At 41.7% G+C, this 72,089-nt stretch overlaps 1 long non-coding RNA gene across 3 annotated transcripts; it reads right to left on the bottom strand.

The window, feature by feature from the left end:
• Window positions 1-35,326: 35,326 nt before the first annotated feature.
• LOC123587633 lies at window positions 35,327-61,858 on the bottom strand. 3 transcript variants are annotated; one of them, XR_006707439.1, is made up of 5 exons: window positions 61,745-61,858; window positions 52,887-53,180; window positions 49,037-49,180; window positions 36,902-36,989; window positions 35,327-35,993 (listed from the first exon to the last, which is right to left on the bottom strand). It is a non-coding gene; the product is annotated as an uncharacterized LOC123587633 (long non-coding RNA). The 3 variants fall into 3 exon arrangements; XR_006707438.1 differs by lacking the exon at window positions 52,887-53,180; XR_006707440.1 differs by lacking the exon at window positions 52,887-53,180 and having other exon boundaries at window positions 35,327-35,980.
• Between the last annotated feature and the right edge of the window lie 10,231 nt (window positions 61,859-72,089).

The following is a 72,089-nucleotide window of genomic DNA, read 5'->3' as shown; positions in this document are numbered from 1 at the left end:
TTGCTGGGTTGTATAGAAGTTGCTAGTTTAGTTTTTCAAGAAACTGCCAAGCCGTTTTCCAAAGTTCCAAACTGTTTCCATTTCATATTCCTAGCAGCAGTGGAGGAGTGATCCAGTTTCTCCATATCCACGCCAGAATTTGGTATTATCACTATTTTTTATTTTAGACATTCTGGTAGGTGTAGAGTGGAATCTCACTGTGGATTTAATTTGCATTTCCCTAAAGACTAGTGACATTAAACATCTTTTCGTACACTTGTGTGTGTGTGTGTGTGTGTGTGTGTGTGTGTGTATGGTTGGATATGAAGAAAAAACATTTGCTTGTTCCTTAATGTTTATTTTATGTACTTTGTTCTCATGTCACCAGACTTAATGTGTGGCGAAAGTCAATGCCAGCCTCAGAGAAGAACCTCAGTAGAGATTTCCAGCATACTGGACATGCAAAAGAAGTAGAAATGTTATTTTGAGCTGGATGTCATTCTTAGCTAAAAGGGAAAAAACTGTTTTGTGTGAGTGTCATTGTAACACAGTATATCAATAATACAGATTATTGTTGTATGCCCCCTCTCAGGTCTAGTCCTTTTACCTCGCGCAATGTTAGGACTTTTTGTAGCCGTCTTAAAGACGTTGTTATCTTTGGCAGAAGCATGGTTGCTTGGCTCAGGAAGCAGGCAGTAACAATGATATCAGTTCCTTTTTATTTTTTTCTTCTCCTGGAACACGATGTTACCTAGAATACATGAGAATCTGGCAGAGGTCTGTATTTTCTTCCCCTGTATTCCTTTCACACCATCTGTTTGGGTGTGCTAGAATCCACTGGAATGTCTTTACAAGGTGTCAAAACTCCGGGAACGCCACTCCACTTGGCAACAGAGAGAGAAAGGATAAAGTGATCATGGGAGTCGAATGGAAGGGACAACCTGGGGGGAGTGTCTGTCACAGTTACAAAAGAGACAATTTACGGTGTGATAGAGTCCAAGGTTAGTGTCACTTCTCTCAGGATCTATTTCCGATCAAGGTCCCAGGAATGGATGCCATGTCGGTTCCCTGGTTCTCCAATGAGGGAAGCGTCGCGTGTGGCTGCAGCCTGTTTCAGAACCATTCCTGTCTGCCTGGAAGGCCCTCAAAGAGAAAAACAAACAGAGGATGAGCATTCGATGGGCCGAGAAATCCCCAATTTAGTGCAAGTTCGTTTTTGCGAGGGGCTAGAAATCCGGTTCGTCTCTAAGTCATTTCAAAGGCCGAGTTTTAATTTTGTTTATTAAAAATATAGAAAAACAAAACAAGACAAAAGCCGTCCCTCTACCCCCAAAACTTGTTTATAAACTGTATCATGTGAAAAATCCAACTTGGAAAGAATTCTAGTTTGACTCTAAACCGTTTGTTCACAAGCTCATGGAATAACATGGTTCTTGGATTCATTAACTCTTATTTATAAACTTAAGGTTGTTTTGGAACAGGAAGCATAACATTTACTAAAAAGAACATTGAAATGTATTTGTCTTTTTAATTAAAAAAATACTAAGAAATGAAGTCTGCAAAACACAAAATCTTAATATTGCAGTAGGATCTTCCCTCATTAAAAATATATATCAAACCATTGTCTGATTGAAACTAAACACAGTTAAACGTATATAGATATAAATTATATAATTTACATTTATTATACTTAATCCAGGTACACATGCAAACACATTTGTATATATAAATTATGTATGAAATACTCATAGCTAAAATTTATGTGGCTATATTTGAAACTCTGACATCAGAGATAGGCTTAAAACACGTTTAATTACATTACCAGCGTGTATAATCAGAGTTAGAACTACTGATAGATTTTGCTGACAAGAATTATGGAAACTAGCAGCTAATTCAGGATTGTTCTATTACAGATATTACAGGGGAAGCAAGTCTGGAAAGTGGATTTAGATTCCCATATTATTCACTTTTTGTGGGAATTTTATGATTTAAAAAGTGAATTTCTTAGGCAACTTAGGGAAGTAAACTCTAGAACCAAACAGTCATCATTTTGGATGACTTTTTTGTGATTTTCTTCTTACCTTCGTTTAGCTGAAATTCTGTAGGTCACATAAAAATGTCAAAAATGCGTAAGGCGAAATACATAATATATAAATACACAATACACCCAACTTCTTGTCTTTCACAGGAAGCTTATAAGAATATGGTATTTTCTATTGATACAAGGAAATGCTGAAAGGTGGTTAGTGCTGAGTACTGAACAGCTCTTTCTCTATAAAATCTCACAGGGCTCTGCGGCCAATGCTTATAAGACCCTAAAATATCCAAGTTTATATTTTCTCTAAGCAATGCGTTGAAAGGATGGAGGGATTCTTCTCTTTTTTTAATGTTTATTTATTTTTGAGAGAGAGAAAGGGGGGGGGGAGAGAGAGAGAGAGAGAGAGAGAGAATGCAAGCAGGGAGGGGCAGAGAGAGAGGAAGACACAGAATCTGAAGCTGGCTCCAGGTTCTGAGCTGTCAGCACTGAGCCCGACGCCAGGCTCCAACTCACGAACTGCAAGATCATGACCTGAGCTGAAGTCACCTGAGCTGAAGTCGGAGGCTTAAAGGATTGAATCACCCAGGAGCACCTGGATGGGGGACACTTCTCTGAAACAAAGGTGCCTTAAGTGTCCTTTTAAAAAGCTTATTTTATTTACAGCGTGGAAATATCTCCTGATGAAAATGGGAGGGTTTTTGGCACAGCAAAAAGTGATCTTCTTTGACTACGATCTTTAAAACTCTTCTGAACCAAACAACCTTGTTAAAATAAATGTACTTTTTGGGTTGCATGATCATGTTAAAAAAAAAATGAGTGGACACGGTGTTTGAAATGATATTTAGTAAATTAACATCATTACCACCAACTGATAGAAATGTCAGGTCGGCAGCTTTGAAAAGTTGTCCAAACAATGTTGGTATTCTGCATGACAGAGATTTAAGAGGTACTGATTCAGGGGCGCCTGGATGGCTCAGTCAGTTGAGCGTCTGACTCCTGATTTTGGCTCTGGTCATAATCTCACAGTTTGTGAGTTCGAGTCCTGCATCTGTGCTGACAGTGGGGAGCCTGCTTGGGATTCTCTATTTCCCTTTCTCTCTGCCTGCCCCCTCCAGAATAAATAAATAAACATTTTAAAAAAGGTGCTCATTCACTCATACCCATTTTTATCTTAGAAATGCTTGCCATATAGTCCATTAACACATCTCATCTGGAATTAGGGTTTCTGGATACTTCCGAATGGAAGCCAGAATATGGAGGAATCCCGTTGCTGAGTTCGACGTGTGTCTCATTGCCCTTGTGGTTTGGTGTCTGGGAAGGTCCTGTATCAGAAATCTGTGGGCGTTGTGGACGGCCCAAAGGAGGTGAGTCCATGTTGAAGTTAATTAGGCATTTACTTACCCTGGCTCAGGGAAATTTCCTAGTCTGTTGGTGGAACTTCTCGGATCCGGGCAGACAAGCTAGCCGGCTAGACTTTGCAAAAAAGCAAGTGGATTTTGGTGTCTAGGTCCCCCTCTGCCTGTGTTTCTAGCGTTTAGGTTGGGCTTAGGTTAGCTGAGGGATACTTCCGTTTGGGATATAGTCTGGCTTTGGGGTTACTCTCCAGGTTAAGCCCCCAAGAACACATGAAATGCAGTACCAGGAAACGAGGAAAACGCTTGAGGTCAGAATCCCTGGTGGCGGTGAAACGTGACTGGAAAGTCGTGGGGAAATCTGAGAGCCCCGTGAGTAAAGGAAGTCTCTGCAAATGTGAGTGACTGCGTTCCAGCTCCTTCCCCTTTGTTATAATCATTGGGGTCTACTTGTCAGTGATTAGTCAAAGGTGGATAATATCATCAAATACATTAACATATTGTAAACAGATCAGGTGGACAGAATGAGCGAGAACAGATGGCCAGAGATCACTTCCAAGCTAACTCCAAAGGCTGGTGGTCCAAGAGGGAAAGCTTCTGGGGCTGTCACAGCTGAGCATGACTCATTCATTCATTCATTCATTCATTCATTCATTTATTCATTCCACCATTTGGGGAGTAATAACATGGACTCCGTGCCAGGCCCTGATCCAGGCTCTAGGGACTCACAGAAAACTACAACAAAAGCAGACAAAAATCCCCACCTCTCTGAAACTTTTACTCGCCAACCTTGTGAAAACATTTAATAATCATAAATAAAGAGGAAGTTATTTTCAAATTATTAAACCATTTAATAATAAAAAAAATCAGAAAAATTGCTGTTCAAATAGCAAAGCATTTCATTTTTTAATGTGTGAGGATAGTCATACTGCTTAAGGTGTAAGGAGAAAAAGATTTAAAAACAAAGTGTGGCTTTCTGCTTTCAAAAAGGAGCTGGCTTAGAGATAGGGGTTGCAGGTAAGCAACTTTTTTTTTTTAAAGTAACTAAATTGAAAAAATGACTTCCAATAACTGTACTATCCACCTCTTAACTAGGTTATACTATCCATATTTTTTTTTAAAAATATGGAAATTAGCACTTCTTTTAAATGTGACTGGCAATTTTTGTCTCGTATTTTATTTCTGAGACTCTCATGAGCTGGTCAACGCTGTATGCAATTATTGCATATTTAAATAAATAGGATGTTGATAACTCAGGCAGGTACTTTAAGTGGAAAAAAACCCAGCAAACAAATGCAGAAACAAGTTTATAAATAGCATAGAGATATTATTTGAACACTATGTTTTCTTAGCTCCTAATGTTTGTTTCTTTTCTTGTTTTTTAAATAAAGGAACAGTACAGCAGGTTAAACAATTTCCTCTGAGACAATCTAAACATATAAGTACAGTAGGGGGTTGAGAGCCACAGACTTCATATTATATGAGAAAAATGTATGTGTGTTTATCCAGTTTGACTCTAATGAAGGAACAGATTTTGCTCACTTTGGCTCCTTTCCTCCATAACCTCATCTGCTTCTCAGAAAGTCTTAATTGGTGTGCAGTTCAAATAGCATGAAGCAAACACTTGGTGAGCTTGTGGTTTATATCACGGGAGAGGTGTTGCAAATGCCAGCTTGTTTTTTCACGTGTAGAATACAGATCAACTCCCTGTTTCCTTGATGAATTTGAGGTCATTCCGTAAGTGAAAAAATCAACAAGTGAATAAATACAGACAGAGAGCTGCTCCTTGCCAATGTTCCACTCAGGTTCCCATCCAGCCAACCTTCATTCATTCAATAGCAGTGGAGCTCCTCACAAAGGTAAGAGGGAGTCCTGCCACCAGATGTCCACAGTCTGAGGTGGGGACAGTCTCAGTGAGCAATCCCAAAGTAGTGTGACTGGCAGCTCATGTGAGGAAGGTGCAGGGATCTGGGGAGTGAAGAGGGCGTCTGGGTGCCTGGTTGGGGATGAGAGCGTGGGTGGTAAGGGAAGGCTTTGCAGAGAGGCTGACGTGGGACGTCATTCAGAGATTGGAGTTTTCCTGAGGACCGGTGTCCTTCTGGCCAGAGGTAGCAATGCGGAGACAAAGAGCAGGAGCCGTCCCAGAGGGAATCACAGGCTTTCCTGGTGTTTTTCATTCACTTGTGCAGGATTCAAGTTTCCATCTGGCATCTATCTGGTCCATTTTTATTCTGCCTCAAGAGCTCTCTTTAACATCCATGTAGCTTGTTGTGAATCCTTCAGCTTTAGTCTGTCTGAAAAAGTCTTTCTTCACCTTCAGGTTTGAAATAGGTTTGGAGGGTACTGATATTTACCACCCCCCCCCCCCCACCTTCTTTCAGTTCTTTATGTTTATCCATTGCCTCTTGGCTTGCGTGGATTTTCGCAGGAAAATTCTTATTTGTGTTCCTGGGTATATAATGTATCTATTTCGTTGGGCTGCTTTTAAGATTTTCTTTTCAGCCCTGGTTTTCTGTAATTTTGTAAATGAGCCTTGGGGTTGTCTTCTTCGTGTTTATTTCGCTTCGGGTTTATTGAGCTTGTTGGATTGGTAAGTCTATTGCTTTCAGGAAGTTTGAAAAAAATTTGGCCAATAGTTCTTCAAATAGTTTTTAACTCCCCACCTTTGCTGTCCTGAATTCCAAGTACGCTAGACTTTTGATGTTTTCTCACAGATCACCAATGCCCTGTTCATTTTCTTTCAACTTTTCTTCTCTCTGTGCTTTATTTTGGATAGTTTCTCCGGCGATGTCTTTAATTCACTGATCGCTTCTTCAGTGCCTTTCCAATTACAGTGAGTTTAAAAAGTTTTTTCTGATCTTGCAGTTTTCATCTCTGTAAGTTTCATTTACTTCTTTTTATATCTTCTGCCTCTCTCCTCATGTTCATGTTTTCTTCTTACCTTCTTAAACGTTTAGAACGTATTTATGATACCTGTCTTAACGTGCTTATCTCTTAATTACATCATCTCTGTTGTTTCTTGCTCCATTTCCATTGATTCATTTTTCCCCTGGATATGGATCATATTTTCCTGCTTCTTTACATGCCTGGGAATGTTTGATTGGATGATGACATTGTGAATTTACGCTGCTGCATTTTGGCTTTGGTCGTATTTCTTTTTTTCTTTTTTTTTTTAAAGAGAGAGAGAGAGTGTGTGATCTGGGGAAGGGGTAGAGGGGGAAAGAGAAAGAGAGAATCTTAAGACTGGGGGCTCGACTCCACGACCCTAGGATCATGAGCTGAGCCAAATCAAGAGTCGGGCACTCAACCGACTGAGCCACCCAGGCGCCCTTGTATTTCTTTGAATGTGTTGGACTTTGTTCTGGCATGCAGTTAAATTACTTGGAATCTGTTTGATTCTTTCAAGCGTTGTTTTTAAGATTTGTTAGATCAGTTCCAAATCTGCCTTTAGCCTAGATTGTTTGAGCTCCATTACTAAGGCAATACCCTTCTGAGGACTCTACCTCATGTCCCATATATTACTCAGGTTTTCTGTTGTGGTTTATGGAAGTGTTCAACCTACGGAAGCATTCAACCAGTGTTTTCTTCACTGACCTTCGGTAATTTCCTCTCAAACATGCCATGGGACTTTCTTTCTCATTCTGTCTGTCTGTCTGTCTCTCCCCCTCCCTCCAGTACTTTCTTCTCCAGTACCTTGCTCTGTGTATTCTACGGGGAAAGAAGTGAAAGAACTCCAATCTTTGTCTCTCCATTCCAGTGAGAATTCTGGGCTTCATTTGGGTTCTCCCTTTCTGTACTGGCACATGGAAACTGTCTGCAGGCAAGACAGTGGGACAATGGCAGGTCCACTATGTTTGTTTGCCATCATGCATTGCCTATTATTCAAGGTCTGAAAACAATTGTGTCATATGTATATTTTTTGGGTTTTCTAAGTTTTCTAAGGCAGGAGGATACATCCAGTTTCTGTTTTCCATGTGGTTGGGATAAATTGTTTTTCTTAAAACTCTTTTTTTATTATGGAAAATTTCAAACATACGTGTAAGTAGGTAGAATGACAGAATGAATCCCTGCGTACCCATCATCCAGCCTTAACAATTATCAACTCATGGCCACACTTCTTCCATCTGTACGTTGTCCTGCTTCTCTTGGAAAAGATTATTGGGATTTATTTGAAGCAAATCCCATGTGTTTTATAATTTTGTTTCGACATATTTCAGTATGCATTTCTTAAAAGATAAGAGTTCTTTTATTTTTTTATTTAAAAAAAATTTTTTTAACGTTTATTTATTTTTGAGACAGAGAGAGACAGAGCATGAACAGGGGAGGGGCAGAGAGAGAGAGAGAGAGAGAGAGAGAGAGAGAGAATCCCAAGCAGGCTCCCCACTGTCAGTGCAGAGCAAGACACGGGGCTCAAATGCACAAACCACGAGCCAAATCCAGAGTTGGACACTTAACCGACTGAGCCACCCAGGCACCCAAGAGTTCTTTTAAAAGGCATAACCACACCAGCATTATCGTGCTTACAAAAAACTAATAACAATTCCTTGATGTTGTCAATTACTGAGGCAATATAAAATTTCATGGTTTCCTAGCCAGCGGTGGGTACTTGACTAAAGTATTCCCAAAGTTGATATCCTAGAGTATGGTCATATCTGAACTTGTATTTCCCATTCTATTTCTTTTTTTTTTTTTTTTAATTTTTTTTTTTTTTTCAACGTTTATTTATTTTTGGGACAGAGAGAGACAGAGCATGAACGGGGGAGGGGCAGAGAGAGAGGGAGACACAGAATCGGAAACAGGCTCCAGGCTCTGAGCCATCAGCCCAGAGCCTGACGCGGGGCTCGAACTCACGGACCGCGAGATCGTGACCTGGCTGAAGTCGGACGCTTAACCGACTGCGCCACCCAGGCGCCCCGTCCCATTCTATTTCTAAACCCCTTTCTGCTCAAATTCATTCTTCCCCCAGCAAAGAAATATCCAGTAGCTCCTTCTCTTCCTTCTGTACTTCTCAACCTGATTCAAGCCCCCTGTTCTCCTGTTACCTCAAGCCCAGGTCCTAGTGCATGGCTGGCAGATGAACATCTTTAAAGGTGAAGGGAATATCTTAAAGTCTTTTCCAGCTCCGACATGATATGAAGAGAAAGTTGCAGGCAGTTTCAGAAACAAAATGTAATGCTCACTCTGTATCGTGATTCCAGATGTAGAATCATCTCTGAGAGGTCATGCTAAAACTGCCTGTATTTGTACCTTTTAATTTATTTTGAAATTTGAAGTTGCTCAAAGGAAGTCATGAGACCTTATGTCTATCAAAAATGGTTCTGGGTTTGAAATGGGTTTGAAAAGTTTGAGCAACACCAATTAATATCAAGCAAGATTCCCCTCCCCCCCCCCCACCCTTTCTAACAGAATTACCAAGACTGGCCTTTTTGTGATTTCAGGGGAACAAAATGGTTCCACCTCTTCCCTCTCTGCTCTCCACTCCCAAACTTCCTCACCTGTTCTTGGACACCTGAAATTTTCTGCATTTGGGAAAAAGACCACAGATAAAAAGAAGTGATTTTTAAAAACAGCTTTATTGATGTACAATTCACCTACCATACAACTCACCCATTTAAAGGGTACAATTCATGGGGCGCCTGAGGGGCTCAGTCGGTTGAGTGTCCTACTCTTGATTTTGGCTCAGGTCACGATCCCAGGGTCGTGGGTTCCAGCCCTGTGTTGGGCTGAACATGGAGCTTGCTTGAGATTCTCTCTCTCTCCCTCTGCCCCTCTCCCCCACTCATGCTCTCACTCTCTCTCTCTCTAAATAAAAAATAAAAAAATAGAGTGTACAATTCAGTGGTTTTTAGTATATTCACAGATACGTGCAACCATCACCACAGTCAATTTTAGAACGTTCTCGTCATCCAAAAAAACCCCCACACCCATTAGCAGCTTCCCTCTATTTCCTTCCAACCACCCCAGCCCTGGACAAGCACCGATCTACTTTCTGCCTGTATAGATTTGCCTACTCTGGCCATTTCATATAAAGGTAATCATACAACACGTGATCTTTTGTGACTGGAAAGGCAAGTGATCTGAAGTGACTTAAGTTCACATCAAAGAGGAAAAGAGTCCTTTCTATCATTTTTACGTGGGCTTTTGATGGGGAGAAGAATAGACCCTTCCGGTACTAGGAACTGGTGGTAAGAGGCAAAGCCGAGTGAGCTAAGAGGGGTGGTCCTCGCTTCCCACCGTTGGCTGCGGCAGGTCCTGGCTGTCAGCAGTCAATGTCACAGCTTCCGGAGGATAATTCAGATGTTGGCATAAAGAGAGAAGGACTCGCGGAAGCGGCCCCGTGTCTAGATGCAGGTAAGCCCCGGCTACTGTCTGTCACATCCATAAATACTGGAAATGAGACTTATAATTAGACCTCACTTAACTGACAGCTCACCTTGATTTCTCGCTGAGCTGCTTACAGGCCCGAAGCGCCTCCTTCCTCTACCGTGGCTTGTAACGCCAAGCGCTAAAACAATGCTGCACAGGCTATTTGCCCGATCAGGCCAGGTAACGGGGCACCAGGCTGTCATTTTCATCACGAGGAAATAGGTCTTTTGGTGTAATTTTCCTCCAGTAATTAGTCTCTCTGTGATTTTTAGACTTTGTGTCATGTTGTGAATGCAACATGTTCGACAGCATTCCTGCCGAGGAAATATCTCCTACGATGGGTAAGCAAATATCATCTTTCATTAAAAAACATCAGAAAAATTTCATCTGAAACTTCTGAACAGCCAGGGGGAGGAACACTCCTAATGACAACAAAAAGCCCACTTATGCCAAAATCCACGAGAGAGTGGCTTACGGTGCAGGCTGGGAAGTAGCCTCCCTGGCCGTCCCTCCAGCCTGTTGGCTTGATGTCTGCTCTTATGTGAGCAATGATGCCTTCCGAGACAGTTGCCTTCTAGTCACCAAGTGGTGTTATTTAACCAGCGATAGGGACCAGATTAGAACCCTTTCCTAAGCCAGAAGTTTAGTAAATCAGGTTGGTGCTCTACATATCTTTATTTCCCTTCCGTATTTTTCTGTGTAGGTGCACGCCTCTACAGAAGCATCTCAAGACCTTTGCAGAATGAAACGCTGTAAAACATAATCACCTCCTTCTCTTTGGTAGATGAGAGGAAATCTTTACACTCTCCTTCTAGAAGACAGATGATGTTTGAAAGAAAACCTGATTCTGAAAATCTTAGCACCAAAGCCATGAACTCTTTTGCTATAAATGAAGTTGGGGAGGGATGATGATTGAATCTTGATGGCGATATGAGTGGCTAGAATTTTCCAAGAGTGCTGGTGGGAGAATAGAAAGGTTTGGCTGCTATGGAACACTCTCTGGCAGTATCTGAAAATATCAAACATGTGCCTCCCCTATGACACAGAAATTCTACTCACACATACACATACACACACACACACACACACACACACACACACACACACGAGAAACCAGTGCATACCAACTAAAGACCTGTGTAAGAATGTTCTTAGTAGCTTTCTCACCGTAGCAAAAAACTGGAAGCAAACCAAATGTCCATTGGCAGGAGAAGGGATGAATAAATTGTGGCATCCGTACAATGGAATACAACACAGCAGTAAGAAGAACCACTGAGATACACAATAATATAAACGAATCTGGCACGATTTTGAGTAAAAAAAAAAAAAAAGCTAGAAACAACTGAGTTCCATACTAGATGGCTCAATTTAGGTGATTGTGAGTAGGCACACGTAGTCCTGATAATAAAAGTCACAGGGCTGCTGGCCTCAGGATGAGGGCGGTATTGACTGGGGAAGGGCAGCTAGGAACCAGCTGGGGGGGCTGGAATTATTCTGTGGTCTTGATTTATGTGGTAGCCACGCAGTGTAAATTTTTCACTTCTGTAAAAATTTACCAGTTTGTATCCTTAAGACAAGTGTACTTTACTGTAAATGTACACACAGAGCCTAGCTAGCTGTGAAAGGATATTTTGCAAAGATTGGGCTATAAGAAATCTGAGAGCTGCTGCCCTGGTGAGACTGGCTTATTCGGTTTGATTCTTTTGCCCACGCAATCCGGCAATCTGAATCCCTGCCGAGGCTTCTCTTTCTCATGGGTGCCTAAAGTTCCTCTTACAGAGAAAGAAAGAAAATCTGCCATGCCTGGTCCAATACACCTTCTGAAGACTGTATTTGAAGTTATGCTGGACGTTACTGCATTTGAAAATAGAGCAGCCATACAGAAAAACGTGTTTGCTGTTACTTCACTTTGTAGGTTGCCTTGAAAGAAAAAATTTGAATTGGACACTACGGACCACCTCTCTCTACTTTCATTGCATTTCAACATATATGGAGGTTGGGTTCAGTTCCATGTATCTGTTGGACTTCTAGGCCAGGGACCTGAGGGTGAAATTGGACACTGGGGGGAGATATCAGAGATATGGGTGTCATCGGATGTAACAGAATAAGCCAGAAAAGTGTGGTGAGTGCGAAGGGGAGGGCCAAGAACAGCACGTTGGTGATGAGCCCCCATGTAAGGGAGTGGAGGAAGCGGGATCCTAGGGAGAATCCTGTCTTCTCATGCAGGTCTCTTGATTCTTGGTACACATTTCTAAAGCTGCCATTTCAGGTTTTGGCTTCTCTCTCTGTATTTTCTCTCTTCAGAGAGCTCATTTGTTTTAATGATGCCAATTTTCCGCTAACATCTTCCACATCCAAACCTCCCACCCTGCCTTCACCACTAGGCTCCGGCCCTAAACTATCTTCTTTCACTCAGTCTGCATGTTGGCAGTTCCTACAAAACATGAATGGAAGCTGTTGGGCTAGATAGGGTCAGGTGAAGAGGAACATCTAATGGGAAGCTAAGGATTGGAAAGGCAATGAAAGAAGATTCTAGAAGAACTTGGAGGGGTCTAGTTTTGGGAAAGTGAAAGAGAAGAGAAATAGTACATATGGAGACATTTGGAAATAGGAATATGCTTGCCTGTTTGCACTCTTATTTGCTGAATTCTGCCTAGAACGAATGGTAGCATGTATACAGCATTCACAGTTGACCTAGTGCTGTGCTATATACTGATGTACATTATCTCATTTAATTCTCATAGCAACCTTAAGAGTAGGGTGCCGTTAGTAGCCTAACCTTCTAGATGGGAAATTGAGGCATAAAATGGTCAAGTACTTTATTTAAGTCATCACAGCATGGGCTGTGAAATCAATTTGCTTGACTTCAGAGCTCATAGCCACTAGGCTGCATTGCGTCTTGCACACACACAACCATAAGCACACATACACACACTCACCCACACACACCTGCTTGAATGTCCTCTCCATATTTCCTGGGACACTTCTTAGCCCCTCTGCTTGCACAGACTGTATCTATCTCCATGGTCTCAGGACACTTTATTTCCTACTTGGTTTTGCAGCCAGGAAGACCATTCCAGGGAGACCATTTTGCATATGGTCAAGCCGGTGAAGGTAGAAAGTGCCCCTGTCTAATCTGTCCCTGACTACAGTATGAAGAAATAGGATCAAAAATGGGGAAAGGAAGTTGAGGCCGGAGCTCAAATGGCCTTAAATTCAAGAGCAAGGAGTTGAGGTATCATTTAATTGGCAGTGAGGAGCCACTACATGGGCTTTTGATGAGATCTGAGCTTTAGGGAGGCGGACCTCACAGCTGGTATGGGATGGATCAGAATGGTATGGGAGAGTGGCCAGTTGAGAGCCTTTTGCAACAGACCAGGTGAGGCCCCGGCCTGGAAGGATAAGCAAAGGCAGAGCAGAAAAGAGAAGGGGGAGCTTTGAGTTGAGAACAACAGATTTTCCCAGAGGTCTTGGTGGGGAACGTATTTATCCAGCTTCCAGGAGAGCTCGTAGGAAAGAATATCTTGTTCATTTAGTGCTTAATCAAATCTGGATTCCCTAGCTGAGCTTTCAAAGGCCCTTTGTGAATGGATGGCAGCCCTTTCCATCCGTCTCTTCTTCCCACTACTCCCAGATTCCGTCTTCCACGGTGGGTGGGCTGATCTTGCTGTTCCATAGACACGCTCTGATGCTGTGATGGATGTTGGATTTTAGATTCTGCCCCTAAAGCCTCACGCCCGCTGTTTTCTCCAGCTATTTCAAATACATTTTCAACTCCATTTCCCCCACAACTGTTGCACCCCTTATACCTGCACTAACTTATTTTTCTCTCTTCCGACCTCCCCAAGGACATTCGACACAGTTTCCCCGGCCTCATGTTTTTCCCTGCACTCCTTGGAGAATGGTTGGTGGCCACCATGTCTTGTGCTCTGTCTGTGGCCTCCACGAGACCTAGCCTGGCCTGGGGCACACCATGCGCCTTCAGACTCACTGGCTGACATGTACGTGTAGAGAAACCAGCTTCTATGTGGAGTTTTGATGCCGTGCTTAGTTCTGTCTCACAGCCCAGTTTCCAATCAAACGCCTCTTGTAAAAGGCAAGGAGAGGTGATTGGAAGTGACGTGGTGTGGAGGGGGCAGATTTGAGAGGACATTGGCCGTGAGCGTGTGCATGTGCTTTGGAGCACCCGGCTTTTCCTTCTTCTTGCCAACTCGGGACCGCACCTCTCCTAGATGACTTAATGGCCTCTTTATTGGCTTTGGGAAAAGAGTGGGCCCAAGGTCAGCCTGGGAGAGCGACAGCAGCGAATGCTTAGGACTGAAGCAGAGGGACAATTTGCGTGAACGCCCATGACCAAGACGCCGATGGCAATTGGGAGAGTTGCCATCTTCAGAGGAGATGAAATGCTCATCGTAGAGCTCCCTGATGGGCACGAGCCCATGCTGCATTGACACCTCCAGTTGGTGTGTGTTGCATAGCACCCGTTCCCCATGGGGCGCATGATAGGTGCTGGCTTTGTGCTTCTTGGTTGGTTATGTGTGTTGCCATTTGTTTAGCAAGCACTTACCCACTGTTGGTGTTTAGAAATATCCTCACCACAACTGAGGTGGATACTATTACTCTCATCATCCCTATTCTACTATGGGACAACTGAGGCACAGAAGACTTTAGTAAACTGTCCAAGTTCACATGGCTAGAGGGTAGACAGGCCAGATTTAAATTCAGGCGTTCTACGCCATGGTCTCTGCTCTTAACCACCACTCTGTGCTGTTTTAACCATTACTTGTGCTGAGTATGTTTTGACTACTTGGAAGTAAGTGAGGTTGAGGCCATGAGGTCACTGGGGAAAGATGACAGGCCGGGACAAATCTGGGGAATGGTGGCAGCCAGAGAAGAGTCAAAGGCCAAGATACCTGCCCTTATTTTACAGTTTACCCAGGGCCTGGCTGGCTGTTAGAATTGTCCTTCCCCACAATGAACTGGGGAATCCTCAAAGCCAACCCCAGATATTAAAAAGCAGCAATTAGACCTTAGTGTCCTTGGTAGTTCATCATCGCTGCTCGTCGACAGGAAGAAACAGATGCTGCGTGAAGATCACGCTGTCTTGGAGGTTCTGGGACAATTTGGGCTTGATGGATGTCACTCCCTCACGGCTCCTTCTAGGCAGGCAACCTGGGACGAGGCAGGCACAGGGAGGTCTCTTATCGGTTGCCTCTTCAATCTAGACGACGTGAGCTTTCCAGGACTTTTGCCGCCTGTGAGAGAAGCCTTTCAGAGGCGGTGTTGTGTTTGGTATGATTTCCGAAGCAGATTTTTTTTTTTTGTCAAAATTGATGCCACAGTTGTGGAAACACAGCAACGTGATCTCTCTATTAACATGATGAAACTTTTGGCAGGCTAGCATTTTCCGTTTTTCTTGGAGATGAAGAGCCATTCCTCTGACGAAGACACTTTGCAACTGCCTCTGTCCCATCTAAGGCAGCTCAAGAGAGAGCCATTTTGTGGGGCAAACGGTAAATACCTAAAATAGCCTTCCTGATAGGTCAGAGAACCTGGATCCTTCCTGGAGCTTCAGTGAAATTTGGGACCTTAAGGTTGGTGTATTCACTGAAAAATAAAGTGGCTTCCCTTTTTATATAATTTGAAGGGTGTGGAAGTCTCTCTGTGTCCCCAGTCTCCACCCATCTAGGCTGACAAAGAATTTCATGTTCTTCCCATTGGAGCCCTGACCCTTTGGGTTAAGACGTCACGAGCTCAGGAGCCTTCTGCTTTAAAATGAGGCTCGGGGGGCGCCTGGGTGGCGCAGTCGGTTAAGCGTCCGACTTCAGCCAGGTCACTGATCTCGCGGTCCGGGAGTTCGAGCCCCGCGTCGGGCTCTGGGCTGATGGCTCAGAGCCTGGAGCCTGTTTCCGATTCTGTGTCTCCCTCTCTCTCTGCCCCTCCCCCCGTTCATGCTCTGTCTCTCTCTGTCCCAAAAATAAATAAACGTTGAAAAAAAAATTTTTTTAAAAAATAAAATGAGGCTCGGGTGAAAGCTTGGTGTGTGTGTGTGTGTGTGTGTGTGTGCGCACGTGCGTGCGTGTGTGTGTGTGTGTGTAGCATATAATATAGAAGTTATTGCTACAATGCTATTGGTGTATAATCCTAAAGAAAAATCAATGAGTGCCATCAAGTTACGTTAAAAACCTTCTTGTATTACATACATAACTGACTTGTGAGGTAGCAAGGGTTATTCTAGGACTCATGGTACCTGAAGGGAAGTGGGAGTTCAGAATAACCAATGGGACGGAAAGGGGGTCTATCTGTATGAAAGAGAGTTGACCTGAGAAGAAAGACTTTGCACCGTGGCATCTCCTGTGACTTGAAATGCAGAGAAAGAGGCAAACCTGTGGGGGAAAAGTGAGAGAATAGAAAAGCACTGTCACATTTGAATCTAAACCTCCTTTGGAAGAGTCAATGTTTGTCAATGCCATATAAACTCTCAGTCTGGGTGTGTGTAGGGGGCATATATATTATCCGTGCAGGCGTGATAACCTGCTTATTAATGGGTGTGATGAATTACTCTGGTTGTTTGCCTGGTAAAAATGTTTTAAATGAACATAAATGACCTTAAATTAAGACTGAAGAGAAACCACAGCACATTCGTCATGAGACACGCAGTGCTAACTCTGAGCTAGAAGGCTTGTCAGCCCCCCACCGTCCCCAGCACACAGCTTTCAGGATGTGCCTGCTCCCCAGCTCCGTGGCTATCTCTCAGCCCAGGTAGATCCCAGCTGAGGAGCCCGGCTGAGCTGCCAGGTACTCCCCTGCCTCCGCTCCAAGGACCGGCTGAGCTCATTCAGCAGGAATTTGAATTCATCATTGGGGTGGCTTGCCTCAGATCCGCTGCTGGCCTGATTAATGCGCCTTCTTAAGACTAAATTTGGGGAGCTGTGTTTCCAGTTTTGCTGGCTGAATCTCTATCTTGTCCCCCGGTGCTAAGTGCCTTAATTCAGGCCTTCCTTACCTTTTCCACTTTCTCCTTTTCCTTGTTGCTTCCACCTCCCACCTCCTCGGAGCATGAGTCTGGCTCCAGAGCTCCGGGACTAGAGCTGGGCCATCACCTACCAACTTTCCTACTGTCCGCGCAATAAAGTCTGTCCCCTGATTCCTCCCCACTAAGGTTGCCTGCCTACCAGTACCTCCTGTTGCTCACTTTCTTACACACAGCTTGCTAGTCTCCAGTGCTGTTTCTCAACTGTGCCTCTAACTTACTAAGCCAGACTGTCTGGAATTGGGCATGGGGATTTGCACTGCTTAGAAATGCTTAGGTTCAAACCTGTGGGTGTGGACCAGTGGCTTTCAAACCTGGGTGGGCATCAGAATCGGGTGGAGGGCTTGTACAGGCTTACACCACAGGCTTCTGGGCCCCCTCCAAGAATTTCCGATTCAGATTTGGGGTAGGGCTTATAAATCTGCATGTCTAATAAATTCCCAAGTAATTCTGGTATTGCTAGCTTGAGACCCACACTTTGAGAATCATGGGTCTAGATTATTACTTGTCTTCCTGCTGTCTGTCTGATGGAGATTTCTCTCAATTAACTACAGTTGGGCTTTTCTAGCCCTGTATCACCCGGGAGCTAGGACCAGGGGCTCCTTCCAGTCTGGACCTTTTGTGCCTACTGTGTAATGAGATATATCAGGCTTTGTATATCTTAGTTCTACTTGTGACTGGATCCTGGGCTTCAGAATAAAAATAGAGGATGCCATGGATTCCAGGAACTGAAGGGTTAACGAGGGATGGTTATAGGGACACAATTAAAAAATCAAAACGAAAACACCTTAAAAGCAAGGGTCCTGGTTCAGACCCCTCTGGCTTTTATTCTATCCAGGTGGAGAAGGAAGTGAAGAAGGCTGCCTTGTTTTGGGGGCCAGGAGCTCGATCTCAAACTAGGCTGCTGGAGGAGAACATGGAACCCATAGCTTCGCTTCTATTGCATGAGAGCAGCATTCGGTTCTGGTGCAGAACCTTTATGTATAAATAGGTATGTTCTTGGGCATTGGTTTTTGGCTTTCCTGGAATGACACGTTAGTCCAGTTGGAGTCCTAGTCCTGGTGAAAGCTTGTAGGAAGACTTATCTATTCAATTTTTCCAATGGAGTTGTTTCAATTAACTACACTTGATGCTTACTTTTGTGAGCAAAAGCTTATTTATTGGGGTGCAGGAAAATTCATTGTTATTTTTTTAAATGGTGATAAAATACAAATAGAATCAATGGTCTTTTAAAAAAATTTTTTTAACGTTTATTTATTTTTTTGAGACAGAGAGAGTCAGAGCATGAATGGGAGAGGGTCAGAGAGAGAAGGAAACACAGAATCTGAAGCAGGCTCCAGGCTATGAGCTGTCAGCACAGAGCCCGATAGGGGGCTCGAACTCACAGAATGTGAGATCATGACCTGAGCTGAAGTCGGACGCTTAACCAACTGAGCCACCCAGGCATCCCATAGAATCAACTGTCTTAACCATAATTTTAAATGGTATGGTTCAGTGGTATTAAGTATATTTACATTTTTGTACGAACATCACCACCATCCATCTCCAGAACCATTTTGCAAAACTGAAACTTCATACCCATCACACAGTAATTTCCCAATCCCTCCTTCCCTGGCCCCTGGCAAGCATCCTCCTCCTTTCTGACTATACTAGGTACCTCACAGGTGGAATCGTTTGTGCTTTTGTGATTGGCTTATTTCACTTTGCATATTATCCTCATGATCTATCCCTGTTGTAGTCCTGTGTCAGAATTTCCTTCTTTTTAAAGAGTAAATAGCATTCCATTGTATGTACATTCCACATTTTGTTTATCCATCCATCCGTCAATGAACATTTCAGTTGCTCTCACCTTTGACTATTGTGAACAATGTTGTCATGAACATGGGTGTTAAAATATTTGACTCACTGCTTTCAATTCTTTCAGGTATAGACCTAGAAATGGAATTGTTAGATCATCTGGTAATTCTATGTTTAATTTCAATTTAATTTAATTTTTATTTTAGAGAGAGTGAGAGAGAGAGCAAGCACAAGTGGGGGAGAGGGGCAGAGGGAGAAAGAGAGAGAGAGAATCTTAAACAGGCTCTATGCTTGGCACAGGGCTCAATCCCATGATGCTGGGATCATGACCCGAGCCAAAATCAAGAGTCGGACACTCAGCCTACTGAGCCATGCAGGTGCCCCTCTATGTTTAATTTTTTGAGGAAATACTGTACTGTTTTCCATAGTGACTACGTCATTTTCTGTTCCCACCAACAATGTACAAGAGTTCCAATAGAGGAATTCATTTTGCTTCTTTGGGTTGACCTGACTTCCTGGGAGAAGGCTGAAATGCCGAGATGGGTGGATCCTGATAGGAAACACATGTTACACTTAAGGGGTAATTGAAGAGAGGTTAATGAAAGGATAATTCAACATAGTTGAGAATAGGGTTAAGGAAAGCAGCAAAAGATGGTGAAGAAGCCGGGGCCCAGCCACTTCCAGGCCTGAAGAGGTGTTTGTTGCTGGAACCAATGAGTGCTGTAGCCATGGGCAAGGCAGGGAGAAAGCTGGAGGAATAAATGCCCTGACCCTTTTCTTTTCCCTTTCTCTGATTGCATGTTAGTTATTCCTATGGCTGAAGCCAGAGGGTGAGGGAGACGAGTGCTATAATCCGCAGAGAACCTTCCCATGAAGCAAGCAGAGCAGAGAAGAGGGAAGAATTGGCCTGGAAAACACATAAGAGAACAATCAGCACGCTCGGTGTCATGTCTGCTAAAACTGTATTCACTCCAGCTCAGGAGAGCAGCTGTATGTTGGGTGTTAGAATGTACACCCAATGTTAGAATGTTAGACAAGGGAACCTGGAACTGGTTGAGAGAGGGGCAGGGGTTGTCCACTGAGTGGCTACTCGCTGCTCATCGAATGCTTTTTCTGTATTTGCTTCAAATCACGGCAGATTCTTTTTCGGTGGGACCTTCATCCGTTTGTTTCCGACACTGAGTTGCCAGAGCCAAGTTTCAGCGTTTGTGTGTTACGTTGCACCTCTCGAATAGCCGAAAGGGAGACAGAGTTCAAATAAGTCTTGTGATTCTGGGAAGGTGGATTGTAGGAGTCTGAAGCATGAGGAAGCAGTGTGGTTATACCAGTTTTTTTCTGGAGTGGGGAGGGCTTCGTTATTCAAATGCATAGCATGAGTATGAGGGTGCTGGATTCCTTGGGGGGAGAGAAGGGGTGTGAAGAAGCTACTTGTCAACAGTGAAGAGAAAGAAGAACGAATCGTGCTGAGGAAGAAAGGAAAAGTGAGAACACCCAAAAGACTAACTTGCTTCATTTGCCATTTTGCAGATGGCAAACCATCCTCAGATTCCTTTAGCAGGAAAAGTGGAGAGGTGCCCAGGTCTGTGGAGATATGCTTCACAGAAGCAAGAGACCTATCTCAGTAGTATTAGGCACTGAGGTTTCACAGCTAACTTCTTACTGCAGCATAACTTATCCCATCCTGACTGACACAGGGCGCCACCCAGGGGTCACTTCCTCTGAAGCTTTCTTGGTCGTGTCACAGAGTGGGTTTCCCATCGATTGTAGGAGTTACCCTATTGTTCGTACAGAAACCACTTGAGGACAGGCGCTGTCTTTTATCCATTTTTATTTTCCTGGAGCATTTCTATTTTCCCGCCTCAGTGCTGAACACCGTGGTAGGCCTCCTGACATTTGAAAATAAATTGTGTTCACATCTCAGGCTGTGGTGGGCCTGTGTTAGCTTCTCCTAATAATCCTTTCCAGGCTGGAGCCTCTAGAGTAGGGGCATCATTACTTTTATTTTTTAAATGTAACATTTCTTAGATGTTAATAAGTTGAATAATATAAAGAAAAGAAACAATAATTGCCTATAGTTCCACCGTCCAGATAATTTCTGATGATATCAGGGAAACAGTAATTAAAATGTCTACCTAGTGAGAACATTCAAATAGTAGTAAAAGGTCCCTCTCCTCAAAGGTAAACATTTAAAATAATTTCTTGTGTATGCTTGCAGAAAAATATGCAAATATGTCTCTCTTTTTGTGTGTGCACATGCACACACATGTACACCCAAAAGGATCGAGCTATACATACTCTTTCATACCTTTTATGCTCCAAAAAGGGATATATTGTATATGTATATGTATATGTATGAATATGTGTATTCACATATACATATGTGGGGATATACTGTATATGTATATGTATATTGTATATGTATGAATATGTGTGTGTGTGTGTGTATACACATAATTGTATATATGGAAGATTTCTCTAGAATCACTACTTCGTTTTTTAAAGTCCACACAGTATCTATTGAAGATTTATCATGATATAGGTATCATTGGATTTTTATTTTTTATTTATTTTTTTATTTTTATTTAAAAAAAATTTTTTTTTTCAACGTTTATTTATTTTTGGGACAGAGAGAGACAGAGCACGAACGGGGGAGGGGCAGAGAGAGAGGGAGACACAGAATCGGAAACAGGCTCCAGGCTCTGAGCCATCAGCCCAGAGCCCGACGTGGGGCTCGAACTCACAGACCGCGAGATCGTGACCTGGCTGAAGTCGGACGCTTAACCGACTGCGCCACCCAGGCGCCCCAGTATCGTTGGATTTTTAGATGAACTTTAGGAACACTTCTGAATAAAGTATGGAAAATGCATAGAATGAATGGAAAAAGTTCAGGTGGTACATGAAGAACGAGAAAGAAAATTGGAAGGTGTAGAAACACCCTACAAAAGCAAAAATTTAGAACATAAAAAGTAACCCAACATGTTTGAGAGGACACTTTGCTTTCAGTCCTGGTTGTAGATGTGTTGAATTTTGTGAAAAATGAATACAAAAGCGACAATAGGCATCAGAATGACCAGAGGGAGAAAGAATCTTGGCAGCAGCCTCTAATATTTACTAGACTTGAGAAGCACATAGGGAGACTAGGCCATCTGGACAACAGTTACATTTGTCAAGTCGAGGAGTGACCAAAACACATGGTGGCATCTTATCGGTGGGGATAGAGAGAGGCTATATAAATCTAGAGTTTGTGAGAGAGCACGACTGTGGAGGCAATCTCAGGCCATGAATTTAGGGGCGGAGAGAGATGGCGTCACTGATGGTCACTTGAAGAAAATGAACAAAGAATAAGGTTTATGGCTCAGAAGAGACACAACTTAATTTGGGGTTAGTCCAGAGAGGTTAATGCCAGTGTGTGTGTGCGTGTGTGTGTGTGTGTGTGTGCGTGTGCATACATGTGTGATTGCACGTGCGATGTCAACATTTTGTTTAAAAAACGTAAAGAAAGGAATGGTCACAGAACTAATTTTGAAACGCTTCCTACTATGTGTCAGACGCCACGTGAGATACTCTGTGAGGAGAATTAGTGTTCCTTGTTTTGCCCACCACCCCCTCCTGTGAGCTGGTTTTCCTCGTGTCTCAAAATAAGGAAACTGAGGTGCTGAATATATTCTGAATATATTAAGTAAGCCTACTAAAATGGGCAGGTGTTTGTTACATGGGTAGAATATTATGTGAGAACAAGGCTGAACAGCCAAGGGGGAATGTAGAAAATAATTATCTCTCATTTAGTGTGTATGTCTAGCAAATAGTCCACGGAGTCTGAGTTAAACAGGTAATTGGGATAGCCGAGCACACTGTTTGAGCAGTCACCGAGAGGCAAAGGCAGAGCTAGTTTTTGGCTGTGGGAGAGATTTGCTTTTAGAGAGAGCTATGTCCTGTGTGGCAGGGACACAGCTTGGGAGATCTATCAGCGGTCAGAGGTGGGTGTGGTTGATGCATCCAACAGGGTCAGGGAGCTAGATTTGAAAAACAGAACAAAAATGTTGGCCAAAACATGTTTAGGAAAAGGAAGGTACTATGAGTAAAGGGAAAGGGAAGAAAAGCCCCTCAGGGGACCTGACAGGGTCGGAGGGAGGATGTTGAAACTCCAGAAATAATGCTATCAAGAAAAGCAAATGTTGTTTAGTGCAGAGGAAAAGAGGTCTGGCGCGGAGTAGAGGTCAGTGAGCAAAACCACACAGCTGAAAGAAGGCTCATACTCGTAGGATGATGGAGACACACACTATAAATGGGAACCATCCTCTTTTCTAGCTGAGTAAAGCTCAGATGCACCCTGAAACTCTTGTCCACACCTCCGCACATATGGAGAGTCTAGAGAGGAACAGAGAGCCTGAAATGTTTGAAGTTATACAAAATCACTTCCATATGGAAAAGTTAGAAGAGTAAATTATTGAAACTTAATGAGACACATCAGAGAGGAGCTTTGACAACTGTTTTCAGCTCTATCAAGGTTTATGAAATACGCCATGTTGACAGGACCCGTTCTGTCCGTTAAGGAGACATTAGAGAGGAAAGGCCAAACTCCATGTTACGTTGAACTTAGTCACACAAAAGAAGAGCTCTCTTAATGCCAGTGTTTAAATCTGAAAGAAAGCTTCAGAAACTCATTCTGTGGAGAACGTTGTTATATCAATTATTCACACAGGAGATGTAGTCAGTTCTCTTGGATCCTGTAGAAATTTTAAAAATTCTACTTCATCAGATTTTGGGCAGGTTGGGAAGGTGAAAAAACTCTTAAAGCAAGAGAATTCCACTCACTGAGATTTGATAATTATCAGAAATCTCAAAGGGGAGTCTGTTCATGCAGGGTCACTCTGGAGGAACTGAAAAACTCTGTAAGTTCATATGAATATTAACTTTGTGTGTGTGTGTCAATTAGGATAGAACTTGCTGTTCTGAACCAAACCTACAGAGCCCTCAAGGTTCACCTTCAACTCACATAGATTATTCCTCTCTCATGGTGGCCATTTTCTAGAAGATCTATTTTGCAGGCACAGAACAATCATGAAAGCAGTCAGTGCTTTAAGGAAGAGCATGTATCTGTGTTAATATAAGATATTTACACTTTGTTGTTTCAATTCTTTACATTTTTTATAATTTAAAGAAGGAAGTTTATTATTTCTTCCCTTGTAAGAGTACCGCATGATGATTGAGGTCAGGATAATAATTACTTTTATGGGGCATCAGTAACTGGAAGGGGATGTGGGAGGAGCATGTTGGGAGATGAAAATAGTTGTGATTCAGATGGTGGCCACCTGTGTGTATAGACATAGAAATAACAGTCTAATTGTATGCTTGAGATTTGTGTACATTAAGTAAGTTATAGCTCATTTAAAATAAGCAATACTACTCCTTATAAAATATTTTAAAAGCACAGAAAGGTAGAAAGAGAAAAATAATTTATTACTCAGAAAATCATGGTTAACTTGGTGGACTATGTCAGTATTTTTCAATGTATATTCTTTACAAATTGAGATTGTAATTCATATACAGTTTATATACCTTCCCCCACACTTTTTAATGTTTATTTTTGAGAGAGAGAGAGAGAGCGAGCATGTGAGCAGGGGAGGGCAAAGAGAGAGAGGGAGACAGAGAATCTGAAGCAGGGTTTGCACTATCAGCACAACCTTCCCCCAGGTTGTTTTTTCTTTTTTTGTTTGTGAGTGTGTTTAGTTTTTTCTTTCTTTTTTAAAATTTATTTATTTAATTTACACCCAAGTTAGTTAGCTTATAGTGCAACAATGATTCAGGAGTAGATTCCCTAATGCCCCTTCCCCATTTAACCCATGCCCTCTCCCACAACCCCTCCAGTAACCCTCTGTTTGTTCTCCATATTTAAGAGTCTCTTATGCTTTGTCCCTTCCCTGTTTTTATATTATTTTTGCTTCCCTTCCCTCATGTTCATCTGTTTTTCTGTTTTGTATCTTAAAGTCCTCATATGAGTGAAATCATATGATATTTGTCTTTCTCTGACTAATTTTGCTTAGCATAACACCCTCTAGTTCCATCCACATAGTTGCAAAAGGCAAGATTTCATTCTTTTTGATTGCCGAGTAATACTCCATTGTGTGTGTGTGTGTGTGTGTGTGTGTGTGTGTGAGTGTGTGTGTGTATACACGAAGAACCTCCATACTGTTTTGCAGAGTAGCTGCACCAGTTTGCATTCCCACCAGCAATGCAAAGGAGATCCTCTTTCTCCAAATCCTCGCCAACATCTGTTACCTGAGTTGTTAATGTTAGCCATTATGACAGGTGTAGGTGGTACCTCACCGTGGTTTTGATTTGTATTTCCCCGATGATGGGTGATATTGAGCATTTCTTCATGTGTCAGTTGGCCATCTGGATATCTTTGGAAAAGTGTCTATTCATATCTTTTGCCCATTTCTTCACTGGATTATTTGGTTTTTGGGTGTTGAGTTGATAAGTTCTTTATGGATTTTGGATATTAACGCTTTATCTGATATGTCATTTGCAAATATCTTCTCCCATTCCGTTGGTTTGCCTTTTAGTGTTGCTGATTGTTTCCTTCACTGTGCAGAAATTTTTATTTAGATGAGGTCCCAATAGTTCATTTTTGCTTTTGTTTCCCTTGCCTCTGGAGACTTGTTGAGTAAGAAGTTGCTGTGGTCAAGGTCAAAGAAGTTTTTGCCTACTTTCTCCCTGAGGATTTTGATGTCTTTCTGTCTTATGTTTAGGTCTTTCATCCATTTTGAGTTTATTTTTGTGTATGGTGTAAGAAAGTGGTCCAAGTTCATTCTTCTGCATGTCGCTGTCCAGTTTTCCTCGCATCACTTGCTGAAGAGAATGTTTTCATTCCATTGGATATTCTTTCCTGCTTTGTCAAAGATTAGTTGGCCATACGTTTGTGGGTCCATTTCTGGGTTCTCTATTCTGTTCCATGGATCTGAGTGTCTGTTTTTGTGCCAGTACCATATTGTCTTGATGATTGCAGCTTTGTAATACAGCTTGAAGTCTGGGCTTGTGATGCCTCCTGCTTTGGTTTTCTTTTTCAAGATTGCTTTGGCTATTCGGGGTCTTTTCTGGTTCCATATAAATTTTAGGATTGTTTGTTCTAGCTCTGTGAAGAATGCTGGTGTTATTTTGATACATATTTTGAATATGTAGATTGCTTTAGGTAATATTGATATTTTAACAATATTTATTCTTCCTATCCAGGAGCATGGAATATTTTTGTAGTTTTTTGTGTCTCTTTCAATTTCTTTCATAAGCTTTCTATAGTTTTCAGTGTGTAAATTTTTCACCTTTTTGGTTAGATTTATTCCTAGGTATTTTATGGTTTTTGGTGCAGTTGTAAATGGGATCGATTCCTTGATTTCTCTTTCTGTTTCTTCGTTATTGGTGTATAGGAATGCCACGGATTTCTGTGCATTGATTTTGTATCCTGCGACTTTGCTAAATTCAAGGATCAGTTCTAGCAGTATTTTTTAGTGGAATCTTTTGGGATTTCCATGTAGAGTATCATGTCATCTGTGAAGACTGAAAGTTTGACTTCCTACTGGATGATTTGGATGCCTTTTATTTCTTTGTGTTGTCTTAGCTGAGGCTAAGACTTCCAATACTATGTTGAATAACATCGGTGAGAGTGGACATCCCTGTCTTGTTCCTGACCTTAGGGGGAAAGCTCTCAGTTTTTCCCCATTGAGGATGATATTAGCATTGGGTCTTTCATATATGGCTTTTATGATCTTGAGGTATGAACCTTCTATCCCTACTTTTTTGTGGGTTTTTATCAAGAAAGGATGCTGTATTTTGTCAAATGCTTTCTCTGCATCTATTGAGAGGATCATGTAGTTATTGTCCTTTCTTTTATTGATGTGATTAATCACATTGACTGTTTTGCAGATATTGAACCAGCCCTGCAGTCCAGGTATAAATCCCACTTGGTCATGGTGAATACTTTTTTTAATGTATTGTTGGATCTGGTTGGCTAATATCTTGTTGAGATTTTTTGCATCCATGTTCATCAGGGAAATTGGTCTATAGTTCTCCTTTTAGTGGGGTGTTTGTCTGGTTTTGGAATAAGGTAATGCTGGCTTCCTACAAAAGTTTGGAAGTTTTCCTTCCATTTATATTTTTTGGAGCAGTTTCAAGAGAATAGGTGTTAACTCTTCTTTATTTAAAATTTTTTTTAATGTTTATTTATTTCTGAGACAGAGAGAGACAGACAGAGCATGAGTGGGAGAGGGACAGAAAGAGAGGGAGACACAGAATCAGAAGCAGGCTCCAGGCTCTGAGCTGTCAGCACAGAGCCCGATGCGGGGCTCCAACTCACAAACCGTGAAATCACGACCTGAGCTGAAGTCGGTCGCTCAACTGACTGAGCCACCCAGGTACCCTGGTGGTAACTCTTCTTTAAATGTTTGGTAGAATTCCCCTGGAAAGCCATCTGCCCTGGACTCCTGTTTTTTGGGAGATTTTTGATTACTAATTTGATTTCTTTACTGGTTATGGGTCTGTTCAAATTTTCTTTCTTCCTGTTTCAGTTTTTGTAGTTTACGTGTTTCTAGGAATTTTTCCATTTCTTCTAGATTGCCCATTTTATTGGCGTATAATTGCTCATAATATTCTCTTATTATTGTTTTTTATCTCTGCTGTGTGGGTTGTGATCTTTCATTCTTGATTTTATTTATTTGGGTCCTTTCCTTTTTCTTTTTGATCAAACTGGTTAGGGGGTTATCAATTTTGTTAATTCTTTCAAAGAACCAGCTTCTGGTTTCATTGATCTGTTTTACTGTTTTGTTTTTTTTTTTTTTTGGTTTTGATAGCATTGATTTCTGCTCTAATCTTTATTATTTCCTGTCTTCTCCTGGTTTGGGGTTTTATTTGCTGTTCTTTTTCCAGCTCTTAAAGGTGTAAGGTTAGGTTGTGTATCTGAGACCTTTCTTCCTTCTTTAGGAAGGCCTGGATAGCTATGTACTTCCCTCTTATGACCTCCTTTACTGCGTCTCAGAGGTTTTGGGCTGGGGTGTTATCATTTTCACTGGCTTCCATGTACTTTTTAATTTCCTCTTTAACTGCTTGGTTAGCCCATTCATTCTTTAGTAGGATGTTCTTTAGTCTCCAAGTATTTGTTATCTTTCCAATTTTTTCTTGTGGTTGATTTCATGTTTCATAGCGTTGTGGTCTGAAAATATGCACGGTATGATCTCAGTCTTTTTGTACTTGTTGAAGGCTGATTTGTGTCCCAGTGTGTGATCTATTCTGGAGAATGTTCCATGTGCACTGGAGAAGAATGTGTATTCCACTGTTTTAGGATGAATTGTTCTGATTATCTGTTAGGTCCATCTGGTCCAGTGTGTCATTCAAAGTCATTGTTCCCTTGTTGGTTTTCTGTTTAGATGATCTGTCCATTGGTGTAAGTGGGGTGTTGAAGTCCCCTACTATTATGGTATTATTATCAATGAGTTTCTTTATGTTTGTGATTAATTGATTTATATATTTGGGTGCTTCACATTTGGAGCATAAATGTTTATAATTGTCAGGTCTTCTTGGTGGATAGACCCTTAATTTTGATATAATGCCCTTCTTTATCTCTTGTTATAGTCTTTATTTTAAAGTCTAGGTTGTCTGATATAAGTTTGGGTACTCTGGCTTTCTATTGTTGACCATTAGCATGATAGATTGTTCTCCAGCCCCTTACTTTCAATCTGAAGGTGTCTTTAGGTCTAAAGTGGGTCTCTTGTAAACAGCATATAGATGGATCTTGTTTTCTTATGCATTCTGTTACCCTATGTCTTTTGATTGGAGCATTTAGTCTATTGATGTTTAGAGTGAACACTGAAAGTATGAATTTATTGCCATTATGTTACTTGTAGAGTTGGAGTTTCTGGTGGTGTTCTCTGTTCCTTTTTAGTCTTTGTGGCTTTTGGTCTTTTTTTTTAATTTCATTTTTTCTCCCTTCAGAGAGTCCCCCTTAAAATTTCTTGCAGGGCTGGTTTAGTGGTCATGAACAACTTTAATTTTTGTCTGTCTGGGAAACTTTTTAATCTCTCCTTCTATTTTGAATGACAGCCTTGCTGGATAAAGAATTCTTGGCTGCATATTTTTCCAATTCAGCACATTGAATATATCCTGCCACTCCTTTCTGGACTGCCAAGTTTCTGTGGATAGGTCTGTTGCAAACCTGATCTGTCTTCCCTTGTAGGTTAAGGACTTTTTTCCCTTGCTGCTTTCTTGATTCTTTCCTTGGCTGAGTATTTTGTGAATTTGACTATGATATGCCTTGTTGATGGTCGGTTTTTGTTGAATCTAATGGGAGTCCTCTGTGCTACCTGGATTTTGATGTCTATGTCTTTCCTCAGGTTAAGAAAGTTTTCTGCTATGATTTGCTCACATAACCCTTCTATCCCTTTTTCTCTCTCTTCGTCTTATGGGACCGTTATGATTCTGATGTTGTTCCTTTTTAATGAGTCACTGATTTCTCTAGTTCTTAATCATGCTCTTTTGCCTTAGTCTCCCTCTTTTTTTCTGCTTCATTATTCTCCATAAATTTGTCTTCTATATCACTGATTCTTGCTCTGCCTCACCCATCCTTGATGCCATGGCATCTGTTCGAGATTACAGCTCAGTCATAGCATTTTTTATTTCATCCTGACTAGCCTTTACTTGTTTTTTTTTTTTTCTCTGTAGAAAGGGATTCTAATCCATTTTCAACCCCAGCTAGTATTCTTATTATCGTGATTCTAAATTCTGGTTCAGACATCTTGCTTGCATCTGTGTTGATTAAGCCCCTAATTGTTTCTTCCTGCTTTCTTTTGGGGTGAATTCCTTCATTTCATCATTTTGAAGGAAGAAAAGGAATTAATAAGGTAAAAAAATTAAAATTAAAAAATTAAAAGCAACACACACACAAAATCAAATAAATGATGTTAGATCCTATGTGTGTTTTGGTCTGGTTGTTGAAAGGAGCTTGATAGGGGCGCCTGGGTGGCACAGTCGGTTAAGCGTCCGACTTCAGCCAGGTCACGATCTCGCAGTCCGTGAGTTCGAGCCCCGCGTCGGGCTCTGGGCTGATGGCTCAGAGCCTGGAGCCTGTTTCCGATTCTGTGTCTCCCTCTCTCTCTGCCCCTCCCCCGTTCATGCTCTGTCTCTCTCTGTCCCAAAAATAAATAAACGTTGAAAAAAAAATTAAAAAAAAAAAAAAAAAAGAAAGGAGCTTGATAGATTAGAGAAAAAAGGGGAAAAAAAGGAAACGTTTGAAAATTTGAAAAAATGAATACAATGAAATAGAATACAATGAAATGATGGAAGTAAAATAGAATTTGAAAAATTTACAAAGAAAATATAGTAGAAAAAATTTAAAGAGAAGTATTTTTAATAAAAATTGGAAATAAAAATAAAGTTGTTCTTTCTGTGTTCAAGAAAAAGAAGTGAAAAGAAGAAAAAAATTGAATAGATGGACCAGTGAACAGACTGAAATATGATTAAAGATACATCATTTTTCTCTAGAAATCAAACTGTGTAGCATTTTATAGTCTGTAAACTAAGCAGGCGGAGGACACTTGTGGTGTTCCTGAAGAGTGAGGTTGGCCCAGTTGAGTGTGGCTTAGTGTAATGGCTCCGTTCTCCACTAGATGGTGCTGCTTAGCTTACCGGGGTGGATTGTTGTGACGCTTGTAGGCATGTATGTGCATGCGTGGGAGGGGTGAAAATGGTGTCACCCAACTACCCAGTCTCTAGTATTGGAACTCTGTTCTCCCCAATCAGCAATCATGCACCTGTCCCTTGTCTCCAGTTTTTGTCCCCTCCCCACTTTTTACACTGTCTGTGACCAAGCCATGAGGTTGCCAGGGGGCATCTCCCACCTGAATTTTATCTCAGATGTGTCTGTGTTTCCCAACCCTCACTTCTGAGGGACTGTGGCTTTGACCCACTCAGACCTTCTGGGGGAGGGTCTCCCAGAGCAATGGCCAGGTGCCGGCCCCACCTAGGAACGTTGGCACGACCATGCTGCTGCCGATGCCCAGTGACTGTGGCTGAGTGCCTGCCCACCCCAGAAAAAGGTCACATGATCATGTGGCAGCAGCGTTTCAGGGATTATGGAATATTACAACACACCTCTGGCACCAGGCTTCACCCTTGATGTCCTTGTTCCAGCACCAGCAAATGTGGTTGTTCTCCAGGGTCTGCTGGGACCTTTGGTTGTGGACCATGTGGTACGGCCTCTACCAAATGTCCTCCCAACAGGGAAAGTGCCTCTCTTCGTGTGGCCCAAGGACCCCCCAGACCTCATTCTCTGCTACTGGGGATTTGCCCTTCCCACCAGAGCACTGCTGGGTATGGAACTGTGGAGTTTCAGGCTCTGTGCTCCCCCTGTTTATAGAGTCTTAATGGAATTTAAACCTTCTCCTTTCTCCCTTTTTTTTTGTTCAGTTTCTGAGGCTGTTTCCACTTTCCACTTTCTCTCCAGCTGCTTTTGGGGGGAGGGTGCTTTTCCTGTACTCTCCCCCCATCTCTGTCCTCTCTCTGCAGGCAAAAACTGCTCCCTGCCCTCCATGGCTTCTCTCTCCCCCAGTACACCCCTCTATGCCATGTACCTGCTGAGTTCTATGGTTCAGGTTGTGGAGATTGTTGTGTTAATCTTCAAATCAGTTTTCTAGGTGTGCAGGATTGGTTAGTGTTTATCTGGTTGTATTTCATGGATAGAAGACACAAAAAAACTTCCATGCTGTTCTGCCATCTTGGCCCCTTCTTCAACCTTCCCCCAGATTTTTGACACCAGTATTTTCCATGTAAGTATAAATTCTTGAAAAATGTCATTTTCCTTAGAGATATTGGAGTTGAGTTGGGGATACCCACAGATATAGGGGAAACAGTGGTACCAACCTGTGAAACACAGCATAACCTGCATGGGGGACATGTAGATTTGGGTGAAGGTATAGAAAGATGATGTGCTTGAAAAGTTTAGGTTGGTGAGAAGAAATTAATTTTGGAAAGTCTAGATTCTGGAAGAATTTACGAGCAATTCAAAAGAGTTGTAGCTTCCTAAGAGATGCTTGTAGTGTAGCTAAAGATATTACCTTAAGAGACAGAAATGAGAATCTTTACCTCAGAACTTTCCTACTGGTGGGTCATGAGTGGGTTACAAATGGGCTGAAATATTTATGTTTTAGTCCTTCTGGGTATCTATCTGGGTGAAGCTTGAGTGTCTGGAGCCCATGGGCCACAAGCAGTTTCCTCTGTTTTTGCCAAGCAACAGTCACAATATTTCAAGGTTAAAGTGGTCTGGAAGCACAGCTCATGTGACAAGCTGCCTCACCTACTGAACCCTTGCTTGTGGCATGAGCTTGAACACACAACATTCAGTGAACCCATACTCTAAACAAAGAAAGCAAGTTATTATGTAGTTTTTACTAGAAATTTGCAAATCTCCAATTGATTAATAATAGCACATGAAAAATTTCTTTCTCATCTCATCTCAAGTTTATCCTGACAAGAATCTGTAAGGTAGATGGTATCAGGGTGCGTGGGTGGTTCAGTCAGTTAAGTGCCCCACTCTTGATTTTGGCTCAGGTCATGATCTCATGGTTTGTGGAATCGACCCTGTGTTGGGCTCTTCATTGACAGCAGCACCCTGCTTGGGATTCTGTCTGTCTGTCTCTCTCTCTCTGCCTCCCCCCATCTCTCAAAATAAATAAACATTTTAAAAAAAGGTAGATGGTATGAATTTGTAACAGAAGACCCGAAAGGTCAGAGAGGTTAATGGTTTCCCCAACATCCCATAGTTAGTAGGTGATGGAGCTGTGGTTCAAACCCAGATTTTTCTATCTCTGGTCTTTCTACTATTCAGATGGGTTTTAATCTTTTTTTTTTTTTTAACAAAACAAAGCAGCTAAAGCTTTTTTTTTTCAAACCAAATTTTGCAGAATCATAATATAAAAATGAGATGAATGTGGACCTACTGTGGTTGAAAAGGACCCAGAATTCTTTAGTACAGGCTGCACTCATCTTCTTGGTACCTATCAATCACTTCTTGGCCCCCAGAATTCAGAGGACCAGTCTGACAATGCTACACTCTACCATATGGCTTCATCTGGATTAGGTATAGCAGTCTGTGATGATTAGAAGCAAGAAGCTGTTCTTTTATATCATTAGTTTTCAGTTTTTAAAACTTGTTCAGTTGGTCGTTTGTAGGGTGTCTTTCCTCAAAGGAAGGTAGAGGTTATATTTTCCTTAGCTTGGACATATCTGACACTGTCTTTAGGTTCCTATTATATTAAATCGATAACTTGGCTGGGTATAAAAATTCATGTTCAGCAACTTTCAACCTCAAAACTCTCTGGATGTTGCTCCATTACCTCTTGCATTTAGTGTTACAAACAAATTAACAAGCCTATTCTGATTTTTGGTGATTTTTTTTCTAGTTAATTTTTTTGGATCTAGATTTTGATAGAATGCTTTAAAAAATTCTTGTAATTAAAAAAGTATGACTATGAGTCTAAATATGCTTGTCTATTAACAATTTTACTTGTAACATAGTGACTCCTTTTAATATTTGTCTTTTCTTGGGTTCAGAACATTCTATAACCCTGTCTTCATTTATTTCTTCACATTCAGCAGTTATAGCCCTTTTTACAAAGATTTTTAGCTCTAAAAGACTGAGAACCAAGGTCAAACCTGTTGTTTTCCTCCTAATTCTCATCTTTATGTAATTTTCCTCTGAATTCTGGGCGAGTGTATCAGGTATGTCTTCTACATTATTCACCTGATTTTCTGAATTTTAAAACCTTCTCTGTATTGGTTCCAGGGCATATTTTAATTTTGCTATTGCATTTTTAAAATAATCATCCTTGCCTCACCTGTGTTCATTTTAATTTCTTGTCATCTCCTTTTTTATTTTTAATGATTTTTTTAGTTCCTATTTCATTGCCCTTTTAGTATTTTCTTGAGGGTGAAATCCATTAAATTTCTCTGACTACTCATGTGTAAACATCCCATTATCTTGATCTATTTAGACATTAGAATAAACTGAGGAGTAACTTGAGTTAAAGAAGAAAGAAGTAAAGGATGGGTCTTCATTAGATAATATTGGATAACAGTAGAGAAGTGTGATACAGCCACAAGAAAATATGTAGTACAATACTTAATAATAGTAGGTGCTCAAAAATAATAGCTATTGATAGTCTTTATTTTTCATGTGATTTTGCACATGTAATGTCACTTTGTTTTTAAATATTTATTTATTTATTTATTTATTTATTTATTTATTTTGAGAGAGAGAGAGAGAGAGAGAGAGTGACTGCATGCAAGCAGGGTTGGGGCAGAGAGAGAGAGAGTGCAGGAAGATCAGAGAGAGGGAGAGAGAGAATCCCAAGCAGGCTCTGCACTATCAGCATAGAGCCTGATGTGGGACTTGATCTCACAAACCATGAGATTGTGACCTGAGTGGAAATCAAGAGTTGGACACTCAACCGGTTGAGTCACCCAGATGCCCCAGCAATTTCATTTTGTGACTAAAGACATTATCATTCCTGATTTACAGGGTTTAGAGAGGCTAATTGATTTTCTCCTGTTCACACTGCTGGTTGATATTAGAGTTAACGCTCCTACCTTTGAGTAATGTAAAGAGTTCATCTGGGACCTATGAGTTGCCTGGAAATGATGTAGTTTAATGTCCTCCTGTTCCAGATAAAGAAACTAGCTTAGAGAAGAAGAGGATTGTTAAGATTTTATAACCAATTAGTAGTAGCGTCTGGACTGGAACTCACTGCTCCATAAATCAAGTTTTCTTTCCTATTTATAGAACTTTTAGAAAAATCAATCACATACTGTTTGGCGTTATACTTCCTTCCACATCATCTACCCCCCACCCCCATGCTGGGATGATGGAGTTTTTGTCTGCACAACATCCCTCCCTTTGGGAAATCATCCCTTTTCTATTTTATGTACTTCTGGCTAGACTATGAGTCACAGGAGCTGCCCATCTGGTTGCATATATAAGGTATCTTATAATAAAGAAAAAAATTGTCTCTTTGTTTGCAATGATTTAAGTTAATGAGGAAAGGATTGGATTAGTAATGTTATCAGTTATGATAACTGTGTTTAAAGTGTGTTTTTATTGGACATTGTTGCATGGCTAGAGCTGTGGAATTGTAAAATATCAAGAAAGGTAGGTAGCTCTTTATCTGTCATTTCCTACCCCCTAAATGGTTTCCACTAATGTCAGAAAAGATGAGGGCAAACAGCATATATACTATGGAATATAAGATGACAAGGTTGTGACTAGGAGCTGTGATGTTCTAATAAAAATGCCATTTCTTCTTTAATGTTCTTCCTTCCACAACTGAGGTGAGCACCAGCATTTTCTGTGGGTAGTGGTAACGTTTATGCCATTTGTTTTCCTAAGTCCTTGAGTATACTTTCAAGCTACAAAGTAAAGAGATAATGTACTTTATTTTTTAAAAAATGTTTATTTAATTATTTTGAGAGAGAGAGAGAGAGAGAGCAAGTAGGGAAGGGGCAGAGAGAGAGAGAGGGAGAGATGGAGAATCCCAAGCAGGCTCCATACTGTCAGTGAAGAGCCTGATGTGGGGCTCGATCTCAAGAATGTGAGATCATAACCTGAGATGAAATCAAACGTTGGATGCTTAACTGACTGAGCCACCCAGGTGCCTTGAGAATACACTTTAGAGATAGAAGAAGAAAGAAGAATCAAATTCAGAAACAGTACTCTACATAGACTTGAAAAATCTAATGGTTTAATCCAAACAAATAAAAGCCAACCCCACATGTGAAATAGCCTCCAGAACTAAGCCAATTTATGTGTGGCCGTAGGAGTCTAGCCAGCAATTTCAAAATTGTAACCAAGAGGGAGGACTCCATATGCTAATTGGTAAGAGTATTACAAGACTCAGATTGGAGTTCGGGAGTCCTGACGTGGACGCGTTCTCATGACCGTCTGAAGAAAGTCACATTGGAGGTGGGATGGGTGGCACACTAATCAATTCCCTAGCGGCAGAGGACTTTAATGGTATGCCCTTTTGTGTAGTAAAGATTATGTATGCTTCTGGAGCTATAATGGAAGTTTAGTCATTTGGACCCCTGGGGACAAGGGCTACAAGTACATGTTGGCTCCTGGGAGATTATTCTGAGATCAGCGCTGACAATGATGACATGGAGGAGGTGGAGGAGGAGGGGGGCGGGGCGGGGAATGATCATGCACTGTGCCATTCCCCCTGCTGGGAAATGGGCTGCCTCAGAGGGCAAGGAGATCCAAATAGACCTTCATCCATGATTCAGAGCTTGCCTTCCCTTTGCTGCGATGGCTTAATTTGCTGAAGTGTTGGCACCCACACTCTGTGAGTGGTCTGAAGTCCCCGGAAGTCCACTCTGTCGGGACTGTGAAGATACTCTATATGAGGCCACATTAATATACATCTTATTATACATTTGTCTAAACCCACAGAATGAACAACACCAAAGATGAGCCCTAAGGTGAGCATTGGACTTGGGGTGATTATTTCGTGTCAGTGTAGATTCATCCCCTGTAACAAACGTACCACTCTGGTGGGGAGATGTTGCCATGGGGCAGGATATGCGTGTGTGGGGGTAAGGAGTATATGAGAAATTGTTCTACATTTCTCTCAAGTTTGCTGTTAACCTAAAACTGCTTTAAGAAATAGTCTTTAAAAAATAAAAAAACCCACTCTACTTTGATAGGGAATCCATGGTGGCTGCCTCTGCTTGGCTCCCCTTTCCCCCCCCTCTGCCTCATGTACTTTTCCAAAGTATAACAAATATCAGGTGTTCTGAGCTGAGTGGTGTCCCCTCCAAATTTATATGTTGAAAGCCTAATCCTGAGGCCTTCAGAATGTGGCTGTTTTTGGAGATGGGGACTTAAAGGAGGTGATTACATTAAAATGAGGTCATTAGACCGGGACCTAATCCAATAGGAACGGTGTCCTTGTAAGAAAGGGAAATTGGGATGCAGACACACACGTGTCCAGAGGAGAGACCACTTGAGTGCACAGGAGAGAAGATGCTCATCTCCCAGCCAAGGAAAAAGAGGCCTCAGAAGATATCACAAGATACCAACCTTGTGGATCCCTTGATTTCAGACTTCCAGTCTCCATAACAGTGAGACAAAAGATTTCTGGGTTGTTTTAAGCCTCCGGGTGTGTAGTACTTTGTTATGGCAGCCTTAGCAGACCAAGATGCATTATTTCCTATCTCTCCCACCCATGCTAGCCTGGCAGATGCGGGCACAGCCCAAACCCTGGCAGAGCCTGAGTGGTGGACCCGGAGACCCCTGATGCTTACCGTCGTCTTCTGCTCCTCACTTCCGGCCTATACATTTCCAAGCACCAGGCGACAGAGTTATTATTTTTTTCACATTAGAAACGTCAAGCTGATCAAAGAAACAAACACTTTTAATGAAACATATGTGGGACACTTAGAAGGGGAAGATTTACAATGTGTCCGCTGTGAAACCAGAAGGCTTCTGGAAAGTGTGAAGTAGGAGGAGAAAGATAACCGGCTATGAAGCCAGAGGAGACATGGCCTACATATTAAACAGAAGGGAAAATAATTCCCATCCATAAAACCACAATTCTTTTCTGTATCGAACATAAATCACCAATACGCACATAGGATGTTTTCATCTCCCTGCATTCGGTTCTTTCCACACTGATCACAATAATGTACACTTTGATCTTGCCGAAGGAAATTAAATTCAGACATCGCGATATGAAATTGTCAGAGTTGCTTCAAAATCCAAAGTCTAAAAATCCTACCTGCCCTATGAGAAATGCATTTTGAGGGTTAAGAATAATGTATGTTCGGGGGTGCCTGGGTGGCTTAGTCCATTGAGGCTGGACTTCGGCTCAGGTCATGCTCTCATGGTTAGTGGGTTCGAGCCCCGCTTGGGGCTCTGAGCCTGGAGCCTGCTTCGGATTCTGTGTCTCCCTCTCTCTCTGCCCCTCATCTGCTCATGCTCTGACTCTCTCTCTGAAATAAATAAACATTAAACATTAAAAAAAATAATGTATGTTTGTAGAGTTTTTGGAAATTATACAATGTCTTAACTCCTTGGATCTAGAATAAAATCCTAGATGGGAATGGAATGGTGTTATACAAAAAGATAACGAACAGTTCCATGTTGGAATGTTGTGTGCCACCAACATTGCACGAGGATTGGTCATGTATTTCAAACAGCATAGAAGCTAGTTTTTAATACTTTGATGGGATATTAAATTCAATATTCATTAAATTTCTATAGGAGACTATAAAATCTGTGTGGGTTTGTCAGTGTGGTTTTTCAAAGGACATTTGCTATTGTATACAAATATGACCAATATACGATTCCCCTCCTAACATTTGTAAAGGGGCTCACCAGGCATGCCTTAAAATCATTTGGAAATATCTACAGATATGTTGTCTGTGTTCTCAAAAATTCAGATATTCCTTTTCTGTTGGCATTTTCAACGCTGGGGCTGGACTCCAGCTTGGAAAGGAAGGGGTGAAACCAAGGAAGCAGAGTGCAGCCCTGATGTGCCCCTGGCTTGGCTCTCTTTCTTTCTCTGTCTCAGGTGGGTCTTTGATCTTGTCCAAAAAGAGAGTTTTCTTTGCCTCCCTCTAAAAGGATTAAGGTTACCAGGGAGCAGGGGCCTGAGTGTGGAGTCAGAGATGAGGGGTGTGTGTGTGTGCATGTGTGTGTGTGCATGTGTGTGTGTGTGTGTGTGCATGCATGCGTGTGTGTTGGGGAGAGGACAAGAGAGAAGGCCTGAGGGGGATTGAGGGCAATGCCTCCCTGTGGGTCCAGATAAGGAGAGCCTGGAAGATGTGACTGGTTTTGCATCTTCCCAGCTCCAGGGTTGGGGGTCGACTAACAAAGGGGGATCAATATCTGTGTTTCGCGAGGTTGCCTGGCCAACAGGTTTCCAAAGGATGGTGCCAGGTCCTCTGACATTCTGCCCACCCCAACCAAATCAACCCCTCTGTCCTCATGTTTTCATTTTCACCTGAAAATATCTGAGTCAGTTGTTCCCAACTTGTGGCCCACATATCTCTGAGGATCATAGAGATACTTAAAAAATGTGTGAAGTCATGGATCCTGAACAGAAAAAATGATTTTGACCTGGATATATGTTTGAATTTATCCAATGTATGTCTATCTCCCTAGGAATTAATAAAATAAAATGTTTTGTAAAGCATTTTTAATTGAGGGTAATTGGTCATTTTCTCAATTTCTAGGTACTAAAAAAACTAGTATCATTTGGAAGTCTGACATTTTATTTTATTTTTTAACTTCCAAATAGTCCTCTCCACTGAAGGTATGCGCTGATCCTTCATAGGCCCCACTTCTCTATGCTTGAGAATCTTGGGTTCGTGACTCCAAATACAACTAGCTTCTGGGTTACCATTTGGTGAGAACATGCCAGTGTCAAAGACCTGAGGCACAGAGTAATGAAGGAGATGGTTTTGTTCAGGCTGTTGCAACCGAGAGTATTTCATTAATGAGGAATGTCTCAGGAAAAAAAATGCAGGGAGCAGGGGACTTTGTGGAGACAAGTAAACAAGGAAGTCATCCATGAGTCTTATGGGAATCATGAGAAAGGATAGAGATATGTCTAATATTGAATATGGAAGAGAAAGGAGGTATGCTGCGATTAGATTTATTTCCCTGAAACCCAAAAGGGTAGGGGATTTCTCAATCACTGCTATTTTCCGGGAGCCCAGGACTCGGGCAAAGTTTACCATTGCCATCAGCAACATGGTAGGTTGAGTTGACTCAGCCACTTTGGCAGAATTTCGCTTGGGTTTATGTACGGGGTCTTAATTTTACAGTCACAAAACTCACGTGTGTGAAGATTAACCTTCTTCTGTAACTAAATTGAGCTAAGATATGATGTTCTGCTTTCCCACTGATGTTGGGGCCCTGAATATCAGTTACTTACGTGTCAACTTAGTCAATTTAGGATATTGGGCACCTGAGTATTTAAACTCCTTCAATTCAGAACTAGGTCTTCTCCTCTTCTTCAGTATTGATCAGAGTACCAGGGGGTTAGTTATTGTTCTGGCATCAGGAGTAGGCATTTGGTCCCTCCTTTATTTATTGATGAAAAGTCTTCAGGGTGCATTATTTCCGGTCATGCAGGTCCCTCTGTGTTCTTGTGTGCCTGTATGTTTCTCAGTGTGGCTCACTGTGTGTTTCCACAGGGCCACTAACATCTCCCAGCACCTCCTGGCTCCTTTTGAGTGTAGCAGGGGAGAATCCAGCTTTTGCAGAGACCTAATTTAATCTGGGGAGCTACCTTTAAGAAATAGAACACACACTTATGATTTTATTGGGTTGACTATACTGCTGAGTATATTTCCTGGCTGAGAAGAACTTCCATTTTGACTCGGCATCAATGGAAGCTAAATGCTTCACTTATAATTTCACACTTCTCATGACTAGAAGAAGTTTCCATGGGCTAGCATCTGTCTCCACACATTTAAAACCCTTTTCCTCCACTATCCATGTCGCTCTGGTTCTCGTTGCTGTAGGATATGTTCATATCAGATTGTAACTTCTGGCTCTGCAACTTTGTGCCATGACTCCGGGTATTGGCACAGTGGATGCTAGGAGAATTTTTTGGCACTCATTTGTATACTTGGATGGCTAGCAAAAACAATTAGACACATAAATGACTGGGAACCATATAAATATATCTGACTAAACTCAAATATAAGTGTATTCTCAACTCAACTTCCTCTTAGCTGCATCCCAAATATGCCAACAGCTACTCCAACGTCATCTGACGGGGGAAGTGTGTCAGAGAAGTTGGAATGGAAGAAGACAGTGGTCTTAACCAATTGATGATAAAGTTTCTCTTACTGTTGAAAATTTTTTAAAAAAATATGGGACTATATGAATACACTGCTAGGATCCTTTCTGGGCCTTTGTAAGTGGGCATGCAAATGAGGGCACTGAAGTTTAAATTTCTTTAGCTTCATGATAAATTTTCTTCTGTGTGCACAGGAACCTTCAGTTGCCCTTTCTGCCTCACCAGTACTGTGGAAGATGCAGGGTGGGTCCTCTCTGCAGACAGGTTTTATTGCCATTTCTGCTTGGCTGTTGCAAGGCTATGGTGGAACAAGGGTATTCTCCATGAGACTGCTGATTACCTACGCCTCTGCTTGGAGTGCCTCTCCCTAAGCCTCTAGGCTTGGCCCAGAGGGGAGGGGCATGCCATCTAAATCCCCCAACATCTAAACTCTTCTTGGGCCCTCTTCCTTCTCCTTGCTGGTCAACACCAATCTGTTTTTGAGTCAGAAAATTATTGTCACCTCATCAGGCATTCTCTTCTCCTTTCTGGTTTAGGGGTAACCGCATGCTCTGAGTTCCTCAGTCTGTTAGCTTTTTGAAGATCAAAGCTCTTTTTCTTTTTCAAAAAGCCTTGCTCTTGCAATGAAAAGACTCTGTTTTCAAGACTCTTGTCTCCTTTATAAAATTTAAAACACCTGTTTATATCCCCTACTGACTTCTTTGGTGTTTGCTAATTCAATGAGTGGAGGACTGTGGGGCAATGAAAGAATTATGGGAAAAAGGAAACCCAGGTATTAGGCATTATCATGTTTCATCCAGCCACATTCATTTTGGGGCTTTAGAGTTTCTAATTCTTGGTCAACAATTTTCTTAAGAAGACTTGTTACATGAAATTACCAATTTTTGTCAGGTTAAGGCATTGGCGACTAATTTTCAAAATATATATCAAATTCTTTTTCTGTTTATTTATTTATTCAAAAATGATTTAGTAATTACCACATTGAATCTATGTATATTGCTGCTGTTCTGTTGAGAATGAAGGTGTGAAAAGACAGGTCTGGCTTCTACCCTCACGTAGCTTTCCACCTGCTGGTTAGGTGAGCATACAACAAATATATCACTCCTAGGATACTTAATTATAGTATATGCTACAAACAGAAGTACAAACTGCCATGTGAGAGATTAGCAGAGAGATTTGATTGATTTCTATAGTCTCAAGTAGTTTGGGATTATAGTGGATTTGTCCAATAATTCTTTGTTGGGTAACCAATTGGATAATAATGATAGAAGGAAATGGAGTCCCTCATCATTCCCTTAATACCAAAGGGCAGAGGTGGGTTTTTCTAAACTTCGTCTATGTGTTTTCTGCTAGAGAAAGTTTCTTTCTTCTTCTTCTTAACCTATAGACTTTAAGAGCATTGTTAGGAGGATAAGGTATCCTTAAACCCAGTTTTGAGAGATAGAATGTTGAGGTTAATGCCAAGAAAAATCTTTAGTTTTCAGACCAGCTTTCTAAGCCAATAAGCTCAACTTACCCTATAGAAATTACTTAGAGATGAGGAAAGTGAAAACACAAAGAGGTAAGTTCTCTGTCTTAGCAGTTTCATTCTGCAATCCAAGGCCATCTCTTTCCTCCCTGACACGGGGCTTCAGGCTGTGCACTGTGCTGTGGTTGGACACTATACTCAATTCATGAATCATTTTTGAGCATCTTCTTCTGCCATGTATCCAGGCACCAAGACCATCAGATGGCCTCTCCAGGAATTTACAGTTGTTAAGAGAGACTACCACAAAAATAGTTAGAATACACTATGAAAAATACTTCATAGGATGAAGTGCTACAGAAAAACAGAAGGATAAGTTCTGGTAGGAAATAGAAACAAGGCTATATAGCTGTGGTGTCTGATATAGTAGCCACTAGCCAAATGTGTCAAAGTCAATTTTATTAAAATGAAATAAAACTAGAAATTCAGTTGTTTAGTTGGACTAGTCACATATAAGTTCTTAAAGCCACATGTGGCTGTTGGCTACCATAACGGACAGTGCTGATATGCAGCATTTCAATCATCCAAGAAGGTTCTCTTGGACAGTGCAGCTCTAAAGCTATGTTATGATGATATAGGAAACCCAAGGGAGCCAAGATGAGCTTCTGAGATGACAGACAATATCTGTTTCTGGAGAGGAATCATCTTTGACAATCTGTGTACCAGTCAGTAGATAAAAATCCCATTAATTATTTTGAACAGAAGAACTTAAATATAAAGAACTGTTAACTGGATATCAAAGAAATAAAAAGGCAAAAGGGAATTGAAGTATCATTCCCAGGACTGAGGAGACAAAGTGCAATGGTCAGAATTATTAAAACATAGAAGCTTGGAGATGGGCTGTGTGGAGCTAAAATTAAGATATTCCTTTCCTTTCCTTTCCTTTCCTTTCCTTTCCTTTCCTTTCCTTTCCTTTCCTTTCCTTTCCTTTCCTTTCCTTTCCTTTCCTTTCCTTTTCTTTCCTTCCCTTTTCTTTTTTCTTTTCTTTTCTTTTCTTTTCTTTTCTTTTCTTTTCTTTTCTTTTCTTTTCTTTTCTTTCTTTCTTTCTTTCTTTCTTTCTTTCTTTCTTTCTTTCTTTCTTTCTCTTCCTTTCAAGATTTTGGAGGGCACCAGTGGCTGGTTCTAGTGTCTTTGAACTTGGAAGGGAAGTCTTATGCACCTGGAACACAGACCTCTGAGGAAGAGATGCTGCTTAGCTGGTACTGGTGTCTCTGACCTGGAAGGACGGGTTCCCTGAGGCCTGGACTCAGACTTCAAAATAGGGGAGGGGACCCTTGATGTCTGGCTTGTTCTGTGGTCTCTGAGAAGGCATGGTAAGGCTGGTTCTGGGAATGCTAAAAAACTGAAAACTGGAATCAACTATAGGTACTGAAATTAACGGCTACTATAGCTGTGGAAAGTGTGCCTGGGGTCATGCTCACAGAAACAGGAGGAAAACAGGAGGCAGACACAAAGGACTAAATCCTTCTTCCCTCCTTCTGCCTTCCAGTCTTCTTTTAGCAAGCCTTTGGCAAAGTCTAACAGAGAGCTGGCTGGCAAAGGAGAAATGTGGTTTGCAGAGTCCCAGCCTAAACATCACAAAGCAGAATGTGGGGAAGTGAAGGGTGGGGTGTTGTATAATAAAGAATATGACTGCCTTTGTCCCTGGATTCTGGGAGGAAGATTCCATATCCTTGGAAATTCCCAAGTGATAGGAGTGTCTTTGTTTTTTAAGAGCCCCTTGGACCACAACTGAATTTATGCTATCAAGATGACTCAGATGGGGATTGGTCACCAGAAAGACCAGCCATATGAGAGTTGGGACTTTACGTGAACTTGATGTCCATAGAGGAGATAGGGGCTGAAGATTGAGTTCAATCATGTGGCCAATGATTTAATCAATCAGGTCTATATAACGAACCCCCAGTAAAAACTGGTTACCAAAGCTTGAGGGAGTTTTCTGGTTGGTGAACACGTCAGTGTGCTGAGAGGGCAATGTGTCCTGATTCCATGGAGAAAGGGCATAAAAGCTATGTGTCTGGGACCCACTCAGGCCTTGCCCTATGTGTCTCTTCATTTGGCTGTTTCTAATTTGTGTCTTTTATGATAAAACTGTAATCATAAGTATGGCACTTTCCAGAGTTCTGTGAGTCATTCTAGCCAGTTGTTGAACCTAAGGGGGGGTTGTGAGATCCCTTGGATTTGTAGCTAATTGGTCAGAAGTGCGGGTGGTCTGGGAAAACTCAAAGTTGTGACTGGCATCTGAAGTGAGGGCAGTCTTGCTGGGGACTATACCCTTGAACTTGTGGAGTTTGACCCTAACTTGGGGTGGTTAGTGTCAGAATTGAATTTCACTGTAGTATTGCAGGAGGAGGGGCAGGGGATGGAATCTGAAAAACTACTGATTCTTGTGATCTGAGAGTGTTGTCAACCACACCAAAACTTATGCTCATGGACTATGCGAATCAGAAATTCAGGGAAGGCTCTTCTCTGCTTCATGGTATCTGGGGTCACAGCTATAAAGCACAAAGCTTACCTACATGCTAAAACTACATCTTTTTAGATTTAAAAAAGATGTTTATTTATTTTTGAGAGAGGGAGAGAGCAAGCACGAGCTGGGGAGGGCAGAGAGAAGGAGACAGAGGATCCTAAGCGGGCTCCATGCTGACAGCAGAGAGCCGGATGTGGCGCTCAAACTCATGAACTGCAAGATCATGACCTGAGCCAAAGTTGGTCGCTTAACCAACTGAGCCACTCAGGTGCCCCTCAGATTTTTTTTTTTTATTACAAAATTTAGACTAAAGTTTTCCAACTTGAGTTTCCTCCTTTTCTGGTTGCCCCTGGTTCACCCGTGCTCTCTGCATAAGTTAGCGTGGCCTTTGGGCAATCCAGCTCTGCATGTGAGCCTTGATGGGCCAGTTGTTCTCTCAGCCAGCCAGGCTGGGGAGTTCACAATTTTGGAGCTAACCTTTTTGGCATCTGTGATGTTGATTACAGCATTATTACACTCCTCCCTCAGATTATGAGAGCACATCTCTATAAGCAAGGCCCAAGTTACAGAGCTGGTCACTGTAGGGCGTATGTTATAGCAATCGAGGACTTGGGAGACAGACTGCCTAATTTATATGCCAGCTTTATTAGTCTGTGACCTTGGACAAGACACATAACCCACTCTGTGCCTCGGTTTCTCCACCTGTAAAATGAGGTCATGACCTCAGTTCTCATCTGACTTCGTCATTAACCAGGTGTGTGACTTTGGTCATCTCAGTTTTGTCATCTGGGCTGGATGGTCTATGAGCTCCCTTCCACTTCTACATTTCTAGACGTGAGAGTCCTTTGCAGACAAGAGAGGAACAATACATCGTAAGGCATTTGTTATTTTTTGCTCTGCTGAAGAGTCAGTCCTGAACACAGCAGTCCCTTGGTGCTCTGGGTCCTACCTGGCTTTGTCTAGTCGCTGAGCACTGTCAGTTGGGGTGGCTTCCTGATGCAGCAGTAAGAGCTCAAACTAGAGTTAGATGGGGTTTGAATTCTAGTCCTACCATCTGCCTGGCTAGCAAAATTAGTCAGCCTTCTTAACCCTCCATTTCCTCATTTAAAATCTCCTTGTGTTATTTGGGATGCATCTGGCTATAAACAACTGACTACAAATGACTTACAGAATAAGGACATGCATTATTTCAACACTGTGTTTGACAAGGAGCCTGGGCCTAGGTGGGTCTGGAATTGCTTCAGTGGAACTAGATTGGCTTTTCTTGGCTTTTTCCTTGTGGTCACAAGATGATGGGGTATAGAAGGATGTCAACACACAGGAAACATGGGAGGGGGCTCCTTGTCAAACCACTTTTTTTTTGGTAGGGCAAGGAAATCTTTCCAAAAGGCACCAGCAAAAATGTCCTCAGTTTCCACTGGCCACGATTGGGTTCTATGTTCATGTCTCAGCTGCAAGGGATGCTGGGAAGGCTGGCGTATGGCATCTCCAGCCTCCATCAAGTGGAGGAGAGCCCTGCCCACAGGAAGCGAGAGGATGAGAGGCTCTTGAACCAGCAACCAGGGATGTTGGTTACAAATACGTAGCTCAGAGGACTGAGGGTCACATTTATTTGTTTATTTATTCAGCTTCAGTGAACTTTAGGTTCATCAGATGCTTGTATAGTAGTTATTCCATGCCAGGCTCTGTTTAATATCAACCTACTTACTCCTAACTTCATGGGGAGAGGTACTATTATGATCCCCCTCTCTCCCCATTTTAGATGAGGAAGCTGAGGCACTGAGAGATTAAAATAACTGGCTAAGGGGTTCATGGCGGAGAAGTGGTAAAGGCAGGATTCAAACCCGGCCCCTGAGCCTGTGCTCTCAACCCCTGTATCACACTGTCTTCCAAAATGGGTGTTAAAGTAGCACACACAGCAGGCTGCCTGCGAAGGCTGGTTCCCATCCTTCCCCTGATTCAGCCACAAGAGCAGATGGATGCTGCATGGAAGGGGCAACAGTTAAAGCAGAACATTCTCGAATCCCCCCTTCCTCTATCCATTCCAGTTTCCTGGGTTTAGTTTTTCTCCTCTGCTGGATTCTTGTCAGTTTCAAAAGCACTTGTGAAATCGATTCTGATATTCTCTTCTTATTTTGTTCAAGATATGTATGAAAAGGGTGATATCCCCCCCTCCTGATGTTTGGAAGCCTGGACCAAGGGGAAATCAATATTTTCTGTTTCTAAGGATGGATAGAAGTGGGTTGACGGAGAGACCCATGAGGCCTTATGGGGAGTCATCTCTGCACTGCAAAGAGGCAGCTCCTTGTGGAATTGAGAACTCTGTAGGGGCTTTGCCTTGTAGCAAGATCACCTTAAAATAGTGTATTCTGAGTATACCGTTAATTAACCCGATTGGGATGGGGTTGAGAAAGAAAGGGCCTTGTCATGGCTTGTGCTGTGGCAACCACACAGAGATAGAGAGGCAGCAGTGGGGGTTGTTTTGGAGGACCCCCTTCCTAAGGACATGGAGGAAGTGAGCCAAGCATTTGTGACATAAACCAGTGACTCAAGAAGGAACAGGAAAGGACTATCACAAGTTTCCTAGCTTGGGACACTGAAAACACAAAAACAAGGTCACGTGTCCACACAGTGAAGAAAGGAGTCTCTGAAAAGGGAGGAAAAAACAGCCAAATATAACTCCACATAAAGACGATCAGAAAAACATCCTTGCTGGTTTGACAACCAACCAAGAATAACATATGAGTTCACTGAGCTCCAAAAATGGGGGGAAAGATAGAAACACAAGCCAGCTAATTTAAAAATCAAGAAGTGCATTTCTCATCTTCCTGCAGAGGAATGTTCCGGAGCAGATCCTCCTAGAGTAGAGCTAGCCCCTTAAAGCGGGAGTTTCCTGTAGAGATTGAGCAGCTGCACCTTTGATGACTCCTTGGATATTAGCAAAACACTCGCTAAATATAGATGAACGTCAACAAGTCATAAATAAGGGAACAGGAGTGGGAAACTCCATACAAAAGGTGAGTGGGCAAGAACAAAGACATCCTTGTCTGCCAAGGCAATTATCACGTGCAGCATCGAAGCATTAATCAGGGAGTCATTTAAAAGTTCAAATGCCAAATAAGAATAAAAGTCCCATGCAGGAAACTGTCACATACCAGGGCACTGGAGGCAAACTACTGCCTAGTATCTGTTTCCAGCACTCTATTCCGTGGGGTGGAAAAAAAGCATGCCATTGGCAGGGACTCTGAGGATGTTACAATGGCCAGGTGGCAAAGAGCTGCTCAGGCTGCCAGTCTGGTGTTTTACCTACATTAATTCTTCCTCTGTTTAAGTTTCCTTTACTTGAAGGGAAACCATACAATCTCTATCGTGATTTCCCTGAGGGATGTCGGATACCAGCTACCTGGGCCTTGAGTGGGTCACTGGGGACCATGCCAGGTCAGATTAACGTTGTTTTCTCAAAACAAGCCAAACACGTGCTGATTGATGTCTGCTCTTCCTGTCTGCCCAGATTAAATCCATTTAAACTCGGAACAGTCCATACTTATTAAATGCCATGTGTAGATGGTGTGGCGCTTGGGTCTACCCATGACACATCAAACAAAAAGAAGCACAGCCCCGTTTCCAGTAAGTCTTGGTCTGAAGAGGCTTTGCCGTAAGCAAATGGAAACCTGTCGAAGCTACTCCCACAGTGTAGGTAATTCCTGCTCAACACAGAAAAGCATCTTATCTTGGTTTATCTCAAAGAAAACTGGTATCCGACCCCCTCCACACACCATGTAATTTCTAACTTGTAACTTATTGAATAATTCTTAAAGGATCTGTAGAAATGAATAATTCCTGTTAGAAACCTTACATTAAAAAAATATCTTCACAGGGGTGCCCGGGTGGCTCAGTCGGTTAAGCGTCTGACTTGAGATCAGGTCATGATCTCACAGTTCGTGAGTTTGAGCCCCGCAGTGAGCTCTGTGCTGACAGCTCAGAGCCTGGAGCCTTCTTCAGATTCTGTCTCTGTGCCTCTCTCTCTCTCTCTTTCGGCCCCTCCCCTGCTTGTGCTCTCTCGCTCTCTCTCTTTCTCTCAAAAATAAATAAACATTAAAAAAACATCTTCACGTTATTTGGTAAGTCCTCAATCTAGTACTATACATCAGTGACCAAGTTACTGAAATCAAACAGTTAAGCCAGGGTAGGGCGAGCTGGTGAAGGGAGGAAACAAGAGTGGTTCTCAGGTGTGGGTTTTTTCAGTCACTTCTGGCCTCTAGGGAGTGTAGCAGGTTTTGATCTCTCTGTTCTAAGACCTCTGTTTTTCTCCGTCCTCTATCCATGGGAATCCCCCTTGAAACTTGATGTTACATGCCTGAGAATCTAAGAAACCACGAATCTAAAGACAAGCCATTATTTCGCATTCTCAGAAAGAAAAAACTGCTGTCAAACTACGTCATGTCTTAGATTGTAAACGCATCTTGATTTCAGAGATGTTAAAATAGCAACAAAAAGTGCATTTATGATTCGAGGGAACACATCTTCATCACTTTCGTGGAACATAAGGAAATCTGAGGTCTAATAAGCATAGACTAAACAAATACACGCAAGGTAAAGATCCTTCTTCAGCAAAAACTTTTCTTTAATACCTGTTTCCAGAAAGTGCTCAGTTGAGACTTCAGGACAAGATTCTTTGTGGAGACTTTTTTCAGCTGTCAGCCACCACAGGCGTTATCCAAATGGGACGGGTGAATCAGGTCAACAAACCATCAGATGTCACTGTGTTTTTCAGCCTGTGTCATGGCAGAAAGATAAGGCAAGATCAATAACAGTAAGTGAGAAAAATAACACATCAGCCACTATGAGAAGCACATGAGTGTCTGGGGCTCTACCTGCTTCCTGGCCACCGTTGCCCACCGCTCTGTTCTCCGAGTCACACAGTGAGCAGGAAGCCACGTGACTTTGGGAGAAGAGCTTTGGGAACCAACTCACTATTTAAGACAAACTGGGATGGGGTGGGAAGTGAGGTACTTTATGTTTGTACCTTTGATTAGTCCCTCACAGATCAAAGCTCTCTGAAAAACCTTTAAAAAAATGTTACATATATGATATATAATACGTACAAGAGAGTGTGTTTAACATCTATTATACAATTTCAAGAATAATGACAAAATAAATCCAGTAAAAGGAAAAATAGTACTGATGCTTTGAAGCCTTGTGCGTGGTATCTCCAAATGGTATTGAACCCTTCTCTCCAGAGGAAGAACCCTTCTTCTCATCCTGCATTTTCTCTGAATCACCTTCTGTCTTTTCTTTATGTATAGATATTCCTAAACAATATAACGTTTCATTTTGCCTGTTTTGGAAATTTAGATAAATAAAATTATGCCACACGCATTTTTTTTTAAACTTGCTTTAGTATTGCTGCATGTTATGCATTTTAGATTCAGTCATGTTCATATGTAGCCATATTGCATTCCACTGTAGGACTATGTCGTAATCCGTTCATACATTTTCCTGTTTGTGGATGTTTGGGTTTTTGGTTTTTTTTTTAGTGTTTATTTATTTTTGAGAGAGAAAGAGAGAGAGAGAGAGAATGAGCGCGTGAGTGGAGGAGGGGCAGAGAGAGAGGAAGCCAGAGAATCTGAAGCAAGTTCCAGGCTCTGAGCTGTCAGCACAGAGTCCGACGTGGGGCTTGAACTTGTGAACCCTGAGATCGTGACCTGAGACGCAGTTGGACGCTCAACCAACTGAGCCACCCCGGTGCCCTGGGGCTGTTTTGTTTTGAACAACAATGCTACTATGAATATTTTCATACACGGAGCCTGGTAAATACGTGCATTCGTTTCTTTTGGCTATACATCTGCGAGTGAAATTGCTGAGTTGTGGGATGTACACATGCTTAATTTTACTGTGAGATGCTAACCAGTATTCCAAAGTGGGAGTAACAAAGTGGCAGTTTACTCCAAACAACAGTTTATGGGGGTATCCATTTTTCCATATTTATTCCGCATCTTACTAATAATATTCTTAGACTAAAATTTTAGCCACCAGGTGAGAGTGAATGGTATCTCACTGTGGTTTCATTATACATTTTCCTGATGATTAATGAACATTTCCCTGTATGTAACAGACATGTGCCTTGTCTCATCTACAAAATGCTTTCTCATCTCGTATGCCCTTGGATTGCTTCTCCCTTCCTCAGTTGTTTTTACCTTATTGACAGAGAAGTTCTTTATTTTCTGGATATTAATGCTTTGTTAATTATAGGTATTTTAGATAACTTCTCCCAGGCTGTATCCTTTTTTTTTTTTTAAACTCATTTTGGTGTCTTCTGAAGAATGGAAGTTAATGTGGTTGAATCAATCATTACTTTTTCCTTATTTTTTTCCTTATAGTTAGTTCTTTTTGTGACTTCTTTAATAATCTTTCCCTAGCCTGACATCACAAAAATGTTTTCCGTTTTCTTTCTAAAACTCGTAAAATTTTTCCTTCCATATGTCAGTGATCTAACTGGAATTGATTTTAGTGAATGATGTGAGTAGTAGTTCTGTTTTCTTTTCTTTCTTTTTCTTCATCTTTAAAAACATTTTTTTTTTTTTTTGAAATTACTACCTGATTGTCCCAGCACCATTATTTAGGAGTTGTTCCTTTTCTACTGATTTGTAATGTCACTTCTCCCATATACGTGTGCTTTCTCTGTTCAGGCCCGGAGACTATTTTTCTGTCTCTGCCCCAGTACCACTGTTTTGTTTCCTGTGACTTTATAATTCTTGTCTGGTAGGGCACACTATAGTTTTCAAGTCTGACTGGAATATGAATTGATGTACGCTGATAGATAAATAGAAGACCTCCTTTAAATTCAAAAATCTCAGGAATGTCGACTCTAAAATATGCTGGCATTGAGTATTATAAGAAAATAAAAAGATAAAAAAAAGTCTTTTCCTTCAATAGCTCTATTTGAGCCAAATGTACATTCTTTTGCAAAGACACAACAGAAAGCTAGGATACACTTTGCTGAAGACTAGCGATATTGTCTATTTTTATCTCTACAGAGATGTGAGGATACATTTGGGTTCTCTCCTTACAGGATCCAGAAATCGAACAGTTGAGATGTAAAGTGTGGATGACATGCACAATCGTACCTTCCTGGACTTCTACGCACAAGGACGTTCATTTCACGCTCCCCTTCCATTCACTCAAGGTTATAAAGGCCCACCTGGGCAAGAAAGTCCTGCCTTTCCAGAGAGCTCTAGCTCACCCAATTTGATCTCATTTTATTTTAATGAAAAAATATAACGGAATAGATAATAAAGTTCTCCCAAAGATGCCTTCTTTAGAGTTTATCTAAAGTTTATCAGCAAAATAACTTTGACTAAGTTAAATGGCGATGTGTCACACACCCAAAACGTGTGAAGCAATTTGAAAAAATATTTTAAATATGCCATGGATTTGTAAATTAATGCAGGGCTCACTGTGCTTGAATTTCCATTTCTAAACTGCTTCATTTGCATGCAAAGAGTGGGCAATTTTTGTGTGTGTGAAAATTTAGCCTTAAGAAATGAAAATCAAAAACTCAGCAACTTGAAAAGAGCTGTTAGGCATAGAAATTGTTTAATCGGTTTCCAGCAGGGCCAATGGTGTTGGCATTTTGAAATACCAGATTGGATTGGCATCCTAGAAAAAAAAATCCTCAGCTCAGAAAAAGTCGCCTAAAAAAGCCACCATCTACAGAGTGGTGAAACAAGATAGCCGAGATATGACAAATGCCAATGGAACGAGTCCTGCGATCGAGAGAGAGCCCGAAGTGTGAAATGAACAAATGTTAGATGTGATAAAATTTCTGTCAGTGCTACCCCAATCATCTCTTCTGACAAATACAATGCCTGATCAGAAAATCAGGTGCTTTCGTCTACAGGATTGTTCCTTGGGGAGATTTTAAGAGGACCCAACTCTGCCGTGTGTTCCCAAGCCCGTGCTCCCATTTCGGAGTATATTAAAGGAGGGGACTAATAATTCTCTCTGCGACAAGGTTGAGATCCCAACTTAGATTTTCATTCCAGGGTTTTTAAAATGCAAGTTTAAAATAAGATTTCATTTAAACACAGCTCTACATTTTGTGATGCTTTTGTGGCTCAGACCTTGGAAATTAGACCAGAATCCCTTATTTTGTTAAAGTTCAAGTTTCTTCATCTACGGTATCCCAAATGAAAGGCACAAAGTTAGATCTACCTGCTTATAATAGTGATGATGATGAAGAGTATAATAATAATAGTAATATCCATCCCCCCGCCCCCAATAGTAAACCCTCTTTATTCATTTACTTCTTACACATACATATTTTGGGTGCCTTTTTTGTGTTTGGTACTATCCTAGCTGTTGGGGATGCAAAGTGCAATGCAAAAATGAATAAGAAAGAGATCCTGTGCCCTCAAGAAGTTCAGTCTTCTCAGTGAGTCTCTTCCTAGTGGATTTTACAAAACAAACTCATTTACTTACCTAGTTTTCTCCCAAAGGACCTGCTTGACTACAGAAGGTCCGGCTAACAAGGAAGGAGATTCTATCCTTTCTTATTTTCTCTTTAAGTCCATATGGAAGAGTAGCATGTGATGCTGTTGTCTTCTAGTATTTGAGCTCATTGCTTTGCTCTTCTCCCGACAGTATGGCAAGGAAAAACAGGGCATCAGCTGTTCTGGTTTCCTTTCCCAGGGCAGGGGATGGAATTCTTCTCGGGGAAGAATAAGAGGATACCCTAACTTCTTCATGCTGGGATCACCTCCTTCTGTGTTGTCACTGAAAAAGAACAAACCTCACAGCCCAACCTGTGATGTGGGCCCTGTTTCCTAAATTCTCAACACCGTACTGTGCACACGTCGATGTTTGTTGATTGAACAAAAGGTTTCTGTGTGATAAAAAATGGTAGTATAGTTTCAAAAGAGGAGAATCAAACAGGAACTTGTTACTTTGTGCCTACCATGAGTGTATTTAAAACCAATTCTAGAATATGCGTATAGGGAGGTCAAAAGAAAAGAATTGTAGATTGGCGGGGTAAATATTATAAGAATGGGCCCTCTGTAGAGATTCTCAGGCATTGTCCCCTTTAACAAAAAAATCTTTCTGTGGACAATCTGTAGACTGAAGTGTATACGGTGTGAATGGTTCAGACCGACCTTGAAGGGCTAAGCCTTGGGTTCTGTTTAAGGGAAGAAGGTCATGGGAAGTGTCTGTGCAGACTGTGGGATGTGATGGTGTTTGGCATTGAGAGAAGCAGTTATAACAGGCAAAGTAGTGGCTTGGAGCATGAGCTATGGAAACAGAGCACCCAAGACTGAATTGTGGGTTTGGTGCTTCCCAGCTGTATGACCTTGGGCAAGTTACTGAACTTGCTGCTTTGCAGTTGAATCATCTGTAATAATCCCTACCTCGCAGTATTGTTATGAGAATTAAATAAGATGGTATGGGCAAAGCACTTGGCACAAAGCTCTGCATGTGTGAAAGGGTTAAGAAGCAGCAGTCCCCTTTACTATGTCAGAGCCTATAGGAGCAGAGCAAAGGTACTCTGGTGTTAATGCCCATGACGCTTTGCACTCACTTCGGGGAAAAGCACTCTTCTGAGGAGCAAGAGGCCAGGTTTGTGGACTAACGACCCTGTTATTAACTTGGTAGGTGTTTAAGACTGAGTTCCTCAGTTTCCTCAAGTGTAATGTGGGGATCACGGTCTCCAAATTCCATTCGGTTCCAATATTCTGATGTAATGGTGACGCTTCTGTAGTGGACAGTTGGTGGGATCCTACAGGTCCCATTACACTCCTTGGAAAGACTGGAGACTTCCCATGTCGTCTCTAATGGCACCGTTTGCTATCATTCATATGAAGACGGAATATAATTGAGGCACTCACACCCTCCCATGGCCTATATGCCTTTTTAAATTAAAAGTAGCCACTGGAATAAGTCAGATGTCTTATTGCCGAGTGGCTGATGACCTCATCCAAAAGTGAGTCCCCTGGTTCTGAAATCTCAGGCAGGCTTCTGCGTCCCTGTCTGTCAAGACTTGATTTTACCTTTGAACTTGATTTTACATCAATAGGATATTCGGAAATGTTCTTAGTTAACTTTGTACTTGTTTAGTTTCAATAAAAACAGGGCAAATGCATAATTAGCATTTTAACAATAAATAAATTAGAACTTGAGATTGCTGTAACAATATACACTGTTAGAGAAGAATCGAAGAACGCAGTCTAAAAATAAAGGCAAACTCACAAACACACTCTTCTTTCTCTCTGGAAATCAAAAACACACCCATGGTTTTATGACAAAGGAGGAATAATGAAAGGAACTGAGAACTTTTCTTCCCACCTAATAGTGGGAAGGTAGTCGTGTGGAGTTGGATGAGGAACAGTTGTATCCAAAACAATAAACTTGCCCTAAAAGCCTTGATTATTAGTTCCACTTAAAAAAAGCAACAACAACAAGGATAAATGTAAAACCGATGTTAGGAGATTTTAAAAAGCTGCAACCCATGAAAGCCAAATAGTCATTTGCAAAATACTGTTCCAATCAACAGAATTGTTTCCTTCAGAACTGTCGGGATGCTCTCCGTACTCCGTCCTGCTACAGCCTGGAAATTGTTCTTTCTTCCTGTGGGACACAGAGCTGTTCAAACGCTTCATGGAGTCTGTCATGCCCTGAAAAATTCTGAGTGTCATTGTGGATTAATTAGCCTCAGATTTAATGTTACAAATTTTCCGAGGCCTTTGCCATTAAGGGAAATTTGGGGCTGGTGATAAAAGCAATCTGTGCTGAGAGAAGGTGTACACGTGCAATGAGAGCCCATTGGTAGGTGCAACCCATGGCTCATACGCCCTTGGCATTGGTTCAGACTTTGGGAAGTCTGGGTATTCTATACATGCTTCAGTTTAGGTCCAGCATAGTGTGGGGGCAAGTATTAACCTGTGTTTTGACTTTCTCTAAATGGCTTCATGGTGACGTATCCTGAGTCCTGTATGTCTAAGAAAGTAATAAATGCGCAAACAGAAATAGGTAAAATAATTCCATGGAGTGAAATGAGCCGTATCCTGAAAAATATTCTTCTGTGTTAGATAAATGATGGAAGAAAATGGATCCAGAATGAGATATTGAGAGTCTTTTAAAATTTGGAGACATATGTATGTGTATCTGTGTGTGCGTTTGCATGCATATGCACACATTTGGATTTGAACTTCGCCGATCTTGGGGTAAATCTGATAATGACATTTATCCCGAAACAAACTTAATGATTTGCCTCTTCCCTGTGCTCGTTTCTCCCTACCCCTACTCCCTGGGCCCCCACCCCCAATGTGGGAGGAATTCTAGAAAGTGATTGTGCTCAAATAAGGTCCATGTGAGGACACTTGGGTGTATTAAGAAAGTCCCCATCGGCCGTAGTAAAGTGGAGTTGGGTAAAAGAAGTAGAAGCAAATTACTAATGAAGAAAATGTTCCCAGGGTGAAAAAATAATCTATGGACCTCGGCACGGGCCAAGGGGACTGGGAGACAGGCAGGGTGCACTCGGGCCAAAGCTCATTAAATAGAAATGAATCAGAAGGAAGAAGATGGCTTGGAAAGGCGTAGGGGACCTGCATATCCACAGGGTCTGCATCTGGATCTGAGCACTTGGAACCCCATCACACACTTTCAGAGCTGGAGGCGAGCTCATAATCACCAAGTCCAAACCCGTCGTGTTGCAGATGAGGAAGCCAAGGTCGAGCCCTTTGCCCAAGGTCCCAGCCAAATCAGAGCAGACACAAGGCTGGCGCCCAGGACTCCCTACTCTCAACCTGGGGCTTCCCCACCACTGGGCAGTGACCTGCTTCTTCTAGATTCGGTCTCTCCTGCTCACTGTAACTTCACTAGGAAATGATAAAGGAAATCTAGGAAACGACATTTATAAATGAGAAAATGATGAGGGAATAACAGCAAACCAAAGTTATTGGTGCAAAGCAACAATTTCTTATGGCCAGCTGCACACTGGAGCTACCTAGGAAGCTTAAAAAATAAATACAATGACAAACATCTATGTCAGACTAATTGAATAAGAATCACTTTAAGTGAGGCTCTGACACACTGATCGTTATCAAAACTTCCCATGGAGGGGCGCCTGATTGGCTCAGTTAGCTAAGCTTCTGACTTCGGCTCAGGTCATGATCTCATGGCTCTTGAGTTCAAGCCCCGTAGCAGGCTCTGTGCTGACAGTTCAGAGCCTGGAGCCTCCTTCAGATTTTGTGTCTCCCTCTCTCTCTGCCCCTGCCCCACTTATGCTCTGTCTCTATCTCAAAAATAAACATTCAAAAAAACCCCAATTCCCAGTCGATTATAACGTGCAGCCAGAGTTGACATGAAAGATCTTGATTTGAATCTTGCTAGTATTAGCTGTGCGACATGAGGCAAGTTACTGAACCTCTCTGAGCTTCACTTCACTCCTGTGAGAAGTGGAGCTGATAAAGCCTGCCTTTCAAGATGGCTGGGAGATGAGGTGAGATAAAGCATATGACTTGCCCGACACAGAATATTGAGTATTTGTCCTTAAATGTTGGTTTCCGTTCTAAGGATCTGAATCTTGATTCAGTGATTAAAATTAGAGAAGCGGTTTTTGTTGGTGAGTTTCCTTTTCTAGTGTGTTCCCGAGCACATTCTCAATAATCCTCATCGAACATTCAGGAATGGCTCTCAATTTCCAAAGTAAGGCGATGGGACAGGGTGCACAGCCATCAAGAAGGTGATCCTTATTTCACTGATGAGTGGGGGTCTGGTGGGTTGCCTGGAGGAAGTGAACCTTCTGGCTGGTATTAGACGGTGGAGTAGGGCTTTCCAGAATGAAACCACATGGCAGTGGATGCACAAATACAACTTTAAGCGGCTTCGAGTCACATATTGAGAAAACCGTTGCCTTTTCAATTCTCTTTCTTTTCTTAAGTTTACTTTGACAGAGTGAGAGAGAGAGAGAGAGAGAGAGAGAGCGCTCGCGTGCGAGAGCACAAGTAAGTGGGGGAGGGTCGGAGAGTGAGGGGCAGAGAGAGAATCCCAAGCAGGCGCCACACTGTCAGCACCGAGCCTGATGCGAACTCATGAACTGCAAGATCACGACCTGAGCTGAAACCAAGTGTTGGACGCTTAACTGACTAAGCCACCCAGGCGCCCCTCAGTTCTCTTCCGATAACATTTCTTGTCCTTGGAAGACATTTTGCTTGCTAATATCACTATGTAAACAGAAGAGATCTCAGAGCCTTTTCACTTAGAGTTTAACAGTGTTTCATTTTAATTATGTTTCTGTTCGGGTTGCCTTTTATTTATGGCAAGTATTTATTTATTTATTTATTTATTTATGGCAAGTGGCACTGGTTTTCCATTTAGAATAACGAGTGCATGTGAGGAAACATGTGCCCAAACTCCTCGGTGAACAACAGAGGAGTGCTAAGCAGATAGGGACATAATCATAAAGGTGGGAAATTCCAGGGCTCACCTGTGAGACCCCAGGCTGGAACAGTAACACACTCTTTCTGGGACTCAGTTTCCCGAACCCTGAACCAAAAGTGTTAGACTTGACGATGCCAATGATTGCTATCAATTTAGGATATTTAACTTTCAACATAGGATATTTAATTTTCATTTAAAAATTTTTTCAATGTCTAATTATTCTTGAGAGAGAGTGGGAGAGACACAGTGTGAGTGGGGGAGGGGCAGAGAGAACGAGACACAGAATCCGAAGCAGGCCCCAGGCTCTGAGCTGTCAGCACAGAGCCCGAGGTGGGGCTGGAACTCCGTGAACCGTGAATGAGATCACGACCTGAGCCGAAGTCAGATGTTTAACCGACTGGGCCACGTAGGCGCCCCAAGTATAGATGATATTTAAATTCGCCACTATTTGGGCTTTTCCAGATAATCTTGTTCATTACAGATATATAAAAATATATATCAAAGGAAATGGGATAAAAGTGAACTTTTTCTCTATTTCATGTCTACCGTAGAAGAACTTGTGGGTTACTCATTCTTAATAAAGTCATTCTTTACTGGGATCCATGCTGTTCTACTAGAGTTTTCTTGTCTTGCTGATAGACCCAATTCATTAATTTTGAAGGCTGTTGTGATCTGGGCGATTACCTGCATTCAGGTGTAACGCCCAAGCCAGGTGTATTCTTTTGTGAATTTCCTAAACAATTAGATCTGTGGATTACTGCTGGGTTAGCGTATTTCCTTCTTTTCAGCAGTCTTGAGAAATCTGAACTACAGGACAGATTCTCACCCTGCAGAGTGGTAGTAAAACACATTAATCCGGTGGTTTGGATAGAAAGCTGGATCAGTGCTTTGCCTGTTGCTAACTACGTGAGTTTTGTTCTGTAGCACACAAATGCTGATGGTGTGGGGCCGGTGTACTGGGCACGAGGGATGTGGGACCCTCTCGGTCTTCTGTGTTGTTCCCTGAGGTTGTTGCCCACTCGGAAAGGCCAGAACTAGCATGAGGATAGCAAGGCACTGAGGGTGCAGAAGTTTAGGAGGCAGTCCTATGTTCCTGTAAGTGTTCCCCCAAGGTCTGGCCCCCTGAAAACTGGCTGTGTGTGAGCCAGGGGTTTCTCTCACCACTGTTCTGGGTGGTGGAGACCCAATGTATCCAGCCCAGTCGCCCTCCTGCTTCTGTCCTTCTTACTCTATGCCTTCATCCCTTGGGTGCATGATTATTGTCAGCCTTCGGTGAAGGACTCCCTCCTCTGCCAGTTCAAAGTCTCCTTTCCTAGTGCTGATTCCTACACCACCCCTGTTTTATGTAGTTCCCTGGGATGAGAATGTATCCTTCTTGTATCCCAAGCATTGTTCTAGCCCCTTTTTGGTGCATTATTTTCTCTAATCCTTTCTACATTATTTCTCCCACCTCTGCAAGGGGGAAACTTGAAGCTTAGAAAATGACCTGGTTTGCCCCCAGGTGATAATCGTTCTGAAATAAGCAATTCTCCATGACCCCCATCCTACAGAAAGTTTTTTTCAGAATTTCCCAGTAGAGGAGAAATGTTGAGGGAATTTCCCAGAAGGTCAAAGTATCTGGGATGGATGTGACCTTATTTTGATTCGGGTTGGGAAAATACTAATGACAAAACACTATTGTTCTTTTGGTGGCAAACGGGTTTTAAAGAATAAGAAAGAACATGAAGGTGGGTGCCTCTTTGGGAGCTGGTTTTGACGCAGGGGATTCATGGACCACACAGCTGTAGGCAACCTCATAAAGGGAATGGGGTCCTTGGCTCTGGAGTTGAGGGTGGATCCGTGCATCTTATTCAGTGACGTATCCTAGCAATGGTGGGTGGCTCTGGGCATGAGACTAAATTGTTTGGAAGTCCGTGGAAATGTGGTGGTAAGGACACGGAGAGTTTGGCAGCAATGTATTCGCTCACAAATACTTGGTAAGCATCTGCTAAGTGCCACACGTGATTCTCAGTGCTGGGGATACAGAAGTAAACCACCAGATGAGAGCCTGGCTCTCTGGAAGCTGTGGAGCTAAGCCACCACTTGAAGGTGGAGCAGAGGAGTGTGCAAGGAGACCAGGAAGGAGTGATCAGGCAGGTGGCTGGAAAACTGGGAGGAGATGCTGTTGGGTAAGCCTAGAGAAGGCTATTTCCAGTATCTAGACAGGCTAAAGCTTTATCAGAGGGCATAGGAATCTGAGGAGAGGGGGCTATCAAACATCTTCGTATACCCTGACAACTTACAACTGTTCTCCTCTGGCCTTTTGCTGAGAGGCTCTACTCTAACATTCACACGTCCAAAGAACAAATGATGTGCAACGGTAAGGAGGCATATATGTGTTGATGCATATACTTGCACTAATGCTGGGTTCGTGCTGCATTCCTCTGGGAGGTAAATTTTGTCGCCTGTGGTGTGCTTGAAAATGAGGCATTTGATGTGGTATTCTTTTTTGGGGTCAAAACAGATCCGAGCACCGTACGTAAGCTTGCTGAGCTGTGAACGGAGCAGCGATTTCCTGAGACGAGGTGTGTGTCTGCCAGGATCAACCACAGGTCCTGCCAGATCCTTGTGGGAGATGAAATGCCAGGGAGCAGCCCGCTACCACAAAGAGAAGCTGAATGGCAGGAACACCTCCAACAGCAGAACATTTAGAAATCGTTCCTTGGAAACCAATTTCTCTTTGTGCGATCATGACAATACCAAGATACCAACCCGTTTGCTCCTGAGAATAATTACCATTGCCATTTGTAGAATCCTTGAGAGTTTATAAAGTGCTTCCAGGGATGTTATCTTATGGACGGTATTTGAAGTTGGAGCGTGTGGTCGGCTCGGACAAGGAGCCCTCCTATGCCAGCTCGCACAGGCCCTTGTCTCCTTTCCAGAGTGGAGCCATGGAAACTGTGGCTGCCCCTTGGGACTGGTGTCCGGCCTTTAAATGACTGGCTTCCCAACAATTTTGGAAATGAGAAATCATGACTCTCAATTGTGAAAGTATGGAAGAGTTTCTATTTTCTCCTATATATCTTAGAGTTTTCCAAATTTTCGGTGATAAACACGGCTACGTTTGTAATTAGAAAAACAAAGTTGTTTAAAAAATCAGGGGAAGTAAGCTTCTGAAATGTGCCGTGGGTTTGGCCACCTGCTTTGGTCGAGCGTCCTGGGTCAGAAGAACCATTCCGTTTTGGAAGAGGGGCCAGAGAGGTCATGTAGGCAGCCCCATTTGTGTAGCAGAGTGCAGAGAACGCAGCCAACCAAGAAGCAGTGTCCTACTTCTTTAAAATAGATACTTGGAAAGCTTAAACGCCAGCAGAGCGAAGCTGGAGATATCAATCCTCTTTGAGGAAGTGAGATGGGTTCTGAAGGTGCTATTTTCTCTTTCAGATAGTTCATTTTTTAATGAAATAATACGTGCTTCTGAAATGTGACAAATAAAAAATTTAGAGATGATCTCAAAAAATTTTTCCCCCAATCTTTTTTTTTTTTTTTAAATGTTTATTCATCTTTGAGAGAGAGAGACACAGATAGAGCATGAGCGGGGAAGGGGCAGAGAGAGGGAGGGAGACACAGAATCCAAAGCAGTCTCCGGTCTCTGAGCTGCCAGCACAGAGCCTGACGCAGGGCTCGAACCCATAAACTGTGAGATCATGACCTGAGCCACAGTCGGGTGCTTAACTGACTGAGCCACCCAGGCGCCCCTTCTCTATTTAAAGTCTAATCCCAGATTATTTTTCCCTAACTCCAGTTTCTATAATAAATATTTATCAGAAGTCTGCTCAGCTTCTGAATCCTTGTAATGATTTTTCCCTATTTTTATTCAATTTCCCATTGTTCTTCATGTTTTAATATAGAAAAGATATTTCACTTACACTTGGCCTTGTTCTCTTGTGCTGGTCACATCTCTTACTCAGAGGTCAAGCTCGATTTGATTTCCAGGGGGACCCTTCAGGACTGAGATGAAAGTTCTTTCCATGCTTCCTGGCTCTAACATTCTGCAAAAATGGAATGCACAGAAGTGAAAGTCCCTAGCATGTACTGTGACTAGAACTTTCCATGCCCCTGTTTCCTCCCCCACTTATATTACGTCATCTAAGGGACAATATCTCCTGTCATACTAGAAAGTATTCCCACCTTCTGTGTATTTATTGAAAAATACCCAATAGGGGCTATGATATCATCTAATGGCTACTTACTTGAGAGTCTTATAATCTGAGTACACACCCCAGTTCTACTTCTGACCGGCTTGGTGAAATTTTGTGAATTACTTCATATCATTGAGCTTCACTTTCCTAAAATGAAGATACTGATATTGTTATTATTGTGTGTGGTGACGTTAAAGAGAGATATTTGTAAAGTATCTAGCATAGTGCATTGTACATTTTTTAAAAAGCTTATTTATTTTGAGGGAGACAGAGACAGCACTAGTAGGGTAGGGGCAGAGAGAGAGAGAGAGAGAGAGAGAGAGAGAGAGAGAATCCCAAGCAGGCTCCATGCTGCCAGCACAGAGCCCAATGTGGGGCTTGAACTCACAAAACTGTGAGATCATGACCTGAGCCAAAACCAAGAGTTGGACACTTAAATGAATGAGCCACCCAGGCTCCCCAGTGCATTGTAAATTGTGAATATTAGCTGCTGTTATCATTTTTAACATTACTATTCTGTCTTTGAATACAGGTATAAACAAACGCATTGATTGGCGTGGAGGGCAATGAAACAGTGAACTGAGAGCTTTGAAGAGAAGCACCCCATGGTGGAAAGGCAGCTGCTCGATTTTGTCATTGACACAGATGTGAAATTCCTGAATCTTGGTGGACAATAGAGGGATATTTTCAATCAGGCACAGGAATGGTGAGTCACAAAATGGGTTTCTAATCTGGTTTGATCTGTTTCTTAAGTAATAGAACTTCCTTAAGATTCTGAGAAGAGTTTGATTGCAAATCAGTTTTCTTATTGCTGTCATGTTTCGTCTTCCGCGTCTTCATAGGTATTTTTGTGGGATGGCTGATGGTGGTGTGTCCAGAGCTGTTACCCAGTTGTAGTGTTAAGCTGGAACTCTGCAGATGTATTTCTCAGTTAGTTTTCAAATACAAATGACCAATTTAACCAGTTAGATGCATGAAAACAAGATACGTTGCATGGGTGATTTCTTTCATTTCTTAGAGCTCTACGCATAATTCTGCTTTTATCCAGATTTCACTTGTTAAATGTGTTCTAAGCCAGGGATGATGGAACCTTCTCTTTTGTTTCCTTATCATGTTGATAGTCTATCATTGTCATATCATACCATAATGAAATTACATGTTTTGCATTCTTATGGACCTTTTTAACCACTTATTTGTGTTTCCTATAAGCATTCTTCAGGATCAAGCTCAGAGTTGAATTCAGTGCCCTTGGGCATTGAGATTTAAATACCTTTGAAAAGGATGCTCGAACTTCACTGTATGATACAGCGCTTGTGCTAAAACCATTGTTATTCTAAAGAATAAATCTTAGAATGTGGATTATTTCTTTATGTTGTGGAAAGGTAGATATGTTTTTAGTTGCAGCGTTTTTGAGATAACCCCCACGTGGCTCGCCGGAGTTCAGACTGTAAGCTGTTCTGTTTTTCTGTTGACAGAGAATGCTGGGAGAAGCTTATTTGGTAGTAATGGAAAGAATAGCGTCCCACTGGGTAGGGGCGGTACTGTCCAGCCTGAGTTTTGCCAAGGCTGTGTCCAATTACCCCTTAATAAATTTACCACTGACATGGGCACTTAATTGTAAAATGTTTTCAATTCTCTGAAAAACTCTCCTCAGACATAGGTCATTACCATTATCACCCCATTGTTCACAAAGTCTAGTGTAATTCCATATGTCTCATGGGTTTTTGGTTTCTTTAGTCAATTCACTTCCATTAATATTTACTGAGGTGACATTTGGTTGCTTGGGCCATGACAAATGGTGAGGTTAGAATGCCTCGTTCTGTGGTTGGGACGTTGGGACATTGGACATGATGCCTTTCTTTTGAGCATAAGAAATACAAGGAAACAAACCAATTAGCCCTTCAAGTGAGTGCTGAGGATGCCAGGGACATGTGGTTAAGTTACATAATGATGAGAAAGTCAAAAGAAGTACCAACCTAGAGCTGGAGAAAAGAGGTCACTATTTTGAAGATTTGGCCTTATCTTCCAGGCGTGCTATCATTCATGGGGACTGTGAGGGCTCTAGTATCTCAGATATCTGTCCTGATGATGTATAAGTTAGTGGAAAGTTAGGGACTAACTTGACTAGAAGGATTCAATATGGCCAAAGATTTTTCCAGCAATGCTATCCTGAAAAGTGTCAGTATCTTCTGTCCCCTTGTCTCTCTGTCTGATATGCATCACTTGAGAGTACACCAGTTACAGGAATTCCTTCTGGAAAAGTCTATGGTACAAAGCAGAACCCACCCTTATTTAAGTTAGGGTTAGGTCCTTGGAATCAAAGGCTTCAATGACCTATCATCGGCATGTCTTGGGGGAAAAGGGAGGGAGGAAAAGGAATTGACATTTGCTGAAAAGCTACAGTGTGGAATATGAGGCACTAGGTGCTTTACAAACATTGTTTTGTTTAATCCACAAAACATGCTGCTGGTGTGATTCCTCTGGTGTCCCCTTTCACCTGATGGTAATAATAATATTCTCCCTTTTTTCATAGATGAGGAACCTGAGGGCAGGGGATATGTTTCACCTACTCAAGTTCCCATGGTATGTGAGTCTAGATTCAGTGCTAGTCAGCCAATGGTTCTCAAACTTTAGCAGGTATCAGAATCACCTGGAGAGCTCATTAAACCGCAGACTGAGGGGACTCTTTCTTAGAGTTGCTATTTAAGTTGATTTGGGGTAGAGCTCAAGAATTTGCCTTTCTTACAAGTTCCCAGGTGATGTTGATAATACTGGTTTAAAACTACTCTTTGAGAACGCCTGTTCCACACTATACTGTATTTTCAGAAACATGAGTTAAACTGGAAAGGTGGGCCCGGTTGACTGACTTCCTTAATTTTAGCCCCAATCATTAGGCAACGTCCCCTTAAAGGTACCTAGCCTACTGTTGCCAATGTTCCCTGGGTTCCTGTAAAAATTCTATCATGGTTTTGGTCTCTAGTTCTCAAATTAGTCCCTTTGATATTTGATGTCACCACCAGGGTCTTTGAACAGTTAATAAATGAGATGTATGCTTATGGAATACAGTTGATGTCTAGATTTATTTGCTTGATCTGGCCTTGGATGAGTCTTTTATCTTGGCAGCCCTGGCCCATCTAAATCATAGCACCTGTAGGGCAGTCACACGAAATTCAGGCATAAGAGCTTGAAGATGAAGTTCCTGGGTCATACCCAACCCAGCCACGGCAACTTCATGATATCAGATAAGGGATCAGGGCAGTCCCAGGATGGAAGGTCTCCAGCATAATCCATAGTAGCCAATGATTTCTGGATTTACTATGTATTATTATTGATACACATTCCACATCTTCAAAAGGGAAGTGGTTTGTCTTGGTCCCAGGAATGGTCCCGACTGTGGCAGAAGATTAGACTCTGAATGAAACCTTAAATTCAGGTAGGACCCTGACTGACTTTTTTGCCATCACAACGGATGCCTATTCTTTCGGGGTCGTCTCACCTATATTTAGTGAGTAAACTATCACCCACAGAACTCTAGCTCTGGCCTCGCCTATGAGATCCAGATTTGACTTTCTAACTGTGTCTGGGTACCTTTTCTGTATGTGCCTCACTGGCTCGCTACAATGCACTTTGTTCTAGTTACTACGACTGTGTAGTTTAGCGACTAAAAAATGTCAACGTTCCTTTTGCCTCCAAATCAGCAGTTTGGGTAGAATTTAGCAGGGTTGATTTGTCTCTGGGACAGCTCAAAGATTAGGAACTAAAGCCATCTTTCTGGGAGTTGATGTTGTTAGTTGAGCCATAACTGGGACTAGTTTCCCAGGGAGAATGTACATATAGAGAAAAAGAGAACTAGAGAGCCATGCAGAAGCCATGTCATTGTCCTTTACGACTTAGCCTCAGAAATCACACAGCATTACTTTCCCCACATTCTATTCATTGAAGCAATTACAATGTGTTGATCAGGGGAGGAGAATAAACTTTGCCTCTTAGTGGGAGGAATGGCAGTCATTCCATGAAAAGAGCATGTGACATATATACACACATATGTCTGTGTGTATCTATGTACGGACGCGGCCATCTTCAGAAAATAAAATCTGCAGTGCACATCTTAGTAAGTCACTAAAGACGGTATTCATGAGCAACAGGATGGCCAATCAGTCATGAATGTTTTTGCACACATTCTTGGATGCTGAGCACATATACAGAGGTAGGGAAAATCAAAAGAGAAATACACTTAGCTAATCCTGACTTAAGAAAGTATTCAGTTTAAATGTCCAATAGGTAAAAGAAGAGAATGCAATCATTATCCTTTCTCCCACAAAACAAAGAAGTAGGAGGAAAACAAAGAATCATATTTATGATAGTGCCATGCTTTATCATTTACAAAGAACTTTTACATACATTGTTTAATTACAACTTCAGAAAAATTTTGTGAGAGTGTTATAGTAGTATATAAAACACATTCTTAACATTGTTAGAGATACGGGGGGGGGGATTTTAGATGGTCTGGAGACAATAGAATTGGGGACAGCCAGCTTAGAAAGATTTCATGAGAGAGGATTCTTTAGCAGAATCCCAAAAGAACAAGAAATGACTTGAAGAAGAGGCATTTGAAAGTCCTTTTGAGGAAAAGAAATAAGTAAAAATTCAGAATGGGACAAAGAATTCAGTTTCAGGGAGAAGCAGGGAGATGAAAAAATGTAGACTATTGTGGGCAGAAAAATTGATAAAGGGAGAAGACATTTAAATAGCAGCCCAAATTCCTGATGAGGGGTCTTATTGAACTTCTGAGGCAGTTGGATATCGTTACAGGGTCATGCAAAGGACCATGATGTGATCAGAGTGGTAGTTGAGGGAGGGAGGGAGGATTTTTACTGCTGGGTGTAGGGCTTGTCCCAGACCCATGGCTGAGGTAGTAGGGAGGTTAGAGTCCTCACCATGACTGTGGACATGGGGAAGAAAACCATTAGAAATAGAGAACCTAGTGAAGTGGTGATAAAGAGAAGGTCCTGCACTTTCTTGAGCTAACTGAATATTTAGACATCAAAATCCCCTTATGTTCTATGGCAGACATGAATATATTACAGATAGTAACATCGATTTGATATTCACTATTCCATTAGCCAATCATACCTGCTCCTTGAGGGCAAAGACCTTATCTTATACAGCACAGTCCTTAGCACATGGAAAGATCGGATAAATGCCTTGGATTGGGTCCCCCCAGAAGGAGAGTGAGACAAGGATCTGAGCGTGTTTAGGAGGTGTGCCCACTCAACATGGGTTGCAAGTGAGTAACAGGTGTGACTTCAAACCAGTTACCTTTGTGGACAGCTGGAGCTCAGTCTTGCTGGGGGATTTTTCGAGACCTCCAGAGTTACCCATATTGAGGGGCAAAGAAGGTAGAGGCATTCATCCCCTAACCTCCATTCATAATCAGTGAGAGTTGTGTCTTAGGCCTTAGCTTTCCCATGTTCTTGGTTTGTCTTGCTGTTGTGGCCAGAATAAGCCCTCCATCCAAATCAGTGAGCAGGCTTCAAGGTGTGTAGAAGGAAAAGCCACCGAGTGGTACTGGCACTGTGTCCACTACAATAAACCCTGAATGAATAAATGGAGGAACAAAAGAACACACACACACACACACACACACACACACACAGAAACTTAGGTTCATAAATGGGTAGGGCTCTTACTGCTTCTCCCCCCACCCTTTCCTTCTAGAACACACACGAGCTTTTGGCTTTTTTTATTCAGGCCCAGGCTTCCAGCCTCTCAAGGTGCCTTCATGTTACTTCTCTGTCCTTGAGCATGTTTACAACGTCTCCCAATTTAGTCTCATTTGCAAATTTCATTAACAGGCTATTTACCCCTCTTCCGGATCATTAATGAAGATATTAAATAAGACCAGATCAAACATCCATCCCCGAAGCACCCTTCCTTTTCCTTGCCCACCACCCCTTCCCCTTTGCATTTTCTCACAACTCAGTGACCATTCACTGCAACGTTGGCTCACAGGGGCTTCAGGCCATTTCTTGGTCCTTGTCACAAGTCATAACCAAGATAATCTGAGTGAATTTATCAAAGAACATTTAATGAGACGCTGTGTTAGATGTGCCACTCTAATCACACAGTATTAGCTGCATTTCCTTTGCCCAACTAATTTTTCAGTTTTCTCAGTAAATAGTTTCCTGAGGCAAGCATTCGAACAAATTTTAATAAGTCCTGGCATTGGTATGGTTGAGTTTTATTGTGGGGAGAAAAACCTAATTATTTCTTAAGATGTCACTTACGTTGTAACCACATTTCTATGAGGGGTGTGAAAACACACAATTCTATTTTATAGGTGGGATTTAGGACATTCAGGCCAATATACAAGTCCCGAGTCCATCCCTGACAGACTCCCAACCCCTGCATGTCTCCACCAGGCTATGAGGCCTTTTGACATCTCTGACTGTGAGGACAGCCTCCTTCCCCTAACTGTCCAAAAGGCGGTGACATCTTGACTTCGCTGTACAGAAGAATGAATTACTCCAGCTTTAATTCAACACACATTTTTTTTTATTCTCACAATAAATCATGAAAATGATAGTTTATTAAGGCACTCTAGTGCCAAAATTTATGGAATTTGTGGAATTACAGAATTTGAGAGTTGGAAAGGACTTTAGAAGTCATCAGCCTGGGGCAGCTTCCTGGGTTCATGGCCATCTTGAAAGCGTGTACACATTTCTGTGGTGGAGTCTCAGTCCCCCTTTCAGTGTCTTCACACCTTCCAGCCTCTGTTGAGCACATCGATGGCTTCTTCCAACATCACCCATTATACTGGTGGATAGAGGGAATTCTCAATTTTTTCTTTTTTCATTTCAAATTCAAGCTAATATTTCTGTACCTTTCACTCTCTTGCCCATCTCTGGTCTCCTCGAACTACTAGGGACTCATCTAATCTCTTTCCCATACAACACAATTCTTGGGCAACCTATCTGTTTTGCCAAGAGACCTTTGGCCTGAATGTCTTTGGTTCTTGCCACAAGTACTCAGAGGAGTTGGTTTCCATCATTCCACTAACCCGGCTGAGCTCTCCTGGACATGCTTCCGTTTTCCCACATTCTCTTTAATGAATCAGTCACTTGGAACTCTTAAGCCAGGTGTAGTCTAATCTGTAAATGTGCAGTTGATTTTTATAGCTTTTAAAAAAATCAATCAAGCAATCAGCAAGAATTTATATCCCTTAAATGCTTCATATAAATACTTAAATACAAAGTTTGAAGGCAATACAAGCTCTCCAGAGACTTGGGGATCTTTCAGTATGCACAACCTTCAGAGGGCAGAAGCCATTTTATTAAATCTCCATCTTGAACCTCTCATCAAGAAGGGAACATGCGGTTCTAAAAAGTGTGCAGTGACATCTAAAACAATGGTTCTCAAGTGTGGGAAATGCTGCTGACACCCTCGCGTAAATCAAGTCACTAGAACCAAATGGCACTGACAGTCATTGTATTTGCCAGTGTCACACGTTCGTGGGGGGCAGTCAGCCCGTTTCACCTAAGGATGTTCCTAATGAAGTAATTCAAATTATCGATTTTATGAAACCTCAGCTATTGAGTATATCTTAGCATTTCCTACGATTGGATGAGAAGAGCAAAGGAGATGCTTGGGCTGGTTGGTACAGTATGCCAGTCACCTGGAGGGAAGGTACCCAGGAGACTGTCTGAGCCGTGGACTGATCTAGCCCCTTCCTCATGCAATACTGTCTTCACTTGAAAGAATGACTGGCAGAAAAACTAGAGTTATTCAGATTTGTGTATTTGGCAGACACTTCCCCAAAAATGAAAAGAGTGAACGTGTCACTTCAAGGGAAACAACTGACAGTGTTTCTTGCCTATGATAAAAATTTAAGCTTTCAAGTGAAAATGAGAATTTTGGAAGACTTCTCTCCACCACCATGAACTTGACAGAGTCACAATACTTAAAGACTTTTGAGATAAGTTTGGTGGTGATATTAACAAATGCAATTTTTTGATATTGTATAATTAAGTGTGTCAACATTTGGAAGATCTACATAACTTGGGGAACCAACATTTTCCAAATAACTAATGCTTGGCACTTGATCCATTTAATATGCAAGGTAGACCAACTGATTTTAATGTAGCAGATTATAAACACTTGACTGATATGGTTTGACATCCCATATTGTAACTGACCTCTAAGAAACTACTCTTGTTGCACATGGTGTGGTATCAAAGAAGGAAATCCATACTTATCGGAAAAGGCTATGATAAGCCTTTTTTCAACTGTATTATGAGTCCAGATATTTTTAATTTACCTTAACAAACACAACATATCTCAACAAATTGAATGCAGAGGTAGATATGATAATCCCCCTGTCTTCCGTTAAACCAGGCACTAACGAGATTTGTGAAGATGTAAAAAAAAAAGTCACTTTCCCACTACTTTTGGGTTTTTTTTTTGAAAAGCAGAATTTTCATAAAGATACACTGTTTATGTTAACATATAAATGGATTATGATTGTTACTTTAAAATGCATTAGTAAAGAAATATTTTAAAATTTCTCAGTTTTAACTTTGAATACACTAAGAATTGATAGATGTAACCCACATAAACAGAAGCTCACTGGCATCCTAAATAATTTTTAAAAATCATGGGGTCTCGAGATGGAAAAGTTTGAGAACCGTTGAACTAAAACAAGACGAATGGATAACTGAACAGGAGGAGGGGGTAAATGCATTGGAAACGATGTGGTTGATGGGGTCAAGGGTGTAGGCGGCAGAGAGGGCTGGAATATGAGGAGAAGGGGAGGATTAGGGGTGATTGGTCTGCAAAGAGCCCATGGGAGGACAGGAAGGATTTTGGACAAAGTCCAGAAAAGAGATTAAAGAATTGGAAAACAAGGGGCACCTGGGTGGCTCAGCTGTTTAAGCATCCAACTGCAACTCAGGTCTGACTTCGGTTCAACAATAAATACACATTAAGAAAATTTAAAAAAATAAAGTATTGGAAAACAATTTATGATAAGAGGCAGAAGGACTTGTATTGTGAGCTTCAAAAATGAGAAAATATAATACAACCATTACATTGCTTATGCCTCTTTGTATCAATGACCGAATTGGACTTAAACAGTAGCATGGGGATCAGAATCAGAGAGATGGAATGAAATAAAGATGATTTTTGGACTGTTGAGATGTTTATTTAGTAATAAAAATAATGTTCTCTATTAGGTGTCATGTGTGTGCAAGGTAATATACTAGGTGTCTTTAATGTTCTTCTTTAAAATTTTTTTCCAGCTTTATTGAGTATAATTGACAAAGTTGTAATGTATTTAAACTGTACAACACGATAATCTGATATATGTACACATGGTAAAATGACAGCCACAGTCAAGTTAATTAACACCTCCATCATTTCACAGAATTACTTTTTGTTGTTTTTTGTTTTGGTGAGAATACTTAAAATCTACTCTCAGCAAATTTTAAATGTATAATACAGTATTATTAACTATAGGCACCGTGTTCTACATTAGAGCCTCAGAACTTTATTTACTTTATAACTGAAAGTTTGTGCCTTTCAACCAATATCTCTCCACTCGTCCCAACCCCTGGTTCCTGGTAATCCCTATTCCTCTTGTCTTTCTCTGTCTGGCTTATCTCGTTTAGCATAACGCCCTCCAGGTTCATCTATGTTGGCACAGATGGCAGGATTTCCTTCTTTTTTTATGGTCAAATGATATTTACACATAAACAGGAAAATAATTTCAAAATGGATTAAAGTTTTAAGCATAAGACATGAAACCATAACATCTTAAAATGAATTTATTTTGCATGTGAACCATTGTTAAAGATTTTAACAAATTTTAGTTGAGTGGAGTTCGGTCAAGAAAGGTCAAAGCCTAGTCTATCCTAGACTTGGTCTTGACACGCTTTCATCTTGAGCTTCAGACTGATATGGACACTTGTCCTCCAGACATTTTTCTTTCTTTTGTTTTAGATATTCTTCCTCACCCTTTTGTGACATTGTTTTTCAAGACTCATTCAAATGATGCAGTCCATGTAAATCATTGGAG

Source organism: Leopardus geoffroyi, chromosome D3, assembly GCF_018350155.1.
Source record: "Leopardus geoffroyi isolate Oge1 chromosome D3, O.geoffroyi_Oge1_pat1.0, whole genome shotgun sequence".
Lineage (NCBI taxonomy): Eukaryota > Metazoa > Chordata > Mammalia > Carnivora > Felidae > Leopardus > Leopardus geoffroyi.
This window is presented reverse-complemented; position numbering and strand designations above follow the sequence as displayed.